Below are 72,089 nucleotides of genomic sequence, written 5' to 3'. Positions count from 1 at the left end.
CTCTCTCTATACACTTAAAGAGCAAACATTGCTAAGAATCCGAATTCTTTACAATGGGAGAGGCTCCTCCTATTTATAGCCTCCCCCCGTGGGCTTTAGAAGGCTCAGAGTCCATCCTGGCCCTTTGAAATCTCTAAAAACGCCCAAAATTTTGCCAGATCCCGAAAATTCCCCTTCTGGCGCCAGGGGCGCCCTGGTCAGGTGGGCGCCTGGCGTCCTGGTCTTTGGAAACCCCATTTCACGTGCGGCTGGAGTCTTGGTCGTGCGGGCGCCTGAGGAAACCCCATTTCACGTGCGGTCGCCTGTTGACCTTGTCACGCGTGCGCCTGCCTACGCCTGGAGGCCTGCCGTGAGCGCGCTTGCGCCTAGAGTCCTGGCGCGTGCAACCCCATTTTGCCCCGCCTGGAGTCCTAGTCGTGCGCAACCCAATTTCGCCCCGCTATAGTCCTGGTTGCGCAATCCCATTTCACCCCGCTTGGAGTCCTGGTCGTGCGCAACCCCATTTCGTCGTGCATGGAGTCCTGGTCGCGTGCAACCCCATTTCGACCCACATGGAATCCTGGTCGCGCGCAACCCCATTTCGACCCGCCTTGAGTCTTAGTCGTACGCAACCCCATTTCGACCCGCTTGGAGTCCTGGTTATGCACAACCCCATTTTGACCCACCAGTGCCCCTGCTGGCTGCAACCCCATCTTGACCCGCCTCTGCTTGCCTGTTGGCGTGCTGCCTTGTGTCTCGGCCAGCTGCCAGGGTTGTTGCTTGTCTTGTTGCTTGGCCATCCATTTGGCAAGCGTAAGTATGTCTTCTTCCTTTGTAGCTAGTTCAGGCCAGCCATCTGTGTGTGCCCCTCTGGGCCGTGCCATTGCTGCCATTGTTGTGCATTGGACTTGCACAGTCTTCGGCCTTGGTGTCTGGCTACACCATGGCTTCATCCCCCGTCTCATACTCCCCCCGCCATAAGGCAGACGCCCTCGTCTGCATCCCCTGGCGATAGTGGGCCACCTCCTTCTTGGATTGCTACAACTCAGCAGTGTCTTGCCTTGTTACCTTGCTTTTCGGTTGACCCTACCACTTTGCCAAGTATTGCGTCCTCCGGGGTTTCCCCCTTTGGCTCTCCTCTCATTCTTTATAACTTCCGTTTGGCCATCCGTCTGAGGATGAAAACTAGTGGAAAAATTTTGAGTAATTTTCAATAGTTTAGTTAACTCGGTCCAGAATTTTCTTGTGAATCTAGGGTTATGATCACTGATGATCATTGTGGGCACACCCCAGTGCTTCACCACTTGTGCCATGAAAGCAAACCTCTTTTGCTGTACAATGACTTAGCACTTTTACGAATGTTCTGTGCTTCATAACCTGGTCCACCACTACCATGATAGACCCAAGCCCTTCTTTCTTACACAAACCAGAAATGAAGTCCATTGAAATAGACTGCCACGACCGTTTTGGAATGGGCAAATGTTGTAACAAGCCTCTGGGCTTTCTTTGTTCCATCTTATCTTGTTGATAGATAAAACATGTGCACACAAAATCCTCCACATCACTCTCCATGTCCAGCCAATAATACTGGCCAGAGAGCAAGGCCAACATCCGTCTTTGGCCTGGTTGTCCTGCCCACCAGGTATCATGGCATTCCCTCAAGCGGTCATGCCGTAGGTAATCGTACTTAGGCACATAAAGTCAATTACTTTTGGTCTTGAGAAATCCGTCGTCAAGCCATAGTCTTCTCCTCTCACCCAAGATTGCAGCTTGTACAATGTTGTAGGTCTTGGCGTCTTGGTGAAGTCCGGTGCGAATCCGGTCTAGCAACGAAGCACTAACATGTGTAATTGCTGCTAAGACTCGTAATCGCCAAGTCGCATTTTCCGTTTCTGCGACAAGATGGTCCAACATGTCCACAGGCACGCCTTGCACAAAGTGCATGTCTCCTACGCTCATGTGTGCGTCGTGTGCCACATCAGGTTCTGCTGCTACTGCACCGCGCGTGAAGCAAGTGCCGACGCCGCGCGTATATCCGTTTCATGCAGTCGCTACCGCATCACACGTTGAGGTTACTGAGCGTTGTTCGCAAAGCGCCACACGCGCCTCAGCTTCTATTGTACACACATGTTCCATTTCTATACGTGTTCCAGTAATGCAATTGGGTGTCGTGCGTTGTATATGCGCCAATACCCTTATGCCCTTTTCTCCGTCACAAGGGATAGCAGAATCCTTTTTTCTGTTTAAGGTATCTCCAGCAGCATCTCCAGCAGCATCAAATCTGGCGGCTCCTTGCTGTCTCTCCCAACAGTTCCAAGGAAGCAACACCGGATCTGGAGCCTTTCTGCTGTCTCTCCCAGCAGCAACAGAACTGGCGCCTCCCTACTGCCTTTCCCAGCAATTTCTGGAAAGCAATTTCGATCGAAGGGAGGGATGTGTGCCGAATGTCACCACATTGTTATGCACGCAATAACATTATTATTTTAGTGTTTTCTTTAATTTACTTTATTTTATTTCAGTTTTAGGTCATAGGGGTATTTTTGGAATATTTTATTTATAGGGGTATTTTTAGAATATTTTATTTATAGGGGTATTTTTGGAATATTTTATTTATAGGGGTATTTTTAGAATATTTTATTCATAGGGATATTTCTGTAATATTTTATTAAACCCTAACAGGGTGAACCCTATTTAAGGGGTAAGAGTAATGAAAAAAGGAAGCATTGAAGTATTAAGAATTAGGTTAAATTTAACGTAAGAGGCTTAGAGTTCTCCTCAACGAGCTTTAGGGTATCAAGCTTCCCTTTGGCTTGATCTTCGTTTTCATCTTCCCCATGTCTTCCTACTACCCATATGGTAATGCTTGGAAGACCCGTAACCCGTGGCAGATTGCAGATCCTCCCAAAGAATCCACGTGTCAGATCCGGGACCGTAACAATTGGTATCAGAGCGGGAGCACAATGGGTTATTCTCTATCCCAAAAAGAAATTATTATTCTGGACGAGGTATTCTATTCAATGGAAAAGGCATGCAAAGAACTGGGAGAAATTCGAGCATGGTATGAATATTCCTTTGAATGTTCGGCAAGGGAGCCATGTGCTCCCGCAGAAAAGGTCATACGACCTGAAATATCCGAGCAAGGCGTACGCACACAAGGGAAAGCGGCAGAAGTTGTCTCGTTAGAGAAATTAATTTTTTTTTTAGGTTTACCAGTCGAAATCCCTGCGGAAGATTTTGGGAAATCGGTGACGGAAGGGAATGCTGCCAAAACCCCGTCGGTAAGGGTTGATTTGGGTTCAACCTCAAAAAATCACTCCTCCCGGCCAATTGAATGTCTTCCAAAACAGCAAGCGGAAAAATCCCGCTCTGCCTCTATCTCGGCGAATCAGTTCGTTCGACCCTCCACTATCTCAGAAAATATACAAGCAGAGAAGCCACCAAGGGCTGCTACTCATCACCGGAAACGGAGGAAGAGGCGCCATCGGAAACATGTCCGGTGGGATGTGACTTCCAACCACTCCCTCCCACTCGCCGCAGAAAATATACAAGCAGCGAAGCCATCAAGGGCTGCTACTCATCACCGGAAACGGAGGAAGACGCGCCGTCGGAAACATGTCCGGTGGGATGTGACTTCCAACCACTCCCTCCCACTCGTCGTCCCCCTCTCGGCAGAACTGAGGGAACCCAACTTCCTATTTGGGTGGGCGTGGCTCCGAAAAATTTTTCAGGGGGAGTTGGCTTCCGGCCAACTGCAATTAGTCTCAATCTCCTTCTCGGCTTGAGGACAAGCTCGTCTTCCAAGGGGGGTGTAATGTTATGCACGCAATAACATTATTATTTTAGTGTTTTCTTTAATTTACTTTATTTTATTTCAGTTTTAGGTCATAGGGGTATTTTTGGAATATTTTATTCATAGGGGTATTTTTAGAATATTTTATTTATAGGGGTATTTTTGGAATATTTTATTTATAGGGGTATTTTTAGAATATTTTATTCATAGGGATATTTCTGTAATATTTTATTAAACCCTAACAGGGTGAACCCTATTTAAGGGGTAAGAGTAATGAAAAAAGGAAGCATTGAAGTATTAAGAATTAGGTTAAATTTAGTGTAAGAGGCTTAGAGTTCTCCTCAACGAGCTCTAGGGTATCAAGCTTCCCTTTGGCTTGATCTTCGTTTTCATCTTCCCCATGTCTTCTTACTACCCATATGGTAATGCTTGGAAGACCCGTAACCCGTGGCAGATTGCAAATCCTCCCAAAGAATCCACGTGTCAGATCCGGGACCGTAACACACATCTCCCCCGTAACCTTGCTGCCATGTACCAATATTTGACTAGTGTTAAACAACCCTTCACGGTGGCCCCCCAATTGGCAAGGTGGCACTGCCCACAATTTTCCAACATGGCAGCAACAATTATCAATGCAGGATCAAGGCACAGGAAAATACATCCCAGGAGAAGCATATGTCCAATATTTGGATCCGAAGGAAGAGTGTAGAACTCCATTGGCTTAGCTTCCATTTAAAGCCAATTGTGTTTGTAAGAAGACTTGCGTATTACAGTCTCATAGAATGAAACAATTGGAGGAGAAACAATGATTTCAGCTCCACCCATGAAGTAATCTTGCATATCCTTAAGGCAGATCTCAAGATGGAGGTCTCCAGCTACAATATTTAAACCACTCTCTGCAATTGTACAAACAAACATATGATCTTACTTCGCAAGCCATTTCAAACCTTCAACAAGCTTGGGAAGATCTGAAGCAACTCTACATTGGACGGCAATACGCACAACAGGGGACACAGAGAACTTCAGGGCTTGAAATGGGTGAGCAACTACTTCTTTCTCACCAGTCAAAGTAGCAGTAATGAACTGAACCAATCCAACCAAAGACTATGTTTTTCCACAAGGAACAACTTCAGCAAACTCTGGCTCTGTCCCCATCCAAATGACAGTTCTCTGGACGTTTTTCACATATAAATCATTTTGCTGGCCTTGTGCATAATTGGGGCCCATAATTCTGACCTTCATACCAGTGCAGAATTTACCAGCAAAGGGACGCCCAAAGGCAAAAAATTGACCTTTATCAGAAGCAGGAATCATCTTAGAAACATAAAGGATAAGTGGACCATCCAGAGCAGAGTTGCTTCCTGGTTTCCCAAGTACTGCTACAGTACCACCCGTCATGTACTCATAACCATGATCACCAACCCCTTCAACCACATCTTTATCCCCATTGTTACGCAGACAAAACCTCCCAACAGCAGTGCCATTCATAATTTGCACCAATTCCAGAAAACCCAAACTGCTAATCAATAAATGACAGTATTCCCCTTGTCTGTCGGGCATTTTATCAAACCATTGCCCGTCCTCTTTCAATTTTCTTATCACCTTTGAAATAGCTCCAACCTGACTATCTAGTGGAACCCATTTCTGCACTGTAATAGCAGCAACCAGTGGACACTTCGTCCTACTATTCAACCCAGCCACAAAAAAAATCATACATCAAGTCATCCACTCTCTTTGCCGTGGGAGAATTTTTTAAGAAGTATGAAATAAAATGACTGGTATTTGAATTTGCATCTTCCTCATTGACATGTGAAGTGTCTCCGGATTTATCCAGTATGCTATCATGTGTACACAGGAATTGGTAAATAGATTTCTTCGAACCATCATAGCCCCAACGGTAATCAATATGGGAAGCATAATCAGGGTCTGAGGAAATATTTTCACCATCATCTAAAGGCTGATTTATACCTGGATAATACACTACACTCCTCCTACTACAGATAATTGCAGTAAAATCTATTGGCTGGAATTTACCAGACTTAAGAAAATTAATTGTTTCAAAAATTGGCATTGCAGTAGAAAGAGCAAATCCTGTGAATCTTGCCCTTCTAGAATCTAACCGGCTAGCCTTTAAAACACATAACAGTCTCAAGTTCTCAATAACCACGTCTTTCCCTTCATATCCATGATTAAAACCTTGTACAGGATCAGGTGCACAATATCTAATATGATTAATACGCTGAGATTTGCATTGCTTGCTAATTGTGAATGCCTGATGACAGTGCCAAGGTATGTGGTGAGGTGTGAACTAGTTGTATCCGCCTTGTTCAAGTAACTGTGTTGCACCATTGAAATCCTTCACAAATTGCATCAGCATGTCACACTTAGGCCCACGCTCATCATTGCTACTGGCCCACAATTCATACTCCACCCGATCGTCTGGGTGGGGCACTGTTTCTGTCCAGTCAAGGTTCACATTAACCATTTCCCCACTGACAATAACCTTCTGTGCAGAACCAAGAAATGACAAATTTAACTTACTATGTTGTGAATGTCCTATCACAATAGGGCCCTTAGAACTACCTATTATGATAACATATATACCACTCAACACATTTATCTAGTTCCCTGCAAAAACCTTGCATGAAGTAAGTTGACCAAACTCAGAAAACAATTGGTTCAACTTCTCATCATCTATGTTGTCTACCAGGATCTACAAGTACAGGTTCACCTGTTGGTACTTGTCTACAATCGCCTTATAAATCTTCTCAAACTGTCCCTTCAAACCCATCTCCCTTTCTGATTTCTTTAGAGCCTTCCCAAAATACCACTCGTTGTCATCAATTTTTTTGTCATGAAGCCCCTCAATGGCAAGAGCAGAATCTGCTGCATTCTCAAAATTAACCAATCCAAAACATTGGAATTTCCCATCTCCATCTCTCATTACTATAGACATGGGATGCAAAAAATTAAGCCCCCAATATCCAATTTTACAATGGACATACTCACAGGGACTGTGCTCATCAACAGAAAAACAAAGCCCCCAAAAAAAAATCTTTGCAGGCTCCATAAAACTTTTTCTATGTATACTGGCATCGTTAGAAAAATTTCACCTCGAAATTCATACACCCAAGCAAGAATCCCAGCAATTGGGCACTGGTTCTCTGCTTCATGAAACAGAGAAGCTCCGTCCCCAATTTTTGAGCAACGTTGCTGCTGCTCAGGCCTTTGGAGCCCCATCAACCCCATGGAACAACCGATTTCACCTAAAATTCGACGGCGGTTTGGAAACTTACCCCCGAAGGCGATGAAATTTTTTTTCCGCTGGGCTTCCAAGGGCGAGATTGAGCGGAAATTTGTCTGTCGGAGCCGCCGGAGTGTCCTCCTTCTCCGGTGGCGGACAGCAGCCCATTGGGGCTTCACCGCTTGGAGAATTTCTGAGATAGAGGGCTCTCGAAAACATTTCCTCGTCAGAACAATCGCCGAAAAATTTTCCTTCTCCTGTTCAAAATCGATTGTTGCTGGTCATGAGCCTCGTTGGTGTGATTTCGGAATTTCTTGGTCCCTTGCCCTACTCAGGAATTTTGTGTATAACTTCCCTGCTCGGAGATTGCCATTGTCCCCAATTTTAGATTGGTGGTCGCACCCTTTACCAACGACGTTGTGGCAGAAATCCCTTCTGATTTCCCCGAAGCTTGCTCCCTGCTGTTCGTCTCGGGATTTTCCTACGTCTTCTATTCGGAAAGATGTATGGCATCCAGTGGGAAAGGGTTTGTTGCCGAACCCCGTTCCGGACTTTTTGACGAAGGGTGTGCTGAATACCCTTCTGATTTCGGAATTTCTGAATCCCCAAATTTGGATGTCGTCGCCGCCGCTGGAGATATTGAAGGCTCTCTGATTTCTTGCTTCTCCTGCCTATCTGAGATAGCGTCACAATCGATTGCCTCTTGTTCAGTGTTTATTTTGTGCTCAGAGATTTGAGATCGTATGACCTTTTCTACGGTAGCCAATTGCTTCCTTGCATAAATTTTTTTAATGTAACCTACACGCCATTCACGTATTATTTCCACTTCATTGCGAATACCCCATGTACGTTCTTCTGCCAATTCTCTGTGCAATTTTGTACGGATGGCTATCTATTCTTCAAGGGATAATTCTCTGCACATGGCAATCCATTCTTCTAGGGAATAGATCATTGTGTTCCTGCTCTGATACCAGTAGTTATGGTCCCGGATCTGACACATGATTCGTAGGGAGGAAAAAGAGGAAGGCGAAGATCAAGCCAAAGGAAAGCTTGAAAAACATAGGTTCGTTAAGGAGAATGCACACCCCTGACCTCGTTGAGGAGAACTCAAAACCCTATTTAACTTAAAATCAATGCTTCTCTTTCTTATTACTCTTACCCCTTAAATAGGGTTCACCCATACAGTGTTCAAGATAAAATATTACAAAAATACCCCTATAAATAAAATATTCCAAAAATACCCATGTGGCCTAAAACTGAATTAAAATAAAGTATATTAAAGAAAAATAATTAAAATAATAATGCATGACACAACATATATGATGGAAAGCAGCCATGTGTGGAATTTTGGACTCCTTCATATTGATCTTGAGCCATAAAGGGAGACGAAGAAGGAGAGGAAGAAGAGAAGAAGAGAAAAGAGGAGAGAAGAGGAGAGGAATGAATTAAATTTGTGTTTTGAGTTTGAAATAGATTCCATTTTGATGTAGTAGAAATCGGTTGAGTGGTGATCAGCCGAGTACCTATGAAAGCCAAATTGTAGAAGCGCTTGACTGAATTTATCAAACCAGGCCCGAGGAGACTATTTAAGCCCACATATAGATTTCTTTAACTGGCATATGGACGCCCCCTCAACCACATATCCTGTGGTTGGATCATATAAATTTTTTCACGTATATCACCATTTAAAAATACATTTTTTACATCAATCTGTTATACTGGCCAGGATGAGTAAGCAGCAATAGAGAGGATGACACATATTGAGTTCAGTTTTGCAACCGGAGAGAAAGTCTCTTCATAATCTATCACATATCAATGAGTATAACCTTTTTTCATAAGGTGTGATTTAACACGAGCAACTGACCCATCTGGTATGTGTTTCACCGAAAAAACCAACTACAACCAACCGGTCTTTTCCCTTTTGGGAGCGATGCCAATGTCCATGTATGATTTTTATATAATGCATGCATTTCTTCTTCCATAGTGGCCTTCCATCTCAGATGCTTTAGGGCCTCCTGATAGGATTTTGGTATGGAAACAGACAAAAGAGAAGCAAGAAACTGAATACACTCATAAGATAAGAGATGTGAAGGCAAAAAATTGGCAATTGGATGAGACGTAGTACAAAACGGTTTTCCTTTCATAACGCAATAGGTCGAGTGTCAAATTCAGGCCCAAACATAGGAGGAGAAAGACTTACCTCAAGAAGATCGGACAACTCCACAGGTGAGGGGACGACCGGTGCTTCTAGGGGTTGAGTAATATCTTCTTTAAACGGCACAAGCGGGCATAGAGTGGTAGGGGGAAATGTAAACCCTAGAGGAGCCTCAAGTGAGGTATCTTCAAAGAAAGTCACATCCCGATATACCATCAACCTCCAAAGCGTAGGATTATAAAAAATATATCATTTCTGAGTTCGAGAAAACCCCAAAAAAATACACCTCAGAAATCAATGATCAAGTTTACTTTAATGTGGTGAAGTATCATGAAGAAAACATGTGCAACCAAATACTTTAAGAGGAAGAGAAAATTGATCTTTACCATGAAACAAAATAGAATACAATGTTTGATTTCTAAGTACTAATGAAGGTAACCTATTGTTGAGAAAGTATGTTGTAAGAATAGCATGAGGGCAATAAAAGTAGGGTATATTCATAGAGTAGAGGAGGTCTCGAGTAATTTAAAGGAGGTAAAGATTCTTTCTTTCAGCAACACCACTTTGTTAAGGGGTATAGGCACATGATGTTTGTTGAAGAAGCCTATTACCCTCACAAAATGATTTAAACTCATTAGACAAATATGCCTTAGCATTATCGAATCTAAGGATTTTATTTTTTTTCAAAAATTGCTATAGAAACATTGCATGAAAGTTTTTAAAAATAGAAAGAATTTCAAATCATTCTTTAAACAAAAATAACCAAGTCACTCGGGTAAAATCGTCCAAAAAATAATAAGATAATTAATCTGAGAAATGTTAGAGATCTTTAAAGGGCCCCAAACATCAGAATGTATTAATACAAATGGAGCAGTACTAGTAGTTGTAAGACGAGGAGAATATGTACTCCTAACATGCTTACTTAATTGACATGCCGCACAATTGAAATTAGATAAAGATTTTAGAGATAGAAATAAAGAATGAAGTGACGAGGTTGTTGTGGACTCAATAGCACACCGAGTCACACAATGAAGAAGACAACAACAACTCATTCAATAGGATTTAATTCTTATATTTCTTTGAGTAGGATTTATTTCTAATATTGTTTTAAGTAGGATTTATTTCTTATATTGTTTTAAGTAGGAGTTATTTCTAATTACTTTTTATGTAAGGGCATTATGGGGAATTATTGTAACCCTAACCCTAAAACTCCCTATTTAAGGGATAGGTATGAATGAAATAGGTAAGCTTTGAGATTTTAGAATAACCTAGTCTAAATAGGTTGGGATCACCTCTTGATCCCGAGTTTAGGGTTTACTCCAAAAATCCAACCTATCATTCACCCTCCATTGCCATCCATCTTCACCCAAATTCATCCACCATCATCCCTACTAAGAAAAGGAGCTTCCTGCCCCTTTTCCAAGCCCAAAGAGGAGGTCTATCCTCCTTCTTGGCAGCAGCAGCAAGAGAGGCCCAATTCCTCCCTTACCAAGCAGCAAAGTGAGGATTTTTATCCTCAAATCTTGAGCAATTCCTGGTGCAACGTGGGAGCTGATCATAACATCAAAGAAGAGGTATTAATCTATCCCAAACTCGTGTTTCAAGTTATTTAAGAAAGAAGGATTGCATTCTTAGCTAGAGCAGCAACAAAGAGGGCCAAACCCTCTTTGCCATGACCAAGAAAAGAGAGCACCTTGCTCTAGCAAGGTCAGCATTGTTGTGAGGTCTTCTACCTAGCACAACAACCCCGTAGGACCCTCAAAAGAGGATCTTTCCTCCTGGCCAAGCATTGGTTAAGGAGAAATATTCATACACAAACCCTTGACGTGAAGTGAGTAAATTCTTAGTGCTGGATTCACAAATCCCACGCCGTGTTACTCGATCCATGACCCGGGACCGTAACAACTTGGTATCAGAGCAGGGTAACATGGGGGATAATATCAGCAATGAAGAAATCCAAATCAGGATACAAAAGATAGAAGATAGCCTTGAAACAGCACAACCAGTGTTGGGAAAGGTTTGTGGTTTGGAAGAAGAGATGAGCCGAATCATTAGCATGCTACAGGAGTTGAGGATAGAGAGACATCAGAGTCCAGAGGTGAGAGAGGTTGCTCAACCATATCACAGAAGAGGGGAGCAGTGGCCTGGGCGCACTGCTGTCCTAGCACCTCAGCATGGAGGCACAATCCCAAGGTACACCAAGTTAGAGTTTCCCTCATTCAATGGTTCTGTGGATCCCGTAATTTGGTTGCATAGATGTGAAATTTTTTTTTTGAACCAAGGGACTACTGAATGGGATAAGGTGCAACTAGCCTCTTTCCATATGACAGATGAAGCCATGTTATGGGTGACTCAAGTAGAGAAAGAGAGACTGGGAATGACTTGGGGAGAATTTAAAAATCTATGCACAGTTAGATTTGGGCCTCCCGCCAACAGCAACCCCTTGGGAGAGTTAGTCCTATTGAGACAAACGGGTTCGGTGGAACACTATCAAAAACTCTTCCAGGAAAAGTTGGCTCGTGCTGGAGAGAGGGTATTGGTTGACCAGCAGGTCTCCTTATTCACAGCAGGTCTCAATAAGTATTTACGGCTAGAGGTAGAACTCCTTATGCCCACGGATCTAGCTCATGCCATGAATATGGCCCGAGCAATGGAACAACGACAATAGTTGCAGCAACGTAAGCCGGGTTGGTTGAGTGAGAGGAACACTTCCTCCACGTGGCAAGGGCGCCGCTATAATTCATCTCAGGGAACATCTACAGCAGCACCATCCAGACACACTCCGACTACGACTCTGGTAGCCGATCCCCGCCCTGGTAATTCCCTACCGAGCTTTATAAAAAAATTGACGAGTGCGGAGATGGCAAAAAGGCGGTCCAAAAATCTCTGTTATAACTGCGATGAGGAGTATCGGGTCGGTCACCAATGTAAACAATTATTTTGGCTCGAGATGGAGGATTCAGAGGATCCAGAGGAACCAGAGGATATTATCGAGGAGGAACCACCAGAGATATCCTTGCATGCTATTACTGGGCAGAAATCGCCTACTACAATGCAAGTCCGAGCTCATGTCATCGACCGAGAATTGGTGGGACTAGTCGACTCGGGGAGTACACACAATTTTCTGAGTTTGACAGCCACACAGCATCTCCAGCTCCAGATACACACTCATCCGACAGCCACCGTCTCAGTGGCCAATGGTGAGAAGGTCCCTAGCTATGGGATTAGTAAGGCGGTAACTTTTTCCATTGGATTTACTTCATTTAATGCGGAATTTTTTGTTATTCCCCTAGCGGGATTTGATATGGTTTTAGGCATTAAATGGTTACAAACATTGGGGCCCATTCTGTGGGACTTTTCGGCTTTAACCATGAGCTTTGATTTGGCCGGAAGTCGGGTGCTCTTACCGGGCTGTCAGGTGGACAGGGTCCACCGCATACACACTTTGCAGACACAGGATCAGCCTGATAGTACTAGTGATGGTCTGGTTGAGGAGTTCTATGACCTCTTCCAGGAGCCTTCGGGGTTGCCTCCCATGAGGCACTGTGACCACAGGATCTGTCTGAAACCAGGTTCTGAGGTAGTGGTCGTGCGACCATACCGTTACCCACACCTTCAGAAGGACGAGATAGAGCATCAGTGCCATGAGATGTTGAAACAAGGTCTTATTCGTCCCAGTCGCTCCCCGTTCTCTTCACCCGTCTTACTTGTGAAGAAACATGATGGGACATGGAGGTTCTGCGTGGATTATCGGGAGTTGAACGTGCATACAGTAAAAGACAAGTTCCCGATTCCGGTAGTGGATGAGCTTCTGGATGAGTTACATGGGTCGTGGTTATTCACTAAACTCGACCTCCGTCGGGATACCATCAAGTCCGGATGCACCCCTCTGATATCGAGAAGACGGCGTTCCGCATGCACCATGGCCACTTTGAGTTCGTCGTCATGCCGTTCGGGTTATCCAATGCACCCTCCAATTTTTAAGCTTTGATGAACGAGGTATTTAGCCCCTATCTTCAAAAATTTGTTCTTGTATTTTTCGATGATATTTTGATATATAGCAAGTCGGTTGAGGAGCACTTGGCACACTTGAGGATTGTTTTCGACTTGTTAAGAGCACATCAGCTCTATTTGAAACACTCCAAGTGTTCTTTTGCGGCTTTACACGTGGGATATCTGGGACACATTATCTCACATGAGGGGGTTACGGTGGATCCCGAGAAGATCCGAGCTATTCACGAGTGGCCGCAACCACAGTCGTGTTCTGCATTACGGGGTTTTCTGGGTCTTGCGGGCTACTACCGTAAATTTATTCAGAACTATGGGCCAGTGGCAGCACCATTGACGAGTTTACTCAAGAAAAATTCCTTTATTTGGAATGAGGCGGCCACCACGTCGTTTGTGGCACTCAAACCTGCCCTCGCATCCGCGCCAGTATTACAACTTCCCAACTTCGACGAATTGTTCGTGGTAGAGTGCGACGCTTCGGGCGTGGGCATGGGGGCCGTTTTACAGCAGCTGGGCCATCCTATTGCTTATTTTAGTAGACAGTTGGCAGTCTGCCATCACAAACTGGCAGCCTATGAGCACGAATTGATTGGGTTGGCCAAAGCGGTCCAACATTGGAGGCCTTATCTCTGGGGCCGGGCTTTTCTCATACGCACGGATCACTACAACCTTAAATTCTTACTAGAACAACGTTTGACGACATCGCCACAACAACACTGGATCAGTAAGTTGTTGGGGTTTGACTTCTCGGTGGAGTATCGTGCGGGGAGATTAAATAAAGCGGCAGATGCCTTGTCACGGTGTTTTGAAGATCAGTAGTCGGTCTATTCTATCAGCCAGCCGAGATTTCTCATTATAGACTTGGTGCGAGAAGCACATGCTACTAACCCTGCACTGCAGGAACTGCATCAGCAGATCTCAGAAGGGACAATGAATGTGAAGTGGTCCATCCAGGATTCACTTATTTATTATAAGCATCGGATTTTCCTTCCACCTGAGTCCGAGTTGATTCCAGCTATTCTCTCGGCCTACCACGACAGTACACACGAGGGGATCTAGAAGACTTTGCACAGAATTCGAGCTGATTTTTACTGGCAAGCCATGAAAGCCTCTATTGTGACTTATGTTGGTGACTGTCAGGTATGCCAGCGCAACAAAGCCGAGCACTTGAGTCCAGCCAGTCTTCTCCAGCCTCTGGCCCTTCCAACGCAGGTTTGGGCCGACATTTCAATGGATTTTGTGGAAGGCCTACCCCTGTCAGCCGGCAAATCCGTACTTTTCGTAGTGGTTGATCGATTCTCCAAGTACGGGCATTTTATACCGATGGCTTATCCGTATACAGCAACACGGGTTGCTCAGACTTTCCTAGAGCAGATAGTCCGCTTACATGGCATTCCAGAATCCATTGTGAGTGACAGAGATGCAGTTTTCACGAGCACCTTTTGGCGGGAACTGTTTCGCTTGAGTGGGACGAAATTGAAGTTCTCCTCCGCCTATCATCCACAGACAGACGGGCAGACTGAGGTGGTGAACCGCACCATCGAGATGTATCTACGGTGCTTGGTGGGGGATCGTCCCCGGCAATGGGTTCAATGGCTTCCGTGGGCCGAATATTGTTACAACACTTCGTTCCACTCTGCATTGCAATCCATTCCTTTTCGAGTTATATATGGCCGGGATCCACCTCGCGTCCTCTCGTACAACCCAGGGTCCACCCGCGTGGACACAATTGATCAGGCACTCATAGACAGGGATCTACTGCTACAGAATATCACAGAATGGCTACGACGTGCCCAAGCTCGGATGAAGGATGTATACGATAGAGGCTACCGTGAGGTCTCTTTTGAGGTTGGAAAGTATGTGTGGCTACGGCTCCAGCCCTACCGTCAGCAGTCTCTAGCCGGACCTCCACGTCATAAGCTCTCACCCCGATTTTTTGGGTCGTTTCCCATTCTTCGACGCGTGGGACCAGTCGCCTATCAACTCAAATTACCGGACACAGCCAAAATTCACGATGTGTTTCATGTCTCTCTTTTGAAGCCGCATTCCGGAGCACAATCTACATCCACTCCATTCCTACCACCAATTGATCATGGCGAGGTTATTCTTAACAGTTGCGGTGTTACGTGCACGGCTGACCAATGATCATTGGGAGATTCTCGTTCAGTGGACGGACACTGACCCCGACGCTGCAATATGGGAACGTGTGGACATCTTCAAACAAGTCTACCCAGTTTTTGAGCTTGAGGACAAGCTCTTTCTCCATGGGGAGGCAGATGTTGTGGACTCAATAGCACACCGAGTCACACAACGAAGAAGACAACAACAACTCATTCAATAGGATTTAATTCTTATATTTCTTTGAGTAGGATTTATTTCTAATATTGTTTTAAGTAGGATTTATTTCTTATATTGTTTTAAGTAGGAGTTATTTCTAATTACTTTTTATGTAAGGGCATTATGGGGAATTGTTGTAACCCTAACCCTAAAACTCCCTATTTAAGGGATAGGTATGAATGAAATAGGTAAGCTTTGAGATTTTAGAATAACCTAGTCTAAATAGGTTGGGATCACCTCTTGATCCCGAGTTTAGGGTTTACTCCAAAAATCCAACCTATCATTCACCCTCCATTGCCATCCATCTTCACCCAAATTCATCCACCATCATCCCTACTAAGAAAAGGAGCTTCCTGCCCCTTTTCCAAGCCCAAAGAGGAGGTCTATCCTCCTTCTTGGCAGCAGCAACAAGAGAGGCCCAATTCCTCCCTTACCAAGCAGCAAAGTGAGGATTTTTATCCTCAAATCTTGAGCAATTCCTGGTGCAACGTGGGAGCTGATCATAGCATCAAGGAAGAGGTATTAATCTATCCCAAACTCGTGTTTCAAGTTATTTAAGAAAGAAGGATTGCATTCTTAGCTAGAGCAGCAACAAAGAGGGCCAAACCCTCTTTGCCGTGACCAAGAAAAGAGAGCACCTTGCTCTAGCAAGGTCAGCATTGTTGTGGGGTCTTCTACCTAGCACAACAACTCCGTAGGACCCTCAAAAGAGGATCTTTCCTCCTGGCCAAGCATTGGTTAAGGAGAAATACTCATACACAAACCCTTGACGTGAAGTGAGTAAATTCTGAGTGCTGGATTCACAAATCCCACGCCGTGTTACTCGATCCATGACCCAGGACCGTAACAGAGGTAGATGGATGACCAAGCCGGTTGTGCCACAGTTGAGCCTCGGATGTAGTGGAAAAAATAGCAGCTACAAGTAGAAGAATAAAATAGTATAAACCCCCTTTTTCATGGCCGCCACCAATCACCTAGTTTGTAGTTAGATCCTAAAATATAATCGAAGATGGTGAGAAGGTGGCAGAAAAATTCAATTGTTTAGTTAATTGACTACTAGAGAGAAAATTTAATGGAAATTGAGGAACAAATAACACATCTGAGAGGAATAGACGCGATAAGAGAGGAAGAACCCTTGCCAAGCACTTGTTTGGGAACTATTAGCAATAGTGAAAAATTTAAGAGGAAGACATGGAGATAATGAATGAAGCATGTGTTTGATACCTAACAAGTGTTTGGAATCCCGGGAGTCAATTATCCAAGAGGAAGGGGTTGAAGCGGAAGAAAGCATACCTGACGCAATGATAGTGGCAGTAGTAGGGCCTGGTGGAGTAGAGGATTGATTGAATAATGATTCCAACTTCTGAATTGCAACATAGTCTTTCGCAGACACATTCCTGGAATGAGAATCAGTCCCTTCATCCTTTTTCTTAACATTAACTGAGGCTGGATTGGTTGTTGCCCAATCAGGCTTGCCATGGAGTTTCTAGCATGAATCCACAAGGTGATTCTGATCAGCATAGTGCGTGCACAATTGAGGCTCAGTGCGGGAATGGGTCGGACCCGTTCGACCACTTCTATTGCGGCCTCCTCTTGTATTTCTGCCACATCCAAGAAATGGGGATGATGTGCCCTGATTACTAGAGAACATAGTTGATGGAGAACCAATCAAAGAAGGAGGAGTGGGATCAGGAATCCATAACAAGGTAGCACTAATGTCAACAAAAGAGGGAAGGGCAGAGCAACGAAGAAGTTGAGTCTTAGCCACCTCTAGATACGACTTAATATTGATAAGGCAAATAGGCGCTGCTAGTGCCTCGCGTTATTTTTCTTGAACAACAATGTCGATAGAGTATGGTTGAGTAATTTTCCAATCTTGGAGAAGGCCACGAAACCAAGCCAAAAACTCATGAATATTCTCTTCTTGTTTGGTAGCCAGCATACTTTGGAAAACATCATATACTCTTTGCAAAGAGGCGGTACTGGAATAGAGATTAACACATGTGTCCCAAATATCCTTGGATGTTTCCAAGTGAACCACATTGTTAGCGACATGCTCTTCCATGCTATTAATAAGCCAACCGATAACCATGTTATCATTTTTTACCCATTTACGGTAGACTTCATCTTCTTCATCAATTGGAGGAAGGATTTGGATAACATGACTGAGAAGGTCACGAGTAATGAGAACCCTCCGTACCGATTGTGACTACCTGAGGTAATTGTAAATACCTCATAGTGGAATTGTAGTAATTCAGAGTATATCACTCTTATTACTCATATGTCCACTCTCCATGTTGACTCAAATCAACTAGTAAGGTCAATTGTCAAAGGGGCTCAAATAACAATTACACAATGTATTTTGAAGCACCCGTAGACCAAATTAGCCTCCAAAAATAAGTAGAGAATATTTTCTCGAGAATAAGTACCAAATCATGGAAAAATTGATGTTTTTGTCAAGTGATAACAAGAACCAACCACTACTTAACTTCTTTTATATTTGTTAAAAAAAATGAGAGAGAAGAGAATAGATGCCACTCTTATCCTTAATCCAAACTCAACCACAAAACCGAGAGCAACTTTAGACAAGGCATTTCTTGGCAAACCGAGAGCAATTTTTTGGCAAAATAAATTCCAACTCATTGGAATACTTCAACACAAAAAAAGATTCAATTGCTGAAGTTCAAACCCAAAAATAATAGGGATAAGAGAGTGTTGGAATTTCATCAAACATATAACGGTTATCCAACAACATAACACACTCCTATGAGTAACATTGGACATAGAATTGACAGCAACATTTGCTGGAATCTCATATCACCAATGTTTGATTTCCGTTACATAAAGGTAACTAAATCCAAATAACAAACAGAAAAAAAACCTTTGATTAATCATGTAATTTTTCCACAAGATGATCGAGACTACAACATCCTTTTAATCATACAAGATAAATCTTCACAATGTTTATGAAGATTATCTTTGTTGATTTTCATGACTCCATGGATTTAGCTCATGGATAAAGAGGAGAGAAACCCATTTGGAGAAAAATGAGGAAGAAGGGTTATGGACTTGATGATTCCTAACCCTCCCTTTGAAGCTCTATTTATAGATATAGGGGGGGTTAGTGCCCCAAATGGATTCTTGAAGATCAAGTTCATGTCCAACATGAAGATCATGTCAGTCATGTACATGAAGATCATCTTCGCATTTGGTGTTAGTGTTGACGACTTCATGTGCACTGGAAAACAGTTTCCAGTGTTAGTGCCCCAACATGAGAAAAACATAAAAAACAAGAGAATTTCTAAACCTTTACAGTGCACTTAATTACAACATAATCCTTAAACCCCAAATTAGGTAAAACAACCATTATTACTACACGAATAAGTTATTTAATGAATAATTAAATATACTAATATATTTATTAATTGAATTAGATATTTTATTGTACATTAATTTGGTAATTACATGAGCCAATGAAATACCTACATGATTAATTACAAATAATAAATAAATAACATTATAAATAACAAAAACGAAAGTAATACGTTGAGTTATTAATTTATTAATAACATATGATATACTTTAACCTAAAAATGAATAATTTAAGAGAAAAAATTGATCTAATCATAACTTTAACACACTATATGTTTGTACATAATATATTTTATGTATTATTAATTATTAATATATTATCACAAAATTTAAAACTATTGGTTTAATTAACTATAGCAATCGGATAATTATGCCAAAAATAATTTATCAAATATTTATTTTAACAATATTTTAATTATGACTATTAAATCACTATTTTAGTATAGTAATTGTAAAATAAATATATTAAATAAATAAAAATAATTATTTTATAAATAAAAATTATAAATTAATAAATTTTTTGAAGATAGTTTAATTTTTCCTAACTTAGGAAAAATTAAACCATCGTTGTCTTCCTCAGCTGCGAGCCAGAGGGCAACGACGATGGCGACGGGGACGGGCTAGTAGGCAACGGCGACGGTACGAGAGAGGGTTGCGGCAACACCGAGAGAGGGCTGCGGGAACGAGAGAGGGTTGCAACAACACCGAGAGAGGGCTGCGGCAACACCAAGAGAGGGCTGCGGCAACACCGAGAGAGGGCTCCGGCAACACCAACAGAGAGTTGCGGCAACACCGAGAGAGGGTTGTGGAATGAGAGAGGGCTGTGGGAATGAAATGGCAGAGAGGGTGTGCGGCAGAGATAGCCCCGAGAGACAGCCCTGCTCGTCGAGAGAGAGCCCGTGCGAGAGTCATGTAGATGATTCTCAAAATCGGGCGGAAAGCACTTTCCACCCGTTACTCTTGAGACATGAACTCTTGAGTCATGTATCTTCATGTACATGACATGAATTTTGGCGCTCCCTAACGACATCAGGACATGAACTGCGTAATGCGCATGAAGATCATGTCCTGAGTCATGTGCACTAACCCCCCTATATGAAACTACTGTATTAAAATAATACCTCTGAACTTAGGGTTTAGGGCTTAGGGTTTTAACCCTAAAATTTTAACTTAATTACATCAATGCCATCTCTATGAGATGATCCTTAATTTACCATCCTGCCATCCATGTATGTGGGCCTATGGGTATTCTCCTTTGATCCGTGGGCCTTGAGGCCATCTTCTATATCTATTGGTTGCATGGGTCTTCCTTGGTCTTATGGGCTTGGGCCCATCGTCTAATACACTTGGATATGTGAGTCTTCCTTGGTCGTGTGGGCTTGGGCCCTATCTTCCAACACTCCCCCTCAAGTTGGGGGTGAGAGAACAACATGAACTTCCAACTTGTTGCAAATGATGTATAAATTTTTTTTTTTGTTTTTGTATAATATGCCTTCATCTTCCAACATTCCCCCTCATATTGGTGCTCTCATTCATTAGGCCCAACTGGTATAATATCAGTGAGAGTAAATCACTCTTAGCCGCTAAGATATTGCTCTGAAGTGTCCACCTCCACCACCGTGTCCCTCCACAGGACAATGACTCTCAAGTGGTAGAGTAATATATGATATTAATGGGGGGAAGTAACATAAATATAATAATAAGTTCCCATGTCATGGATTTCCTACCACAAAAATGTGATATTTTTTACAGGGATGAAGGTCCTCCGTCACGGACTTCCAAACACAAATAATTTTGATATTTTTTTTACGGGATGAAGTTCCTCCTTCATGGACTCCCAAACACAAATAATTTTGATATTTTTGACGGGGATGATGGACTCCCAACCACAAATAAATTTGATTTTTTTTACGGGGATGAAGTTCCGCATGGACTCCCAACCACAAATAAATTTGACTTTTTTTACGGGGATGAAGTTCCTCCGTAATGGACTCCCAACTACAAAAAAATTGATATTTTTGACAAGGATGAAGTTCCTCCGTCATGGACTCCCAACTACAAATAATTTTGATATTTTTTACGGGAACAAATAAATAATGGTATGAGGCTACCTCTTCTTCAATAATAATGTCTCATCAAAAGAGACACAATAGCAGCTGCCAAAATGGGCTTGGTCCCATTTAACACATCCCAAAATAATCCTTGTAAAATAACCATGAAATAGTCCGATGCACATATCTAGACCAAATAATATGCTAACCAAGGAATAATCTGTCAATTCATAAAAGATAATAATCCAGCCAGAGAAAAAATTATTGAGTCGCACCAAAAATATGTATAAACTTGGGCACATATATCAAGGCAAAAAATATGTGATCCGAGTCAGGTTGACCCGGACCTGAGTTGACCCGGTCCAGGTTGACCCGAGTTGACTAGGTCTGGCTTGTGCAGGAGCAGTACCCTCTCGTTGCTGGTTCCCTGGCTCGCTGGTCCGAGTTGGCAGAACAGGAACGGGCCAGGGCACTGATTTAAGTTTCCTAACTTAGGAAACTTGAATAAGGCAACAATGCCTTCTTCCTCACGCGAAGAGACGGAAAACATGTGATGCAGCCAAGAAAGTTTCGGCTTCCAACCAGAGAAGAAAGATACAAAACTTTATAAACCAAGACATCGTCATTAGACGACATCTTTCCACACAACAAGTTTCTGAAATGGAGGGAGTAGCAACGGATATCTCGGCTGAAACGAAGCTCGATGGAAACAGAGCTCGGATCTGCTGGAGGAAGCTTTTTGATAGCAATGTAAAGCCCAAAAGAGTTCCTCCAAAACGGAAATAATTCTGGCGCAAGCTTCCAATAGAGTGGTTGTGGTGGGCGGAGCATAAATAGTCAGTGAAGTTAAGCAAGGTTCCCTGCACACAGGTCAGACCACCAGGGTTCGCCTCTCCCGTCCCCATTAACAAGCGGTTGTCAGTCTCCCTGCGACCGACTTCTCCTATCGCTGACCAGACGCGGCACCATTGTAGCTACAGGTATTTTGGTGGCGCGGTGTTTGACATTCTGCTTTTGATGACCTTCACGTCGTCTGTCTATCTCGTTGCTCTCATCGCCTTCACAAACAAGGCTTATGCGGAACAAGATCTGTTGTCGCCCTTATGATCCGTGTAATTGCTATCTTCTCATTATACTTATGGAAGCAGTGTCAGCTTTCTCATTCTGAAGCAAAGGGAAGACAATGACTAATCCCAGAGGCAGACACTCTACCAATCATTAGCAACGGGAAGAAATTTGTAGACTGCTAGCGTGAAGAAGGAGGATCAGATGAATTGGATCAGAGCAACAAGAGTTGTTTGGATCATGAGTTATCAAAGGAGATAGAATAATCTATATAACAAAGAATAATCAACCAAAGGAATAAAACTAGTAATATGAGCAAGGAAAGCAATACGATTCAACGAAAGGAAGCAAAACAAAAACTATGCACGTGTATTAAGAGATAAAAAAAATTCTAACAACGGACGAGAATGAACTTTGAAAACCCATAGTCGGAGTCCTGAAAATCAAAGTTCTGATACCATGTTGATTTTCAGGACTCCATGGATTTAGCTCATGGAGAAAAAGGTGAGAAACCCATTGGGAGAAAACTGGAGGAAGAAGGGTTATGGACTTGATGATTTGTAACCCTCCCCCTAAAGCTCTATTTATAGATTTATGAAACTACTGTATTACAATAATACCCCTGAACTTAGGGTTTTAACCCTGAAACTTTAACTTAATTACATCAATGCCATGTCTATGAGATGACCCTTTATTTACCCTCCTACCATCCATGTATGTGGGCCTATGGGCCTTCTCCTTGATCTGTGGGCCTTGAGCCCATCTTCTTTATCTCTTGGTTGCATGGGTCTTCCTTGGTGTTATGGGCTTGGGCCCATCGTCTAATACTCTTGAATATGGAGTCTTCCTTGGTCGTGTGGGCTTGGGCCCTGTTTTCCAATAATCTTGACTTAACGTGAATCAAGAATTCAAGAAGATGGAAAAAAATGAAACCGTAAAGAGAGAATATGAAAAAAAATCTAGATTTTACCTATATATACATGGCAGAACTCCTTCTATAAACAACTTATTGAATGGATGACATTAGTACTTTAATAGAGATTCTAACCCCCATGCTCTGATACCATGTAGAAGTTAGGACTCCATGAAAATGACTATAGGTTAACATGGATGAAGAAAGAGAGAAGAGAGAGAGAGAGGGAGAAAGGAGAAGGATGTTAGAGAAGAGAGTTTATATTAAGGGAAGGAAAGAATGCGTCAAAGGAGAAGAGAGGATGGTTGGACGATTTCTCAAAGAGAGAAGGCAAATGCCTTACCTCTTAGCCAATGCTCTTATTTATAGTGTTACAAAGACCTTAGGGTTACAACTCAATAGATTGAAAGACATACTCAAACAATGTATTTACATCTTCATGTCATCCTTATGGAGTATACCATAAATAGCCACTTTGCCACTCTTTTGACTTGTGGGCTTCTAGCCTTGAGCTTGTGGGCTTGAGCCCATCTTTCAACAAACTATAAAACACATTGTCAAGTGATGAACATATGTTGTTATGCATATTTGTTTCAAACAATTTCTTCATTTAGAATCTATTAATGATGATGATGTATTAAAAATCTATTAGGGATGAAATTAAAGTCTTTCGTCATTAAAATTTTCTATCAAAAAAAGTTGTTGTCATTGTCAAAAATTTTATTGATGAAGATATCTTCTAGTCTTTAAAAGATCAAAAACATTTCACCTTTATAACTATTTAACTAGTAAACTTTGACTATTGTTGTAAAAAAACTTGAAATGATGAATTGCTTTCTTTTTCAATTTTTTGTGGCAAACTTTTATATTTGTCACTAAAATATCTTGCAAATGGACTGGATTGAAATTTTTGCCACAATATTTTTGATGAAGCACTAAGTTTTTAAGAAATTGTTTTTTCAAAAAACTTTTTTTCTGTTCTTTGCGATTTCTTCATGTTATATCATATGTTATTTCTATCTTTTAAAAGGTATAGTGTGGATGTGCTTCTTGTCGATTGACTTGTCTGGGTCTTTCTATACTTTTTAGTTATTCATTGGGCATGCATGACATTGTAGTACAGGAAATATGGAGGTGGACCAATAAAACTAGAAGTGGCATCAAACCGATCTGCTTTGCGAATAGCTTAAGCTCGGCTCAGATTTGGCTTGGTTCGGCTCAATTCTAAAATATTTTGAACCGAGTTCGAACAACGGTTCGTGCTCATTTAAGTAACTGAGCCGTACTCGAGTGAGCTGCGGTGAGGTTCGTGATCTTGCGAGACGGCTTGGTTACGAAATAAATCCCCTTTCGCCATTTGAGACTCAACAACAACAAGAGGGGAGCTTCGTTTTCACTTTCAATTTTGATTTTGAACTCTTTCGAAATCAAAACTCTCAGTTTTAGAAACTCTCTTTCGAAACTTTCGAGAGCAAAATAGGTGATGCATGCAACCCTTACGATGATGATCGCCGATTTTTGTCCTCGATAGACCTCTTTCTACCCTATCCCTCAACCGGCTCTAACCGACTTCTGCTGTTCACGATGGAAGAAATTTGAAGAAGTCCATCAATAAACAAACAAGACATCATAAGAAAAAAAAAGTGCAATTCAGCATTGAATATTTTCTTATCGAAAACAGAAATTAGGCAATTTCAACACAAAAAAAGTGATACCATAGTACCATTTTCCCTAGTATTTTCTGAATAAAATAAAAAAAAATATTCCATAGAACTAACCTCTGACAGTGGAGAGGACAAAGGTGGAGCAAAGAGCATAGAACAACAAAAAAGCCAAGAAGCACCAAAGGAGCCTGTTCCCGGAAAGAAGGTGCTGTCACTCCCGTCTCTTCCGATCCTTCATGCTTCCCTCTTCCTCCCCCGAAATCAATCACTACAACCCCCACCTCCACCTCAACAAACTCATTCATCCAAAGAAAACAGAAAACCAGCTGTGAATTCCAAGTTTTGGTGATGCGATGTTCCCTCATCTTATAAGCAAAAGAGTCGATGAAGCCACTTTGGACAAGGTTTAATGGTATAGCGGTAAACCGTGCTTTTAAGGGAAATTTTATATAGTCAACAAATAAGCTGGCCCCTTAAAAGCTGCCAGCATAGCGGACATTTGAGTTTGTCACTCGTGTTACATTTTTTACTTGTTATTTGACAGATTAGTTTGGGTTAAGTTATAGAAACCTCATGTCCAGATGAGCTTCTCCATATCTGGGTCTTACCTTCGGTTTTGTAGCCCTACCTAGTGCTTTGCATATTAGAAGGGGCCTACCTAGCCCTACCTAGTGCTTGCAAAAGGACTTGCAATGATATTTTTGCCACAAAATGTTTTCGGATGAAGAACTTTTTTTGACATATTTTTTTCAAAGAACACTTTGTTTTTTTCAAAGAACAATTTTTTTTTTGTAATTTGTTGTTCGTTGCCTGTTCTTTAGCATTTCTTCATGTTATATCATATGTTACTTCTATCTTTTAGAAAGTATAGTGTGAATATGGTTCTTGGCGGTTGGCTTCTCCGTGTCTTTCTCTACTTGGCTGTGTTTTCAGTTATTCATTGGGCATGCCTGACATGATAGTACAGGAAATATGGAGGTGGACCGGTAAAACACCTGTGAGTTTTTTAGGCACCCGGGACCGAAAACATAATTGGACCATGAAAATGTACAAGTTGAGTTGGGTCTGCTCGGTTTTCATAGATTTAATGTTAGTATCTCGGCAGTAAAGAAATCCTGCTGGGTCTGAAACGGAGGCGAGTGGGCGGGATTGATCACATTTGGTCCTATTTTAGAAGCACGGAAATTTGCCATTTCTATTTGTTGTTTCTACACATCCAAAATGAGACGCAGAAGCAATTTGTCTCGTAATGGGTTCTCAAGTTTGGCCACCAGCCAGCCAAGCAAAAATTATGGTGTTCCCACTCCTATTTGGAGAAGGTTAGCTGTCCAGACCCTCTGGGCATGGCTTGCCAGCTAAACTTTTGCTTGAAAATTAATGGCTTACTTTAAAATCACGTCTTTCCGTTTGAAATTGTTAAACGACTTCCTACAAAAACACAGTTTTCTCTTCTACTGCTTAAAACAGATACAGGCACTATACAAGACGAAGAGATGGCTCTAACGAGAGCAATATTCGTTGTGTTGCTGCTTTGCCTTACGTTTGAGTATGAGATTGCTCATGCCAAGCTTTGGATCGTTGGCGACGAAGCTGGTTGGGATTACAACGTCTCTCCGTGGCCTCTCAACAAGGACATCAAGCCCAAGGATCAGCTCCGTATGCATACTTTTGTTCTCTAGCTCTTTCAAGTTTCATCTGTTTATGGATTAATTTTGATTTTTTCCCATAACGAGTTATATTTGGTTCTGCCAGTATTCCAGTACGATCCCAGAGACCATGATGTTGCGGTAGTTCCTGAAGCATATTACGAAGCTTGCAAGATAGAAAGAAATCAGTCGGCAATCTTTTACAGAACTGGGAATGATACTATCACTCTTGCTTCGGGTGGGAACTTTTTCATTAGCAGTGTTTTGGACGATTGCCAGAATGGCATCCAAATGGCTGTCTACACATGAAAGAATAGGCCATTCAAAACCTTATTATCTTGATTTGTCAACTTTTTCTGGTTTCTTTTTTTGAGAGAAAAGAGATAATGTCCCTTCTTTGCATGATTTTCCTATGCTAAATAAAGAGAATAATTTGCGTGACGAATAATTATCTATATTCTGTGCTATATATATTAAGACCAGTTCGGCAACGAGGAGGAAGAAACAGTGGCATGCATTCTCCATAAAAATTAATTATCTCTCCTCTGCTTTTTACCGTGTCACTGAGGTTTCAATTCTCTTCTTTGGCTCTTTCTCGCTGTTCATGATTTCATTTAATAATCATCTTTGGCTGTTTATGATTTTTTTTTATCCTTTTTCAGAAGCCAAATATATTAAAAACCCAACATCTCTGTTCGAAAATTTAAATCTTACTTTACAGAATTCTGCATAACAAACCAACAGTTTGCTAAGAGAACCCCTGTACGAGAATCCAATCCAAATATGTTGAGCATAACCAAAAAGAGACACTTAAGAGCTAGGGGTTCCAATTTATTTCTCAATGGCTTATGGAGATGAACAAAGGCTACACACCCGAAAACTCTAGGTGGCAGATTCGGCACATCATGTGAACTTATAGTTTCATGAAGTACACTCAAGGGAGTCTTAAATAGTAACACACTTGAGGGTATTTGGTTGATAAGATAAGTTGCAGTTGTGTTGGCTTCACCCCAATAACTAGCCGACATATGAGCTTCAAACAAGGAAACACGAACAACCTCAAGAAGGTGGCAGTTCTTTTGCTCTGCAACCCCATTTTATTGAGGGGTGTATGGACAAGTAGTTTGATGACTAATACCTTGATCATCTAGATATTCTTTCAAACCTTGATTAACAAATTCTCCACCATTGTCACTACGGAGAGTTTGTATTGTAGAATGGTACTAAGTGGCTATCATTTTGTGAAATTGTTTGAATAGTGAACTAACTTCACTTTTTGAGTTCATTAAGCCAATCCAAGTCATCTGGGTGTGATCATCAATAAAAGAAACAAACCACCGGTTATCACTCAGATAAGCTATATTTGTTGGACCCTATACATCAGAGTGGATAATCATAAAAGGGTGTTGGACTCCTATTCATGCTTATTTGAAATGGAACACGATGGCTTTTAGCCAATTCACATACCTCACACTTAAAATCTGAAACAGATAATCTAGCAAATAGTTTTGGAAACATTTTCTTTAAATAACCAAAAGATGAGTGACCCAACCTTTTATGCCATAACCAAATCTCATTTTCTGTAGATTTATTACCGGAGAATGCTTGAGCTAACTGATGAGAACTCTTTGGCTTCATATCAAGGTAATAGAGTTTTCCCCTTCTAGTACCATAACCAATTGTCTTCCGAGTTCAAATGTCCTTGAACACACAATGGTTAGGCCAAAAAATCACAATACAATGCAAAATGCGAGTTATTTGAGCCACTAATAATAAATTATGATTGAGGGTCGGAACAACTAATACAGAATCAAGACTCAGATGTTCAGAGAGGGTGATGGAACCTTCTCCAATAACGTGAGAGGGTGTACCATTTTGTGTAGATACGATATGTTGTTCAGATGGTTTAATAATTTCAACATGATGATTATTATGGTCCATAACCATGGACCTCGTGACTCGACGAAGGGAGAGATTGTCAAGAGGAGTAGGGGGTGAAACAGGGCGGCCTATCTTGCCTGGGCGCCCTATGTTGGCGAGAATGAATGGAAGAAGGGATGGATTGAGGGAATGAGATCATGCTCGTCAAGGGGAGACCTGTACCCTTGGGTTCATCAAGGAGAACGCCGATCCTAGAGTTAGTTGGAGGAGAACACCGATCCTTTTCTGAATGACATTCTACTTGCTTCCATTCAATTCTGTGAGCCCACTTAAATGCTAATCACGCCAAAGAATCCGACTTATAGTTTTACAAGAATGCCATCGCTGGTTCTACATTTTGCCACATAATTAAATAAAGTAATTTATTAATGCTAAGGTACTTGAATGTCCTTCTGAGTTACCCACTCACCCATGTCTCCTCTGGATGACTCGTCCCGCTATGGAGTCCACAACATCACTCCCCCCTTAGCGAAAGAGCTTGTCCTCAAGCTCGAAGGTAGGGTAGGCTAGATGAAATACGTCAAAATCCTCCCAAGTGGCCTCCGTAGAATTTGTGTGGGTCCACTAAACTAGTACTTCTCTCCTATTCTGATTTTGTCGAGCACCCAAATTTTTTGTCGGAGTGAGACAAACTTTGTCGTCCTCAATCGGGGGGTAAAGAGGAAATGGAGGGTGGTTCTGGTCCTTTGAATTTCTTGAGGAGAGAGACATGAAAAACATTGTGAAGCTTGGACTCTGGAGGAAGCTGCACTTATAGGTGACCTGGCCAACTCTCTGGATAATGTTGAAGGGCCAAAAATATTTAGGAACAGGCTTGTGCCGATTTCCCACAATTGAGTTTTGACAGTCAGACTGTAGATGGAGTCACACTATATAACCCAGATTGTATATAACATCATGGTGGCCCTAATCATAATAGGCTTTCATGCGTGCTTGAGCTTTCCTAAGTCGTTCGACAACATATTCCGGCAATTGATCCCAATCCATAAGAGCTTGGTCAACTGCCTCCACTTTGGTCGAACCCTGAACATAAGAAAGAAAACGAGGGGGATCCCTACCATATAATATAAGGAATGGTGTCTCCAGTAAGGCCATGTGGAAGGAGGTATTGTAGCAATACTGCGCCCAAGGAATGCATTCCACCCACCGTTTAGGACTGTCTCCCACAAAACACCATAAATACATTTCAATGGTACAATTCACTACCTCTGTTTGGCCATTTGGTTGAGGGTGATAAGTGGAGGAACATTTTAGTTTGGTCCCACATGACCTAAAAAGGTCTCTCCTGAAGTGGCTTGTAAAGACTACATCCCGATCACCTACAATGGATTCCGGAATGCCGTGAAGGCGAACAATATTGGAGAAGAACACCTGTGCTACGGTCACCGCTGTGTAAGGGTTCTGTAATGGAATGAAGTGTGCATATTTTGAAAATCTGTCGGCCACCACAAAAAGAATAGCCTTCCCCCGATGACTTAGGAAGGCCCTCAATGAAATCCATAGAAATGTCCAACCAAACCTGTGTGGGAAGTTCGAGTGGTTGCAGCACCCCCTCATTATCTGCCTTTTTCCTCTGACACACTTGACAAGCAGCAGCCACATACATTGCAATTGTGAATTTCATACCTTCCCAATAAAAATCCCCGCGAATCCGCTGTAATGTTAAGCACCTAGCCAATACTACCCTAAAAATTGGCCTTTTAGGAGCGGAAGGCATAGGCACTTAACCCCAGGACCATAACAATGCACTCACCTTCACGAGCCGACGTCCACGACGGCCCAGCTATCAACGCATGGGCCCACAGTAACGGCTTAACACATAGCGATGAGGTCCACTATTACATGGTCACCTGCGTCTGGGTCGACGCGATAGCCCACGCCGGGAGTCGAACTCGTGACGTAGTGCCTGCTCTGATACCAAATTGTTATGGTCCCTGACCATGGACCTCTTGACTCGACGAAGGGAGAGATTGTTAAGAGGAGCAAGGGGTGAAACGAGGATGAACTGTCTTTTTTGGGCACCCTATGTTTGCGAGAATGAATGGAAGAAGGGATGGATTGAGGGAATGAGATCGGGCTCGTCATGGGGAGACCTGTACCCTTGGGTGCATCAAGGAGAACGCCGATCCTAGGGTTCATTGGAAGAGAACACCGATCATTTTCTGAATGAAATTCTACTTGCCTTCATTCAATTTTGTGAGCCCACATAAAGGCTAATCACGCCAAAGAATCCGACTTATAGTTTTACAAGAATACCATAGCTGGCTCAAAATTTCACACATAATTAAATAAAGTAAATTTATAAATGCTAAGGTACTTGAATGTCCTTCTGAGTTACTAACTCACCCGTGTAGCCTCTGGATGACTCGTCCCGCTATGAAGTCCACAACAGTGATTGTCAAAGGTCATATGATCAGTAGCACCAGAATCTATCATCTATTCACTATTTCTACTAGGAGTGGAAGTATTAGAAACCTTACCAAATGTAGCAGAGGTGGAGGGTTCTGCTACAGCAACAGAAGCATGATTATTTGGTTTAGTGTTTCGTTTGCGAGGCCCTTTAGTAGGATCCCACCATTCTAGATACCCTATAAGTTCATAACATCTTGACTTTGTATGCCCAGTCTCACCACAGTGAGTAAAAATATGCTTTGGTTTTGATTCCTTCGACATGATGCAAGAATATCGGTAGATCGGTGCTGATCACCCAAAAATTATTGGTCCAGTCCACTTTCTGTTCGTTGGGTTGACCCGGTTTGGGTCTCTGATTTCTGTTCGGCCAGAGAACTTGTCTGGTCCGCTTTCTGAATAAAGTATTTTGGTCCGGTCCGCCAATGGGTTGATCCAGGTTGGGTATCTATTTTCGGTCGGTCAGAAAAGTGGACTAGGTCTCTGTTTCCGGTCGGGTTCGAGAAGTTGTCGTGACCTGCCAGAAAAATAAAAAGCGGGACCAAAGTTAACGGAAGCAAATTTTTTTTCGTACCTTCATCTTTTTCATCGACGGTATGGCTTCTCCTTCACCAGCAACGTTCGGGCTGGCCGTATGCTAGAAGGCCGAGCGATGGCTCGGCTTCAGTCGTCAGCGTCGTCCGGACGGTCCGCCGGAGTGGGGGCTACGACAGAGATAAATCGAGCTTGAAACGTTGGTGCGGCTCTTCGTCTTCTACGTCGGTGACACTGGTGCCGATCGCTGGAACGAAGTTCAGCGGCGGGTCATTAACGAATATTGGGAGTTTGGGAGGGGGCAGTTTTGTGTTAGAACGACGACCGAATAGAAACACAAACAACGTCTTCTTCGGTCACAGAGTAGACCTGCATTGTTTTTTTTTCGATGACAGAGTTGCAACTCTATTCTTCGGCTACGGGAGAGACTATGGGACAAAGCTTTCACTCTGTTCTACGGTGACGAGAAGGAGAGGGAACAGGAATCTCCTGCTCTAATACCAAGTCAAAAATAATACTTCAATTTTAGTCATATTTTCTCATTCACATCATCGGCTTAAATAGCCTTTTTACAAAATAAACATGGAAAAACTATGAGTGATTACCGGGATTACACAATCACCGGATTCACAGAATATTTACATGATTTCTCCTTAAGGGAAGAAATCTCAGATTAAATCTTAACAAAAAACAATTCGAGTATTCTCATTACAAACAACTCTAGTTGTTGATACCTAAGGAGCAACAAATTGGAAACAGATGGAAAAAGCTTCTTCAGGATTTTTCTTTTTCAAAACCTAGATTAACTTTAAATTTCTTCGACCGTTCAATACCCACCTGAAGTTTAAATCTTTTCTTCTGAGGCTGAGTCCAATTATCCAATTCAAATAATTATTTTTAGAACAAGATGCCAATTAAATGCTCCACAAGCTTGGTCACAAAATATTTACATGCCAAAACTTGTTAAAGCTTGATCAATGCAGAATGTTTTAGCCAACAAGTCCATATTTTTCACCTAACTTATAACATAGATATTATATAGAACCCAACTTTCATAGGACTCTCTTTTGTTAGCCGCTATGGCTTCATTTGATAGAAACTTACATAAAAACCAATAATGATAATGAAAAAAAGATCTTTTGAAAATAATTTCCAAGTAAAAGATGGTGTTATATCTTATCCTAACCAGAATGGAGATGGCCCATAAACTTATTACTCAATCTATTTCTTTTAATTTGTTAATTGCATACCACAAAAAAAGATTTTATAGTCTTTGCCCAAAATAGTGATTGCTCTATGATTTCATCTAAATGAGAATGAGTCACTTATCACATAGAAGAACTATAGTCTATCCCCAAAATGAAGCTCAATCATATGATGTTATCACAATCTAAACTCACAAGTAATGTTGTCAACAACTTCGATATTTAAAAGTAGAGGCCGTGAACGAGGGGGGCATCCGTGAACTTCTCTAATGTTTCCTATTCCAAGTACTTCATTACATTTGTTGATGATTTTTCTTAGGTTACATGGTTATTCTTACTGGAAAGATAGAATTGAAAATATTACCTATTTTCAAGTCTTTTTGTGCCATGATGTCTACTAAGTTCTTGACAACCTTGAAGATCTTCCACTAAGATAATGCTAGGGAATGTATGTATAGAGGTTTTCAATCCTTCTATAGAGATAAAGGAACCTCTTGTATTTACAATCACAACAAAATGGGGTGGTTGAAAGAAAAAATTGACACCTTCTTGAGGTTGCTCGTACTCTACTACACCATATGTATATGCCTTCTATAGGCCACATGCAATCCTTACTTCTAGTTTTCTTATTAACAGGTTGCCTTCCTCGGTAATCGATAATAAGACACCATACTCCCATCTATTTCCTGGTGATGAGATGTTTCTATTCCATTGAGAGTCTTATAGTATACTTGTTTTGTTCATGTTACATCCCACATACTTCAAAATTGGATCCCAGAGCAATTAAATGTATCTTTTTGGGCTACTATCATACTCATAAAGGATATGTGTGTTACAATCATTCTCTCAAGAAGATGTTTGTTTCTAGTGATGTAACATTCTTTGAAGAGAAAGCCTTTTATTCATCCACCAATGTCCCACCTAGTTTCTCTGCAGCCAATGAGTTTCCTAAATCTATTATGTCGATTGATGACTCAATAGTTCATGGCCATGAGCACGTACTTGCTCCACCCCCTAGGGCATGCACACAACCATCTACCTTTCACTCCGTTGCTCATTTTTCATCCACCCATCGGTTATCCCTATCTTGCTTTCAGTTTCTTACCTCTATTTCTTATGTTTCTATTCCTCAGTCTTATTAGGAGACCCTACAACATGTTATGGTCCCAGATCTGACACATGATTTGTAGGGAGGAAGAAGAGGAAGGCGAAGATCAAGCCAAAGGGAAGCTTGGAAACCCAAGTTAGTTAAGGAGAACGCACACCCCTAAGCTCGTAGAGGAGAACTCAAAACCTTGTTTAACCTAAAATCAATGTTTCTCTTTCTCATTACTCTTACACCTTAAATAGGGTTCACCATTACAGGGTTTAAGATAAAATATTATAAAAATACCCCTATAAATGAAATATTCTACAAATACCCATGTGGCCTAAAACTGAAATAAAATAAAGTAAATTATTTTCTTCATTGGCTCTTTCTCGCTGTTCATGATTTCATTTAATAATGATTTTTTATCCTTTTTCAGAAGCCAAATATATTAAAAACCCAACATCTCAGTTCAAAAATTTAAATCTTATTTTTCAGAATTCTGCATAACAAACCAACAGTTTCCTAAACGTAAGAGATCCCCTGGAAGGGAAACAAATCCTTACCCAATCTTTTTTTCTTCTTTCCTACTAAAGTGTCTTTGCAACTGGCAATCTCCTTGAGCCATTTTTCTAGGCATTAGGGAACAATGATCTAACTAGCCAATGATCACCTTCTCCGTAAAGGTTTATATGAAAGTAGTTGTTCACAAGAGCAGAAAACTTTATCCAAATGTTTTCAGAAGGACTGTAAAAAATTTGAGAATAATACTTCAATTTCAGTCATATTTTCTCATTCACGTCATCGGCTTAAATAGCCATTTTACAGAATATACATAAAAGAATTATGAGTAATTAATGGGATTACACAACCACCGGATTTACAGAATATTTACATGATTTCTCCTTAAGGGAAGAAATCTCAGAGTAAATCTTAACACTCCCCCTCAAGTTGGTGCATAGATATCACTCATACCCAACTTGTCAAGACAATTGTTAAAAGTTCGGTAAGACACTGCCTTGGTTAGCACATCGGCAAGTTGATCCTCATATCGAACATGAGGGACTTCAATGATTCTTGCTTCTAACTTTTCTTTAATAAAGTGTCTATCAACTCCAACATGTTTAGTTCTATCATGCTGGACTGGGTTGTGGGCAATATCACATGCTGCCTTACTGTCATAGTATAATTTCATAGGACTTGTCTGCTCAATATGTAGTTCTTGTATCAAAATTTTTATCCATAATAATTCACATATTGCCTTGGCCATTCCCCTATATTCGGCTTCAGCTGACGGTCTAGCCACCACCTCTTGTTTCTTACTTCTCCAAGTGACCAAATTTTCACCTACAAATGTAAAGGATCCAGATGTAGACCGTCGATCCTCTATTGATCCAGCCCAATCGGCATCAGTATAACCTTCAATTTCATGTCACCTCCCTCTTTAAATAAAATTCCTTTCCTTAGAGATGATTTCAAGTAGCGCAGGATACCGTTGATGGCATTCATATGTTCTTCACTTGGAGAGTGCATAAATTGACTAACCACACTTAGTACATAAGCTAAGTCTGGTTTGGTTTGGCAAGATACATTAACCTCCCAACTAGTCTCTGATAATGTTCCTTCTTAGCAGGGACTTGATCTGAATGTGTTCCCAGTTTCAAATTTTCTTCCATTGGAGTACTGATTGGACAACATGCTGTCATACAAATTTTCTTCAATAAATCCAAAGCATATTTTCGTTAAGATAAAAAATTCCCTTCTTAAATCTTGATGCTTCTATACCTAGAAAATATTTTTAAGTAGCCAAGATCTTTCATTTCAAACTCTCTAGCAAGATGACTTTGCAATGCTTTCTTTTCTTCTGGATCATTCCAATTTATTTCTCAATGGCTTATGGAGATGAACAAAGGCTACACACCAAAAAAGTCTAGGTGGCAGATTCAGCACAGCAAGTAAACTTATACTTTCATGAAGTACACTCAAGGGAGTCTTAAATTGTAACACCCTCAAGGGTATTTAGTTGATAAGATAAGTTGTAGTTGTGATGGCTTCCCTTCAATAACTAGCCGACATACGAGATTCAAACAAGGAAACACAAACAATCTCAAGAAGGTGGCCGTTCTTTCACTCTGCAACCCCATTTTGCTGAGCGGTGTATGGACAAGTAGTTTGATGACTAATACCATGATCATCTAGATATTCTTTCAAACCTTGATTAACAAATTCTCCACCATTGTCACTACCGAGAGTTTGTATTGTAGAATGGTATGAAGTGGCTATCATTTTGTGAAATTGTTTGAATAGTGAACTAACTTCACTTTTTGATTTCATTTAGCCAATCCAAGTCATCCGGGTGTGATCATCAATAAAGCAAACAAACCACCATTTATCACTAAGATATGCTCTATTTGTTGGACCCCATACATTAGAGTGGATAATCGTAAAGGGTGTTGGACTCCTATTCTTGCTTATTTGAAATGGAACACGAGGCTTTTAGCCAATTCACATACCTCATACTTAAAATCTGAAATAGATAATCTAGCAAAAAGTTTTGGAAATAGTTTCTTTAAATAACCAAAAGATGAGTGACCCAACCTTTTATGCCATAACCAAATCTCATTTTCTGCACGTTAAGTCACGAAGAATGCTTGAACTAACTGATGAGAACTCTTTGGCTTCAGATCAAGGTAATAGAGTTTCCACCTTCTAGTACCATAACCAATTATCTTTCGAGTTCGAATGTCCTTGGACACACAATAGTTAGGCCAAAAAATACAATACAATGCAAAGTGCGAGTTATTTGAGCCACTGATAATAAATTATGATTGAGGGTTGGAACAACTAATACAGAATCAAGACTTAGATATTCTGTGAGGTTTATGGAACCTTCACCAATAACGTAAGAGGGAGTACCATTTTCTATAGATACGATATGTTGTTCAGATGGTTTCATAATTTCAACATAATGATTGTTATGGTCCCTGACCATGGACCTTGTCACTTGACGAAGGGAGAGATCGTCAAGAGGAGTAGGGGATGAAACAGGGTGGCCTGTCTTGCCTAGGCACCCTATGTAGGCGAGAATGAATGGAAGAAGGGGTGGATTGAGGGACTAAGATCAGGCTCGTCAAGGGGAGACATGTACCCATGGGTTCATCAAGGAGAAAGACGATCCTAGGGTTCATTGGAGGAGAACACCAATCTTTTTCTGAATGACATTCTACTTGCCTTCATTCAATTCCATGAGCCCACTTAAAGGCTAATCACGCCAAAGAATCCAACTTATAGTTTTACAAGAATGCCATCATTGGCTCTACATTTTACCACATAATTAAATAAAGTAAATTTATAAGTGCTAAGGTACTTGAATGTCCTTCTGAGTTACCAACTCACCCATATCGCCTCTAGATGACTCGTCCCGCTATGAAGTCCACAACATCATTCCCCCCTTGTAGAAAGAGCTTGTCCTCAAGCTCGAAGGTAGGGTAGACTTGATGAAATATGTAAAAATCCTCCCAATTGGCCTCCGTGGCATCTGTGTACGTCCACTGAACTAGTACTTCTCTCCTATTCTGATTTTGTCGAGCGCCCAAATTTTTTGTCGAAGTGAGAGAAAATTTGTCGTCCTCAATCGAGGGTAAAGAGGAAATGGAGGGTGGTTCTGGTCCTTTGAATGGCTTGAGGAGAGAGAAATGAAAAATATTGTGAAGCTTGGACTCTGGAGGAAGTTGCAGCTTATAGGCTACCTAGCCAACTATCTAGATAATGTTGAAGGGCCCAAAATATTTGGGAGAAAGGTTGTGCCGATTGCCCACAATTGAATTTTTACAGTAAGACTATAGACGAAGCCACACTATATCACCCACATTGTATATAACATCGCGGTGGCCCTGATCATAATAGACTTTCATGCGTGCTTGAGCTTTCCTAAGTCGTTCGACAACATATTTCAGCAAATGATCCCAATCCATAAGAGCTTGGTCAACTGCCTCCACTCTAGTTGAACCCTGAACATAAGAAAGAAAATGAGGGGGATCCTTGCCATATAATATCCGGAATGGTGTCTCTAGTAAGGCCATGTGGAAGGAGGTATTGTAGCAAAACTGCGCCCAAGGAATGCATTCCACCCACCGTTTAGGACTGTCTCCCCCAAAACACCATAAATACATTTCAAAGGTACAATTCACTACCTCCGTCTGGCCATTTGATTGAGGGTGATAAGTGGAGGAATATTTTAGTTTGGCCCTACATGACCTGAAAAGGTCTCTCCTGAAGTGGCTTGTGAAGACTACATCCCGATCACCTACAATGGATTTTGGAATGCCGTGAAGGCGAACAATATTGGAGAAGAACACATGTGCTATGGTTGCCGCTGTGTAAGGGTTCTCTAATGGAAGGAAGTGTGCCTATTTTGAAAATCTGTTGACCACCACAAAAAGAATAGCCTTCCCCCGATGACTAAGGAAGGCCCTCAATGAAATCCATAGAAATGTCCGACCAAACCGGTGTGAGAATTTCGAGTGGTTGCAGCACCCCCACATGATCTACTTTGTTCCTTTGACACACTTGACAAGCAGCCACATACGTTGCAATTGTGGATTTCATACCTTCCCAATAAAAATCTCAGCGAATCCGCTTTAATGTTAAGTACCTAGCCAATACTACCCAAAAGACCGGCCTATTAGGAGCGAAAAACATAGGTACTCAACCCAGGACCATAACATTGCACCCACCTTCATGAGCCGACGTCCACGGCGGCCCAGCTATCAACGCATGGTCCCACCATTGTGGCTTAACACATAGCAACGAGGTCCACTGTTACATGGTCGCCTGCGTCTGGGTTTACACGATCGCCCACGTCGGGAGTCGAACTCGTGATGTAGTGCCTGCTCTGATACCAAATTGTTATGGTCCTTGACCATGGACCTCGTCACTCGATGAAGGAAGAGATCGTCAAGAGGAGCAGAGGCTGAAATAGGGTGGCCCGTCCTTCCTGGGCGCCCTATGTTGGCGAGAATGAAAGGAAGAAGGGATGGATTGAGGGAATGAGATCAGGCTCGTCAAGTGGAGACCTGTAACCTTGGGTTCATCTAGGTGAACACCAATCCTAGTGTTCGTGGGAAGAGAATGTTATGCTCTCTAGCCATGGATCTAGTAACTTGGTGAGTCAAATAAGGATCCAGGACTGTTAGAGGGTTTCTTAACACGTTTTTGTGAAAAGAAACTCTCTTTTACTTCCCTCACACGTTACAATTGAAAAGGAGTTTCCTTTTCTCAATTATAGATGCACCAAATCAATCAAGAGACTGTTTAAGGATCCAATTATGAAACCCCACTTTATACCTCACGTCAATGAGTAGGGTTTCTGAATTCATGCAACTACCAATGTTGTTTGTAAAGAAGGTAGTCTATAGTTCTTCTAAACTCGAAAAAGATAGATAAAAATACCTCTTGAAGACCTCCTTCAATCAGCAACTCAAAAACCCCTTTCTTGATGCTAAGGCTCACGCAAAATCTCCTTCCCTCACTACTGGTTCGTGGAAGAGATGGATAACTATTGCAGCTTGGAAGAGAAAGATGATTCCTTTTCCTTTTCCTTCCATGATCTCCTCAAAGACTCCCCAATGGATGTAGAAAACCACTAAGGATAGTTCATGCCAAGAACCCTAGGATAGGGAACCTCGCAAGAACCTAATTACTCTATTTTACTCTAAATCCGAACTTACCTTATTTCTCATTTCTTACCCTTTAAATAGGGTCATTCGCGCCAAGATAGGTTAGGGTTAGGTTTATAAATCTCAACTATTCCCCTACCTTCAAGTCTTATTACATAATCAATCAAATTTGAAATTAAAGCAACATAAGTAATAAAAGTAAAATTAGGTGACTTGGTGAGTCATTGTCTCGTCCTCTGAGTGACTCGGTGTGCTATTGAGTCCATAACAGAGAACACCGATCCTTTTCTAAATGAAATTCTACTTGCCTTCATTCAATTCCATGAGCCCACTTAAAGGCTAATCATACAAAAGAATCTGACGTATAGTTTTACAAGGATGTCATCGCTAGCTTTAAATTTTATCACATAATTAAATAACGCAAATTTATAAATTCTAAGGTACTTGAATGTCCTTTTGAGTTACCAACTCACCCACGTCGTCTCTAGATGACTCGTCCCGCTATGGAGTCCACGACAATGATTGTCAAAGGTCATATGATTAGTAGCACCAAAATCAATTATCCATTCACTATTTCTTCTAGGAGAGGAAGTATTAAAAACCTTAACAGATGTAGCAGAGGTGGAGGGTTCTGCTACTGCAACAGAAGCATGATTATTTGGTTTAGTGTTCCGTTTGCGAGGCGATTTAGTAGGATCCCACCATTCTGGATACCCATTAAGTTCATAACATTTTGACTTTGTATGCCAAGTTTCACCACAGTGAGTAAAAATACACTATGGTTTTGATTCCTTCGACATGATGCAAGAAGATCGGTAGATCGGTGATGATCACCCAAAAAATATTGGTCCAGTCCGCTTTCTGTTCACTAGGTTGACCCGATTTGGGTCTCTGATTTCGGTCTGGTCAGAGAACTAGACCAGTCCGCTTTCTGAATAAATTTTTTCAATCTGGTCTTCCAATGGGTTGACCCGGGTTGGGTACTTGTTTTCGGTTGGTCCGAAAAGTGGTCCAGGCCTCTGTTTTCGGTCCGGTTCAAGAAGTTGTCGCGACCCACCAGAAAAATAAAATGCGGGACCAAATTTAACATAAGCAAATTATTTTTTCATACCTTCATCTTTTTCATCGACAATGCGGCCTCTTCTTAGCCAGCGACGTTCGGGCTGGTGGTATGCTAGAAGGCCGAGCAATGGCTCGGCTTAAGGCGTCGGTGTCGTCCAGACGGTCCACCAGAGTGGGGGCGATGATGGAGATAAATCGAGCTCGAGACGTTGGTTTGGCTCTTCATCTTCTACGTCGGTGACACTGGTGCTGATCACTGGAAGGTGGTTCGGTGGTGGTTCGTTGGTAAATTTTGAGAGTTCGTGTGGCGGTAGTTTTGTGTTACAACGACAGCCGAAGAGAAACGCAAACTGTGTCTTCTTCATTCATGGAGTAGACCTGCTCTGTTTTTTTTTTTCAATGACAAAGTTGCAACTCTAATCTGCGGCTACGGGAGAGACTACGAGACAAAGTTTTCGCTCTATTCTTCGGTGACGAGAAGGAGAAGGAGAAGGATTTTCCTACTCTGATACCAAGTCGAAAATAATACTTCAATTTCAGTCATATTTTCTCATTCACATCATTGGCTTAAATAGCCGTTTTACAAAATAAACATGGAAAAATTATGAGTGATTAACGGGATTATACAATCACTGGATTTACAGAATATTTATATGATTTCTCATTAAGGGAAGAAATCTCAAAGTAAATCTTAACAAAAAACAATTAGAGTATTCTCATTACAAACAACTCCAGTTGTTAATACCTAAGGAGCAACAACTTGTTAAAGCTTGATCAATGCAGAATGCTTTAGCCAAAAAGTCCATATTTTTCACCTAACTTATAACATAGATATTATATAGAACCCAACTTTCATAGGACTCTCTTTTGTTAGCCGTTATGGCTTCATTTGATAGAAAATTACATAAAAACCAATAATGATAAGGAAATAAAGAGCTTTTGAAAATAATTTCCAAGTAAAAGATGGTGTTATATCTTATCTTAAATAGAATGGAGATGGCCCATAAACTTATTACTCAATCTATTTCTTTTAATTTGTTAATTGCATACCAGACAAAAAGATTTTATTGTCTTTGCCGAAAACAGTGATCGTTCTTTGATTTCATCTAAATGTGAATGAGTCACATATTGCATAGAAGAACTATAGTCTGTCCCCAAAATGAAGCTCAATCACACGATGTTATCACAATCTAAGCTCACACTTAATGTTGCCAACAACTTCGATATTTAAAGGTAGAGGCCATGAACTTCTCTAATGTTTCTATTCCAAGTACTTCATTACATTTTTTGATGATTTTTCTCCGGTTACATGGTAATTCTTACTGGAAAGATAGAATAAAAAATATTACCTATTTTCAAGTCTTTTTGTGCCATGATGTCTACTCAGTTCTTGACTATCTTGAAGATCTTCCACTAAGACAATGCAAGGGAATGTATGTACAAAGATTTTCAATCCTTCTATAGAGATAAAGGAACCTCTTGTGTCTACAATCACAACAAAATGGAGTAGTTGAAAGAAAGAATTGACACCTTCTTGAGGTTGCTCGTACTCTTCTACACCATATGTATGTGCCTTACTTCTACTGGCCACATGCCATCCTTCTAGTTTTCTTATTAACAAGTTGCCTTCTTCGGTACTCGATAATAAGACACCATACTCCCATCTATTTCCTGGTGATGAGATGTTTCTCTTCCATTGAGAGTCTTATGGTGTACTTTTTTTGTTCATCTTACATCCCCAAATACTTCTAAATTGGATCCCAGAGCAATTAAATGTATCTTTTTAGGCTACTATCATACTCAGAAAGGATAGGTGTGTTACAATCATTCTCTCAAGAAGATGTTTGTTTCTAGTGATGTAACATTCTTTGAAGAGAAACCCTTATTCATCCACCAATGTCCCACCTGGTTTCTCTGTAACCAATCTGTGGAGTCTCCAGACCCCTTTGAGGTAAGTTCTCCTTCTCCTCCTTTTTTTGGTCCTCCACTTGATATCTGACCGATTTCTCTTTGGAAAGAGCCTAGGGCATGCACACAACCATCTACCTTTCACTCTGTTGCTCATTTTTCATCCACCCATTGGTTATCCCTATCTTGTTGTTATTGTCTTACCTCTATTTCTTATATTTCTATTCTTCAATCTTATTAGGAGACCCTACAGCATGTTATGGTCCCAGATCTGACACATAATTTGTAGGGAGGAAAAAGAGGAAGACGAAGATCAAGCCAAAGGGAAGCTTGAAAACCCTAGGTTTGTTAAGGTGAACACACACCCCTGAGCTCGTTGAGGAGAACTCAAAACTTGTTTAACCTAAAATCAATGTTTCTCTTTCTCATTACTCTTACACCTTAAATAGGGTTCACCCTTACAGAGTTTAAGATAAAATATTACAAAAATACCCCATTCGGCCTAAAGCTAAAATAAAATAAAGAAATTAAAGAAAAAATTAAATAATAATATTATTGCGTGCATAACATTACACCCCCTGGGAGAAAGAGCTTGTCCTCAAGCTCGAAGGTACGGTCTATACGCTGATGTCTCCACCTGTTCTCAAGTAGCATCCGCAGAGCTGTGTCCTCCATCTGGACTCCCAAAACTAGAGCATTCCACCCGAGTAGCAATTTTTTTTTATTGTGTTTTCAAGGCCGAAGGGAGGGATGTGTGCCGAATGTCACCACATCTCCCCCAGTAACCTTGCTGCCATGTACCAGTCTTTGACTGGTGTTGAACAACCCTTCATGGAGGCCCCCCAATTGGCAAGGTGGCACAGCCCATAATTTTCCAGCATGGCAGCAACAATTGTTAATGTAGGATCAAGGCACAGGAAAATACATCCCAGAAGAAGATCTGTCCAATATTTGGATCCGAAAGAAGAGTGTAGAACTCCATTGGCCTAGCTTCCATTTAAAGCCAATTGTGTTTGTAAGGAGACTTGCGTATTACAGTCTCATAGAATGAAACAATTGGAGGAGAAACAATGATTTCAGCTCCACCCATGAAGTAATCATGCATATCCTTGAGGCAGATCTCAAGATGGAGGTCTCCAGCTACAATATTTACACCAGTCTCTGCAATTGTACAAACAACCATATGATCTAACTTGGCCAACCATTTCAAACCTTCAACAAGCTTGGGAAGATCTGAAGCAACTCTACATTGGACAGCAATACGCACAACAAGGGACATAGAGAACTTCAGGGCTCGAAATGGGTGAGCAACTACTTCTTTCTCACATATCAAACTAGCAATAATGAACTGAACCAATCCAACCAAAGACTTTGTTTTTCCACAAGGAACAACTTCAGCAAACTCTGGCTCTGTCCCCATCCAACTGACAGTTCTTTAGACGTTTTCCACATATAAATCATTTTTCTAGCCTTGTGCATAATTTGGGCCCATATTTCTGACCTTCATACCAGTGCAGAATTTACCAGCAAAGGGACGCCCAAAGGCAAAAAATTGACCTTTATCAGAAGCAGGAATCATCTTAGAAACATAAAGGATAAGCCGACCATCCAGAGCACAGTTGCTTCCAGGTTTCCCAAGTACTGCTACAGTACCACCCGTCATGTACTCATAACCATGATCACCAACACCTTCAATCACATCTTTAGCCCCATTGTTACGCACACAAAACCTCCCAACAGCAGTGCCATTCATAATTTGCACCAATTCCAGAAAACCCAAACTGCTAATCAATAGATGACAGTATTCCCCCTGTCTGCCGGGCATTTCATCAAACCATTGCTCGTCCTCTTTCAATTTTCTTATCACCTCTGAAATAGCTCCAACCTGACTATCTACTGGAACCCATTTTTGCACTGTAATAGCAGCAACCAGTGGACACTTCATCCTACTGTTCAACCCAACCACAAAAAAAATCATACATCAAGTCATCCACTCTCTTTCCAGTGGGAGAATTTTTTAAGAAGTATGAAATAAAATGATTCGTATTTGAATTTGCATCTTCCTCATTGACAAGTGAAGTGTCTCCGGATATATCCAGTATGCTATCATGTGTACACAGGAATTGGTAAATAGATTTCTTCAAACCATCATAGCCCCAACGGTAATCAATATGGGAAGCATAATCAGGGTCTGAGGAAATATTTTCACCATCATCTTAAGGCTGATTTATACCTGGGTAATACACTGCACTTCTCCTACTACAGATAATTGCAGAAAAATCTATTGGCTGGAATTTACCAAACTTAAGAAAATTAATTGTTTCAAAAATTGGCATTGTAGTAGAAAGAGCAAATCCTGTGAATCTTGCCCTTGGAGAATCTAACTTGCCAGCCTTTAAAACACATAACAGTCTCAAGTTCTCAATAACCACATCTTTCCCTTCATATCCATGATCAGGTGCACAATATCAAATATGATTAATACGCTGAGATTTGCATTGCTTGCTAATTGTGAATGCCTGAGGACAGTACCAAGGTATGTAGTGAGGTGTGAACTGGTTGTATCCGCCTTGTTCAAGTAACTGTGTTGCACCCTTGAAATCCTTCACGAATTGCATCAGCATGTCACACTTAGGCCCACGCTCAACATTGCTACTGGCCGACAATTCATACTCCACCCGATCGTCTGGGTGGGGCACTGCTTCTGTCCAGTCAAGGTTCACATTTACCATTTCCCCACTGGCAATAGCCTTCTGTTCAAAACCAAGAAATCTATCTCCATACTTTGCAAAACCAAGAAATGACAAATTTAACTTACTATCCTGTGAATCTCCTATCACAATAGGGCCCTTAGAACTACCTGTTATGATAGAATATATACCACTCAACAAATTTATCAAGTTCACTGCAAAAACTTTGCATGAAGTAGACCAAACTCAGAAAACAATTGGTTCAACTTCTCATCATCTATGTTGTCAACCAGGTTCTTCAAGTATAGGTTCACCCTTGAAATCCTTCACGAATTGCATCAGCATGTCACACTTATGCCCACGCTCAACATTGCTACTGGCCGACAATTCATACTCCACCCGATCGTCTGGGTGGGGCACTGTTTCTGTCCAGTCAAGGTTCACATGAACCATTTCCCCACTGGCAATAGCCTTCTGTTCAAAACCAAGAAATCTATCTCCATACTTTGCAAAACCAAGAAATGACAAATTTAACTTACTATCCTGTGAATTTCCTATCACAATAGGGCCCTTAGAACTACCTGTTATGATAGCATATATACCACTCAACAAATTTATCAAGTTCACTGCAAAAACCTTGCATGAAGTAAGTAGACCAAACTCAGAAAACAATTGGTTCAACTTCTCATCATCTATGTTGTCAACCAGGTTCTTCAAGTATAGGTTCACCCGTTGGTACTTGTCTACAGTCGCCTTATAAATCTTCTCAAATTGTCCCTTCAATCCCATCTCCCTTTCTGATTTCTTCAGAGCCTTCCCAAAAACCACTCGTTGTCATCAATTTTTTTGTCATGAAGCCCCTCAACGGCAAGAGCAACATCTGCTGCATTCTCAAAATTAACCAATCCAAAACATTGGAATTTCCCATCTCCCCATCTCCATCTCTCATTACTACAGACATGGGACACAAAAAATTAAGCCCCCAATATACAATTTGACAACGGACATACGCACAGGGACTGTTCTCATCATCAGAAAAACAAAGCCCCCAAAAAACAAATCTTCTCAAGCCCCATAAAACTTTTTCTACGTATACTGGCATCCTTAGAAAAATTTCACCTCAAAATTCATACACCCAAGCCGGAATCCCAGCAATTGGGCACTGGTTCTCTACTTCACGGAACAGAGAAGCTCCGTCCCCAATTTTTGAGCAACGTTGCTGCTGCTCAAGCCTTTGGAGCCCCATCAACCCCATGGAACAACTGATTTCACCTAAAATTCAACGGCGGTTTGGAAACTTATCCCCGAAGGCGATGAAATTTTGTTTCCGTTGGGCTACTAAGGGCAAGATTGAACAGAAATTTGTCCGAGGGAGCCACCGCACGCGGTCAGATTTGGGCTAAGTCTGTCTAGCCCAGCGGAATATCTACCCCATGCGGCCTAGCTCTTCCGAAGAACTAGTTAGCCTCCTTGTCTCACGGATCTTCCACCTTAGCTCCACACTCGATGTTGCCAGCCAAAAGAACGAGGGACAGACCAAAGACATGGAAGAATAATGTTAACTTTGTATTGAGAAAACAAAGTTACAAGGGTGGCCATGTTTGGCCACCCACTCACTCTCTCTATACACTTAAAGAGCAAACATTGCTAAGAATCCGAATTCTTTACAATGGGAGAGGCTCCTCCTATTTATAGCCTCCCCCCTGGGCTTTAGAAGGCTCAGAATCTATCCTAGCCCTTTGAAATCTCTAAAAATGCACAGAAATTTGTCAGATCCCGAAAATTCACCTTTTGGCGCAAGGGGTGCCCTGGTCAGGTGGGTGCCTGGCGTCCTGGTCTTTGGAAACCCCATTTCACGCACGGCTGGAGTCCTGGTCGTGCGGACGCTTGAGTTAACCCCATTTCGCGTGCGGGCACCTGTTGACCTTGTTGCGCATGTGCGCGCCTGCCTGCGCCAATAGGCCTGCCTGTGCCAGGAGGCCTACCGCGCGCCCACAACTGCCTGCGCCAAGAGCCTGCCTGTGCCTAGAGGCCTGCCACGTGCGCGCCTGCGCCTAGTGTCCTGGCGCGCGCAACCCCATTTTGCCCAGCCTGGAGTTTTGGTCGCGTGCAACCCCATTTCGCCCTGCAAGGAGTCTTGGTTGCGCAACCCCATTTCACCTCGTCTGGAGTCCTGGTCGCCCGTAACCTCATTTTGCCCTGCCTGAAGTTCTGGTCGCGTACAACCCCATTGTGATCTGCCTGGAGTCCTGGTCGCGTGCAACCCCATTTCGACCCACTTCTAGTCCTGGTTGTGCGCAACTCCATTTCGACCCACCAGCGCCCTTGCTGGCTGCAACCCCATCTTGACCCGCCTCTGCATGCCTGTTGGCGTGTGGCCTCGTGTCTCAGCCAGCTGCCGGGGTTGTTGCGCGTCTTGCTACTTGGCCATTCATTTGGTAAGTGCAAGTATGTCTTCTTCCTTTGCAACTGGTTCCGGGCCGGCCATATGCGTGCGCCCCTCTGGGCCGTGCCGTTGCACTTGGCCTTGGCTGCAACTGGCATTGCTGTGCACTAGAATTGCACAGTCTTCGGCCTTGGTGTCTGGCTACACCATGGCTTCATTCCCCGTCTCATACTCCCACTGCCATAAGGCAGACGCCCTCATCTGCATCCCCTGGCGATAGTGGGCCACCTCCTTCTCGGATTGCTACAACTCGGCAGTGTCTTGCCTTGTTGCCTTGCTTTTCGGTTGACCTTGCCACTTTGCCAAGTATTGCGTCCTCCGGGGCTTCCCCCTTTGGCGCTCCTCTCAGTCTTTATAAGTTCAATTTGGTCGTCCATCAGAGGATGAAAACTAGTGGAAAATTTTTGAGTAATTTCCAATAGTTTAGTTAACTCGGTCCAGAATTTTCTTGTGAATCTAGGGTTACAATCACTGATGATCGTTGTAGGTACACCCCAGTGCTTCACCACTTGTACCATGAAAGCTCGAGTAACCTCTTTTGGTGTACAATCACTTGGCACTGTTACGAATGTTCTGTGCTTCGTAACCTGGTCCACCACTACCATCATAGACCCAAGCCCTTCTTTCTTGCGCAAACCAGAAATGAAGTCCATTGAAATACACTTCCACGACCGTTTTGGAATGGGCAAATGCTGTAACAAGCCTCTGAGCTTTCTTTGTTCCATCTTATCTTGTTGATAGATAAAACATGTGCACACAAAATCCTTCACATCACTCTCCAAGTCCAGCCAATAATACTGGCCAGAGAGCAAGGCCAACGTCCATCTTTGGCCTGGTTGTCCTACCCACTAGGTATCATGGCATTCCCTCAAGCGGTCATGTCGTAGGTAATCGTACTCAGGCACATAAAGTCGATTACTTTTGGTCTTGAGCAATCCGTCGTCAATCCATAGTCTTCTCCTCTCACCCAAGGTTACAGCTTGTACAATGTTGTAGGTCTGGGCGTCTTGGTGAAGTCCAATGCGAATCTGGTCTAGCAACGAAGCACTAACATGTGTAATTGCTGCTAAGACTCATAATCGCCAAGTCATATTTTCTGTTTCTGCGACAAGATGGTCCTGCATGTTCACACGCACACCTTGCACAAAGTGCATGTCTCTTGCGCTTATGTGTGCATCGTGCTCCACATCAGGTTCTGCTGCTACCGCACCGCGCGTGGAGCAAGTGCCGACGCATGTGCTGCGCGTATATCCGTCTCGCGTAGTTGCTATCGCATCACACGTTGAGGTTACTGAGCGATGTTCGCATAGCGCCACACGCGCCTCAGCTTTTGCTGCACACACATGTTCCATTTTTGTGCGTGTTCCAGTAATGCAATCTGGTGTCGTACGCTGTATATGCACCAATACCCTTGTGCCCTTTTCTCTGTCAAAAGGCATAGCAGAATCTATTTTTCTGCTTAAGGTATCTCTAGCAGCATCGGATCTGGCGTCTCCCTGCTATCTCTCCCAACAATTCCAAGGAAGCAGCACCAGATCTGGCGCCTTTCTGCTGTCTCTCCCAGCAACAACAGAACTGGCGCCTCCCTACTGCCTTTCCCAACAATTTCTGGAAAGCAACACCAAATCTGGCACCGCTCTGCTGTCTCTCCCAGCAGAACCAGAACCGACGCCTCTTTGCTACCTTGTTGTGGACTCAATAGCACACTGAGTCACACAACGAAGAAGACAACAACAACTCACTCAATAGGATTTAATTCTTATATTTATTTGAGTAGGATTTATTTATTATATTGTTTTAAGTAGGAGTTATTTCTAATTACTTTATATGTAAGGGCATTATGGGGAATTATTGTAACCCTAACCCTAAAACTCCTTGACGTGACCTATTTAAAGGAAAGGTATGAATGAAATAGGTAAGCTTTGAGATTTTAGAATAACCTAGTCTAAACAGGTTGAGATCACCTCTTGATCTCGAGTTTAGGGTTTACTCCAAATATCCAACCTATCCTTCACCCCCCATTGCCATCCATATTCATCCTAATTCATCCTTCATCATCCATATTAAGAAGAGGCGCTTCCTGCCCCTTTTCCAAGCCCAAAGAGAGGGTTCTCCCTCTTTATCAACGTCAGCCACCATCAAGGGGTCTAACCCTCTTGACGAGCAGCAATTGGGGGAGTTTTCTGGTCATTCATGTAAGGAGATTAATTGCTGTTCCTAAGCTTGGAGCCAGCTAGGAAAGAGAGGGAAATCATTCATACACGTGGGCCAAGGCTTGCTACAAGCCAGGTGTACATAGCTTGACTTGCTACAACCAAATTAGGTTTGAAACCCTGATTTTTGTGAGAAGAAAAAGGTATTCTCCTTACTTTATTTTGGTCAACATTGATGGCTTAATTTCATATATTTAGCAATCAAGATATTGTATCCATCAAGTCTTGTCCACGTGAGAGAAAACCAGCAAGGAAGGTTTTTGTTTACCCTCATACCGAGTCCAGCAACTCAGTACCAGTGCTGGATTCACAAATCCCACACCGTGTTACACGATCCATGACTTGGGACCGTAACAACTTGGTATCAGAGCAGGGTAACATGGGGGATAATATCTGCAATGAAGAAATCCAAATCAGGATACAAAAGATAGAAGATAGCCTTGAAATAGCATAACCAGTGTTGGGAAAGGTTTGTGGTTTGGAAGAAGAGATGAGGTTATCAGCATGCTACAGGAGTTGAAGATACAGAGACATCAGAGTCGAGAGGTGAGAGAGGTTGCTCAACCATATCACAGAAGAGGGGAGCAGTGGCCTGCGCTCACTGCTGTCCAAGGACCTCAGCATGGAAGCACAGTCCCAAGGTACACCAAGTTGGAGTTTTCCTCTTTCAATGGTTATGTGGATCCATTAATTTGGTTGCATAGATGTGAATTTTTTTTTTTGAACCAAGGGACTACTGAATGGGATAAGGTGCAACTAGCCTCTTTCCATATGACAGATGAAGCCATGTTATGGGTTACTCAAGTCGAGAAAGAGAGACCGGGAATGACTTGGGGAGAATTTAAAAATCAATGCACAGTTAGATTTGGGCCTCCCGCCAACAGCAACCCCCTGAGAGAGTCAGTCCTATTGCGACAAACGGGTTCTGCGGAACAATATCAAAAACTATTCTAGGAAAAGTTGGCTCGTGCTGGTGAGAGGGTATTGGTTGACCAGTAGGTCCCCTTATTCACAGAAAGTCTCAATGAGTATTTACGGCTAGAGGTAGAACTCTTTAGGCCCACGGATTTAAATGAATATGGCCCGAGCAATGGAACAACGACAACAGCTGCAACAATGTAAGCCAGGTTGGTCGAGTGAGAGGAACACTTCCTCCACGTGGCAAGGGCCCTGCTATAATTCTTCTCAAGGAGCAGCTACAACAACACCATCCAGACACACTCCGACTATGACTCGGATAGCCGATCCCCGCCTTGGTAATTCCCTACCGAGCTTTATAAAAAAATTGACAAGTGCGGAGATGGCAGAAAGACGGTCCAAAAATCTTTGTTATAACTGTGATGAGCAGTATCGGGTTGGACACCAATGTAAACAATTGTTTTGGCTCGAGGTGGAGGATTCAGAGGATCCAGAGGAACCAGAGGATATTATCGAGGAGGAACCACCAGAGATATCCTTGCATGCTATTACTGGGCAGAAATTGCCTACTACAATGCAAGTCTGAGCTCATGTCATCAACCGAGAACTGGTGGGACTAGTCGACTCGGGGAGTACACACAATTTTCTGAGTTTGACAGCCACACAACATCTCCAGCTCCAGATTCACACTCATCTGACAGCCACCGTCTCAGTGGCCAATGGCGAGAAGGTCCCTAGCTATGGGATTTGTAAGGCGGTAACTTTTTCCATTGGATTTACTTCATTTAAGTGGAATTTTTTTTATTCCCCTGGCGGGATTTGATATGGTTTTAGGCATTAAATGGTTACAAACGTTGGGCCCCATTATATGGGACTTTTTGGCTTTAACCATGAGCTTTGATTTGGCCGGAAGTCGGGTGCTCTTATAGGGCTGTCAGGTGGACAGGGCCCACCGCATACACACTTTGCAGACACAGGATCAGCCTGACAGTACTAGTGATGGTCTGGTTGAGGAGTTCTCTGACCTCTTCCAGGAGCCTTCGGGGTTGCCTCTCATGAGGCACTGTGACCACAGGATCTGTCTGAAACCAGGTTCTGAGGTAGTGGTTGTGTGACCATACCGTTACCCACACCTTCAGAAGGACGAGATAGAGCGTCAATGCCATGAGATGTTGAAGCAGGGGTCTTATTCATCCCAATAGTTTCCCGTTCTCTTCACCCGTCTTACTTGTGAAGAAACATGATGGGACATGGAGGTTCTGCGTGGATTATCGGGAATTGAACGTGCAAACAGTAAAAGACAAGTTCCCAATTCCGGTAGTGGATGAGCTTTTGGATGAGTTACATGGGTCGTGGTTATTCACTAAACTCGACCTCCGTTCGGGATACTATCAGGTCCGGATGCACCCCTCTGATATCGAGAAGACGATGTTCCGCACGCACCATGGCCACTTTGAGTTCGTCGTCATGCCGTTCGGGTTATCTAATGCACCCTCCACTTTTCAAGCTTTGATGAACGAGGTATTTAGCCCCTATCTTCGAAAATTTGTTCTTGTATTTTTCGATGATATTTTGATATATAGCAAGTCGGTTGAAGAGCACTTGACACACTTGAGGATTGTTAAGAGCACATCAGCTCTATTTGAAACATTCCAAGTGTTCTTCTGCGGCTTCACATGTGGGGTATCTGGGACACATTATCTCACATGAGGGGGTTACGGTGGATCCCGAGAAGATCCGAACTATTCACGAGTGGCCACAACCACAGTCATGTTCTACATTACGGAGTTTTCTGGGTCTTGCGGGCTACTACCACAAATTTATTCAGAACTATGGGCCAGTGGCAGCACCATTGACGAGTTTACTCATGAAAAATTCCTTTATTTGGATGAGGGGGCCACCACGTCGTTTGTGGCACTCAAAGCTGCCCTCGCATCCATGTCAGTATTACAACTTTCCAACTTTGACGAATTGTTCATGGTAGAGTGCGACACTTTGGGCATGGGCATGGGGGCCATTTTACAGCAGCTGGGCCATCCTATTGCGTATTTTAGCTGACAGTTGGCAGTCCGCCATCACAAGCTGGCAGCCTATGAGCGCGAATTGATTGGGTTACCAAAGCGGTCCAACATTGGACGCCATATCTCTGAGGCTGGGCTTTTCTCATACGCACAGATCACTACAGCCTTAAATTCCTACTAGAATAGCGTTTGACGACGTCGCCACAGCAGCATTAGATCAGTAAGTTGTTAGGGTTTGACTTCTCGGTGGAGTATCGTGCGGGGAGATTAAATAAGGCGGCAGATGCCTTGTCACGGTGTTTTGAAGATCAGCAGTCGGTCTATTCTATCAACCAGCCGAGATTTTTCATTATGGACTTGGTGCGAGAAGCACATGCCACTAACCCTGCACTGCAGGAATTGCATCAGAAGATCTCGGAAGGGACAATGAATGTGAAGTGGTCCATCTAGGATTCACTTATTTATTACAAGCAGTGGATTTTCCTTCCACCTGAGTCCGAGTTGATTCCAGTTATTCTCTCGGCCTACCATGACAGTACACACGAGGGGATCCAGAAGACCTTGCACAAAATTCGAGCTGACTTTTACTGGCAAGCCATGAAACCCTCTATTGAGACTTATGTGGGCGACTGTCAGGTATGCCAGCGCAACAAAGCCGAGCACTCGAGTCCAGCCGGTCTTCTCCAGCTTCTGGCCCTTCCTACGCAGGTTTGGGCCGACATTTCAATGGATTTGTGGAAGGCCTACCCCTGTCAGCCGGCAAATCCGTACTTTTTGTAGTGGTTGATAGATTCTCCAAGTACGGGCATTTTATACAAATGGCTCATCGGTATACAGCAACACGGGTTGCTCAGACTTTCTTGGAGCAGATAGTCCACTTACATGGCCTTCCAGAATCCATTGTGAGTGACAGAGATGCAGTTTTCACGAGCACCTTTTGGCAGGAACTGTTTCGCTTGAGTGGGACGAAATTGAAGTTCTCCTCCGCCTATCATCCATAGACAGACGGGCAGACTGAGGTAGTGAACCGCACCATTGAGATGTATCTACGTTGCTTGGTGGGGGATCATCGACGGCAATGGGTTCAATGGCTTCCGTGGGCCAAATACTGTTACAACACTTCGTTCCACTCTGCATTGCAATCCACTCCTTTTCGGGTTATATATGGCCAGGATCCACCTCGCCTTCTCTCGTACAACCCAGGGTCCACCCCCGTGGACACGATTGATCAGGCACTCATAGATAGGGATCTACTGCTACAGAATATCACAGAATGGCTACGACGCGCCCAAGTTCGGATGAAGGATGTATACGATAGAGGCCACCGTGAGGTCTCTTTTGAGGTTGGGACGTATATGTGGCTACGACTCTAGCCCTACTGACAACAGTCTCTTGCGGGACCTCCACGTCATAAGCTCTCACCCAGATTTTTTGGGCCGTTTCCCATTCTTCGACGTGTGGGACCAGTCGCCTATCAACTCAAGTTACCGGACACAGCCAGAATTAATGATGTGTTTCATGTATCTCTTTTGAAATCGCATTCCGGAGCACAACCTACATCCACTCCATTCCTACCACCGATTGATCATGGCGAGGTTATTCTTAACCTAGCTGCAGTGTTACGCGCATGGCTGACCAATGACCATTGGGATATTCTCGTTCAGTGGACGGACACTGACCCCGACGCTGCCACATGGGAACGTGTGGACATCTTCAAACAAGTCTACCCAGCTTTTGAGCTTGAGGACAAACTCTTTCTCCATGGGAAGGCAGATGTTGTGGACTCAATAGCACACCGAGTCATACAACGAAGAAGACAACAACAACTCACTCAATAGGATTTAATTCTTATATTTATTTGAGTAGGATTTATTTCTTATATTGTTTTAAGTAGGAGTTATTTCTAATTACTTTATATGTAAGGGCATTATGGGGAATTATTGTAACCCTACCCTAAAACTCCTTGACGTGACCTATTTAAAGGAAAGGTATGAATGAAATAGGTAAGCTTTGATATTTTAGAATAACCTAATCTAAGCAGGTTGAGATCACCTCTTGATCTCGAGTTTAGGGTTTACTCCAAAAATCCAACCTATCCTTCACCCCCCATTGCCTTCCATATTCACCCAAATTCATCCTTCATCATCCATACTAAGAAGAGGAGCTTCCTGCCCCTTTTCCAAGCCCAAAGAGAGGGTTCTCCCTCTTTAACAACGTCAGCCACCATCAAGGGGTCTAACCCTCTTGACGAGCAGCAATTGGGGGAGTTTTCTGGTCATTCACATAAGTAGATTAATTGCCATTCCTATGCTTGGAGCCAGCAAGGAAAGAGAGGGTAATCATTCATGCACATGGGCCAAGGCTTGCTACAAGCCAAGTGTACATAGCTTGACTTGCTACAACCAAATCAGGTTTGAAACCCTGATTTCCGTGAAAAGAAAAAGGTATTCTCCTTACTTTATTTTGGTCAACATTGATGGCTTAATTTCATATATTTAGCAATCAAGATATTGTATCCATCAAGTCTTGTCCACGTGAGAGAAAACCAGCAAGGAAGGTTTTTGTTTACCCTCATACCGAGTCCAGCAACTCAGTACCAGTGCTGGATTCACAAATCCCACACCGTGTTACACGATCCATGACTCGGGACCGTAACATGCCTTTCCCAACAATTTCTGGAAAGCAACATCGGATCTGGCACCGCTTTGCTGTCTCTCCCAGCCGAACCAGAACTGGTGCCTCTCTGCTGCCTTTCCTAGTAGTTTCTGGAAAGCAGCACTGGATCTAGCGCCTCTCTGCTGTCTCTCCCAGTAGAATCGGAACTGGCACCTCCCTGTTGCCTTTCCCAAAAATTTCTGGAAAGCAGCACTGGATTTGGCGCCTCTCTACTGTCTCTCCCAGCAGAACCGGAACTGTCACCTCCCTGCTGCCTTTCCTAGGAGTTCCTGAAAAGCAGCACCGGATCGGGCGCCTTTCTGCTATCTCTCCCAGCAGTACTGGAGCTGGCACCTCCCTGCTGCCTCTCCCAGTAGATCCGGATCTTGGCACCTCCTTGCGAACCTTCTCCATTCGCAAGGGCTCTCTCGCATTGGGTGAGTCTTGGCCCCACTTCTTTCTCGATGGTCTTAACATCTCCGTCCACTCTTTGGATTTCAGTTTGCATTACTGTCATGGCACTATGTACGTTGTCCCTAAACCCTTGGAACAAGTTAGGGACAGATTGTAGACCATGCGTAATGTCATGTACGAACTCCTCCAGTCTTGAAAGTTGATTTTCCAAGCTAACAAGTTTGGACTTGAAATCACCAAAACGTAAATCATTTTCATAGAGTGTCTCCATACCTCTTGCTGCTACATCTCCACTTGTGAATGCCATAGATGGAACAATGCTCTGATACCAGTTGTCACGCGGTCAGATTTGGGCTAAGTCCGTCTAGCCCAGCGGAATATCAACCCCGTGCGGCCTAGCTCTTCCGAAGAACTAGTCAACCTCCTTGTCTCACGAATCTTCCACCATAGCTCCACACTTGATGTTGCCAGCCAAAAGAACGATGGAGAAACCAAAGAAATTGAACAATAATGCTAACTTTGTATTGAGAAAACAAAGTTACAAAGGGTGACCATGTTTGGCCACCCACTCACTCTCTCTATACACTTAAAGAGCAAACATTGCTAAGAATCTGAATTCTTTACAATGGGAGAGGCTCCTCCTATTTATAGCCTCCCCCCTGGGCTTTAGAAGGCTCAGAATCCGTCCAGGCCCTTTGAAATCTCTAAAAACGCAAAGAAATTCGCCAGATCCCGAAAATTCGCCTTCTGGCGCCAGGGGTGCCCTGGTCAGGCAGGCGCCAGGTGTTCTGGTCTATGGAAACCCCATTTCGCGTGCGGCGGAGTCCTGGTCGTGCGGGCGCCTGAGAAAACCCCATTTCATGGGTGGGCGCCTTTTGACCTAGTCGCGCGCCCGCGCCTGCCTGCACCTAGAGGCCTGCCATGCGCGCGCCTGCTCCTAGAGTCTTGGCGCGCGCAACCCCATTTTGCCCCGCTTGGAGTCCTGGTCGTGCGTAACCCCATTTCGCCCTGCCTAGAGTCCAGGTCGTACAACCCATTTAGCCTCGCCTGGAGTCCTAGTCGCGGGCAACCCCCTTTCGCCCTGCTTGGAGTCCTGGTCGCGTGCAACCCCATTTCAACCCGCCTGAAATCTTGATCGCGCGCAACCCCATTTCGACCCGCCTAGAGTATTAGTCGCACGCAACCTCATTTCGACCCGCTTGGAGTCCTGGTTGTGAGCAACCCATTTCGACTCGTCAGTGCCCCTGCTGACTGCAACCCCATCTTGACCCGCCTCTGCGTGCCTGTTGGCATGCTGCCTTTTGTCTCGGCCAACTGCCGGGGTTGTTGCGCGTCTTGCTGCTTGGCCATCCATTTGGCAAGCTCAAGTATGTCTTCTTCCTTTGCAGCTGGTTTCGGGCTGGCCATATGCGTGCGCCCCTCTGGGCCGTGCCATTGCACTTGGCCTTGGCCGCTGCTGCCATTGCTGTGCAATGGACTTGCACAGTCTTCGGTCTTGGTGTCTGGCTACACCATGGGTTCATCCCCCGTCTCATACTCCCACTGCCATAAGGTAGATGCCCTCGTCTGCATCCCCTGGCGATAGTGGGCCACCTCCTTCTCGGATTGCTACAACTCGGCAGTGTCTTGCCTTGTTGCCTTGCTTTTCGGTTGACCCTGCCACTTTGTCAAGTATTGCATCCTTCGGGGTTTCCCCCTTTGGCTCTCCTCTCAGTCTTTATAATTTCCGTTTGGCCGTCCGTCTGAGGATGAAAAGTAGTGGAAAATTTTTGAGTAATTTCCAATAGTTTAGTTAACTCGGTCCAGAATTTTCTTGTGAATCTGGGGTTACGATCACTGATAATCATTGTGGGCACACCCCAGTGCTTCACCACTTATGCCATGAAAGCTCGAGCAACATCTTTTGTTGTACAATTACTTGGCACTGTTACGAATGTTCCATGCTTCGTAACCTGGTCCACCACTACCATGATAGACCCAAACCCTTCTTTCTTGTACAAACCAGAAATGAAGTCCATTGAAATAGACTCCCACGGCCGTTTTTGAATGGGCTAAATGCTGTAACAAGCCTTTGAGTTTTCTTTGTTCTATCTTATCTCTTTGATAGATAAAACATGTGAACACAAAATCCTCCACATCACTCTCCATGTCCAGCCAATAATACTGGCCAGAGAGCAAGGCCAACGTCAGTCTTTGGCTTGGTTGACTTGCCCACCAGGTATCATGGCATTCCCTCAAGCGGTCATGTAGTAGGTAATCGTACTTAGGCACATAAAGTCGATTACTTTTGGTCTTGAGCAATCCGTCGTCAAGCCATAGTCGTCTCCTCTCACCCAAGGTTGCAGCTTGTACAATGCTGTAGGTCTGGGCGTCTTGGTGAAGTCCAGTGCGAATCCGGTCTAGTAACGAAGCACTAACATGTGTAATTGCTGATAAGACTCGTAATCGCCAAGTCGCATTTTCCGTTTCTGCGACAAGATGGTCCTGCATGTGTGCCGGCACGCCTTGCACAAAGCGCATGTCTCCTGCGCTTATGTGTGCGTCTTGTGCCACATCAGGTTCTGCTACTACCGCACCACGCGTGGTGCGTGTGAAGCAAGTGCCGACGCATGTGCTGTGCGTATTTCGGTCTCACGCAACCGCTACTGCATCACATGTTGAGGTTACCGAGCGTTATTCGCATAGCACCACACGCACCTCAGCTTCTACTGTACACACATGTTCCGTTTCTGTGCGTGTTCCAGTAATGCAATCTGATGCCGTGCGCTGTATATGCGCCAATACCCTTGGAGGAGAAACAATGGTTTCAGCTCCACCCATGAAGTAATCTTGCATATCCTTAAGGCAAATCTCAAGATGGAGGTCTCCAACTACAATATTTACACCACTCTCTGCAATTATACAAACAACCATATGATCTGACTTGGCCAACCATTTCAAACCTTCAACAAGCTTGGGAAGATCTGAAGCAACTCTACATTGGACAGCAATATGCACAACAGGGGACAGAGAACTTCAGGGCTCGAAATGGGTGAGCAACTACTTCTTTCTCACCAGTCAAAATAGCAGTAATGAACTGAACCAATCCAACCAAAGACTCTTTTTTTCCACAAGGAGCAACTTCAGCAAACTCTGGCTCTGTCCCCATCCAAATGACAGTTCTCTGGACGTTTTTCACATATAAATCATTTTGCTGGCCTTGTGCATACTTTGGGCCCATATTTCTAACCTTCATACCAGTGCAGAATTTACCAGCAAAGGGACACCCAAAGGCAAAAATTTGACCTTTATCAGAAGCAGGAATCATCTTAGAAACATAAAGGATAAGTGGACCATCTAGAGCACAGTTACTTCCAGGTTTCCCAAGTACTGCTACAGTACCACCCGTCATGTACTCATAACCATGATCACCAACACCTTCAATCACATCTTTAGCCCCATTGTTACGCACACAAAACCTCCCAATTGCAGTGCCATTCATAATTTGCACCAATTCCTGAAAACCCAAACTGCTTATCAATAAATGACAATATTCCCCCTGTCTGCCGGGCATTTCATCAAACCATTGCCCGTCCTCTTTCAATTTTCTTATCACCTTTTGAAATAGCTCCAACCTGACTATCTAGTGGAACCCATTTTTACACTGTAATAGCAGCAACCAGTGGACACTTCGTCCTACTATTCAACCCAGCCACAAAAAAATCATACATCAAGTCATCCACTCTCTTTGCCGTGGGAGAATTTTTTAAGAAGTATGAAATAAAATGACTGGTATTTGAATTTGCATCTTCCTCATTGACATGTGAAGTGTCTCTGGATTTATCCAGTATGCTATCCTGTGTACACAGGATTTGGTAAATAGATTTCTTCAAACCATCATAGCCATACGGTAATCAATATGGGAAGCATAATCAGCATCTGAGGAAATCTTTTCACCATTATCTTAAGGCTGATTTATACCTGGATAATACACTGCAGTCCTCCTACCACAGATAATTGCAGCAAAATCTATTGGCTGGAATTTACCAGAAATTAGAAAATTAATTGTTTCAAAAATTGGCATTGCAGTAGAAAGCGCAAATCCTGTGAATCTTGCCCTTGGAGAATGTAACCTGCCTGCCTTTAAAACACATAACAGTCTCAAGTTCTCAATAACCATGTCTTTCCCTTCATATCCATGATTAAAACCTTGTACAGGATCAGGTGCACAATATCTAATATGATTAATACGCTGACATTTGCATTGCTTGCTAATTGTGAATGCCTGAGGACAGTACCAAATGTAAGTGAGGTGTGAACTGGTTGTATCCGCCTTGTTCAAGTAACTATGTTGCATCCTTGAAATCCTTCACAAATTGCATCAGCATGTCACACTGAGGCCCGCGCTTATCATTGCTATTGGCCCACAATTCATACTCCACCTGATCGTCTGGGTGGGGCACTGTTTCTGTCCAGTCAAGGTTCACATTAACAATTTCCCCACTGGCAATAGCCTTCTGTGCAGAACCAAGAAATCTATCTCCATACTTTTGCAAAACCAAGAAATGACAAATTTAACTTACTATCCTGTGAATCTCCTATCACAATAGGGCCCTTAGAACTACCTGTTATGATAGAATATATACCACTCAACACATTTATCAAGTTCACTGCAAAAACCTTGCATGAAGTAAGTAGACCAAACTCAAAAAACAATTGGTTCAACTTCTCATCATCTATGTTGTCAACCAGGTTCTTCAAGTACAGGTTCACCCGTTGGTACTTGTCTACAGTCACCTTTTAAATCTTCTCAAATTGTCCCTTCAATCCCATCTCCCTTTCTGATTTCTTCAGAGCCTTCCCAAAATACCACTCGTTGTCATCAATTTTTTTGTCATGAAGCCCCCCAACGGCAAGAGCAACATCTGCTGCATTCTCAAAATTAACCAATCCAAAACATTGGAATTTCCCATCTCCATCTCTCATTACTACAGACATGGGACGCAAAAAATTAAGCCCCCAATATCCAATTTGACAACGGACATACGCACAGGGACTGTGCTCATCATCAGAAAAACAAAGCCCCCAAAAAAAATATCTCCGCAGGCCCCATAAAACTTTTTCTACGTATACTAGCATCCTTAGAAAAATTTCACCTTGAAATTCATACACCCAAGCCGGAATCCCGGCAATTGGGCACTGGTTCTCTGCTTCACGGAATAGAGAAGCTCCGTCCCCAATTTTTTAGCAACGTTGCTGCTGCTCAGGCCTTTCGAGCCCCATCAACCCCATGGAACAAGCGATTTCACCTAAAATTTGACGGCGGTTCGGAAACTTACCCCCGAAGGCGATGAAATTTTGTTTCCGCTGGGCTACCAAGGGCGAGATTGAGCAGAAATTTGTTTGATGGAGCCGCCGGAGTCTCCTCCTCCGGTGGCGGACAACAACCCATTGGGGCTTTGCCGCTTGGAGATTTTCTGAGACAGAGGGCTCTCGGAAACATTTCCTGGACAGAACAGTCGCTGAAAAATTTTCCTTCTCCTGTTCGAAATCAAGTGTTGCTTGTCGTGAGCCTCGTTGTGTGATTTCGGAATTTCTGGGTCCCCTTGCCCTGCTCAGGAATTTTGTGTATGACTTCCCAGCTCGAAGACTGCCATTGTCCCCAATTTCAGATTGGTGGTCGCACCCAATACCAACGACGTTGTGCCAGAAAACCCTTCTGATTTCCCCAAAGCTTGGTCCCCGCTGTTCGGCTTGGGATTTTCCTACGTCTTCTATTCGGAAAGATGTATGGCATCCAGTGGGAAAGGGTTTGATGCTGAACCCCATTCCAGATTTTTCAACGAAGGGTGTGCTGAATACCCTTCTGATTTCGGAATTTCTGAATCCCCAAATTTGGATGTTGCCGCCGCTGGAGATATAGAAGGCTCTCTGATTTCTTGCTTCTCCTACCCGTCCGAGATAGCGTCACAATCGATTACCTCTCGTTCAATGTTTATTTTGTGCTCGGAGATTTGAGATCGTATGACCTTTTCTGTGGTAGCCAATTGCTTCCTTGCATAAATTTTTTTAATGTAAGTTGCACACCATTCACGTATTATTTCCACTTCATTGCAAATACCCCATGTACGTTCTTCTGCCAATTCTCTGCGCAATTTTCTACGCATGGCCATCCATTCTTCAAGGGATAATTCTCTGCACATGGCAATCCATTCTTCTAGGGAATGGAGTTCCCGCTCTGATACCAGTTGTTATGGTCCCGGATCTGACACATGATTCGTAGGGACGAAGAAGAGGAAGGCGAAGATCAAGCCAAAGGAAAGCTTGAAAACCATAGGTTCGTTAAGGAGAACGCACACCCCTGACCTCGTTGAGGAGAACTCAAAACCCTAGTTAACTTAAAATCAATGTTTCTCTTTCTCATTACTCTTACCCCTTAAATAGGGTTCACCCATACAGGGTTTAAGATAAAATATTACAAAAATACCCCTATAAATGAAATATTCCAAAAATACCCATGTGGCCTAAAACTGAAATAAAATAAAGTATATTAAAGAAAAAAATTACAATAATAATGCTATTGCATGCACGACACAACATATATGATGGAAAGCAGCCATGTGTGGAATTTAGGACTCCTTCATATTAATCTTGAGCCAAAAAGGGAGATGAAGAAGGAGAGGAAGAAGAGAAGAAGAGAGAAAGGAGAGAAGAGGAGAGGAGTGCATTCAATTTGTGTTTTGAGTTTGAAAGAGATTCCATTTTGATGTAGTAGAAATCGGTTGGATCATATAAATTTTTTCACGTATATCACCATTTAAAAATGCATTTTTTTCATCAATCTGATATACTAGCCAGGATGAGTAAGCAGCAATAGAGAGGATGATACATATTGAGTTTAGTTTTGCAACCGGAGAGAAAATCTCTTCATAATCTATCACATATCAATGAGTATAACCTTCTTCCATAAGGTGTGATTTAACACGAGTAACCGACCCATCTGGGATGTGTTTCACCGAAAAAACCAACTACAACCAACCGGTCTTTTCCCTTTTGGGAGCGATGCCAATGTCCATGTGTGATTTTTATATAATGCATGCATTTCTTCATCCATTGCGGCCTTCCATCTCGGATGCTTTAGGGCCTCCTGATAGGATTTTGGTATGGAAACAGACAAAAGAGAAGCAAGAAACTGAATACACTCATAAGATAAGCGATGTGAAGGCAAAAAATTGGCAATTGGATGAGACATAGTACAAGAACGGTTTTCCTTTCATAACGCAATAGGCCGAGTATCAAATTCAGGCCCAAACATAGGAGGAGAAAGACTTACCTCAAGAAGATCGGACAACTCCACAGGTGAGGGGACGGCTGGTGCTTCAGGGGGTTGAGTAATATCTTCTTTAAATGGCACAAGCGGGCATGGAGTGGTAGGAGGAAATGTAAACCCTAGAGGAGCCTCAAGTGAGGAGTAGAAGGAAGTATCTTCAAAGAAAGTCACATCCCGAGATACCATCAACCTCCAAATTGTAGGATTATAAAAAATATTTCATTTCTGAGTTCGAGAAAACCCCAAAAAAATACACCTCAGATACCGATGATCAGTTTACTTTAATGTGGTGAAGTATCATGAACAAAACATGTGCAACCAAATCCTTTAAGAGGAAGAGAAAACTGATCTTTACCATGAAACAAAATAGAATACAAAGTTTAATTTTTAAGTACTAATGAAGGTAACCTATTGTTGAGAAAGTATGTTGTAAGAATAGCATGAGGGCAATAAAAGTAGGGTACATTCATAGAGTAGAGGAGGCCTCGAGCAATTTCAAGGAGGTAAAGATTCTTTCTTTCAGCAACACCACTTTGTTGAGGGGTATAGGCACATGATATTTGTTGAAGAAGCCTATTACCCTCACAAAATGATTTAAAATCATTAGACAAATATGCCTTAGAATTATCGAATCTAAGGATTTGATTTTTTTCAAAAATTGCTATAGAAACATTGCATGAAAGTTTTTAAAAATAGAAAAATTTCAAATCATTCTTTAAACAAAAATAACCAAGTCACTCGGGTAAAATCGTCCAAAAAATAATAAGATATTGAATCTGAGAAATGTAGATCTTTAAAGGGCCCCATACATCAGAATGTATTAATACAAACGGAGCAGTACTAGTAGTTGTAAGACGAAGAGAATATGTACTCCTAACATGCTTACTTAATTGACATGCCTCACAATTGAAATTAGATAAAGATTTTAGAGATAGAACTAAAGAATGAAGTGACGAGGTAGATGGATGACCAAGCCGGTTGTACCACAGTTGAGCCTCGTATGTAGTGGAAAAAATAGCAGCTACTAGTAGAAGAGTAAAATAGTATAAACCCCCTTTTTCATGGCCGCCACCAATCACCTAGTTTGTAGTTAGATCCTAAAATATAATCGAAGATGGTGAGAAGGTGATAGAACAATTCAATTGTTTGGTTAATTGACTACCAGAGAGAAGATTTAATGGAAATTGAGGAACAAATAACACATCTGAGAGGAATAGACGCGATAAGAGAGGAAGAACCCTTGCCAAGCACTTGGTTTGGAAACCATTAGCAATAGTGAAAAATTTATGAGGAAGACATGGAGATAATGAATGAAGCATGTGTTTGTTACCTAACAAGTGTTTGGAAGCTCGGGAGTCAATTATCCAAGAGGAAGGGGTTGAAGCGGAAGAAAGCATACCTGACGCAATGATAGTGGTAGTAGTAGGGCCTGGTGGAGTAGAGGATTGATTAAATAATGATTCCAACTTCTGAATTGCAGCATAGTCTTCCACAGACACATTCCTGGAATGAGAATCAGTCCCTTCATCCTTTTTCTTAACATTAACTGAGGCTGGATTGGCTGTTGCCCAATCAGGCTTGCCATGGAGTTTCCAGCATGAATCCACAAGGTGGTTCTGATCAGCATAGTGCGTGCACAATTGAGGCTCAGTGAGGGAATGGGTCGGACCCGTTCGACCACCTCTATTGTGGCCTCCTCTTGTATTTCTGCCGCATCCTAGAAATGGGGATGATGTGCCCTGATTACTAGAGAACATAGTTGATGGAGAACCAATCAGAGAAGGAGGAGAGGGATCAGGAATCCGTAACAAGGTAGCACTAATGTCAACAAAAGAGGGAAGGGCAGAGCAACTAAGAAGTTGAGTCTTAGCCACCTCTAGATACGACTTAATATTGGTAAGGCAAATAGGCGCTGCCAGTGCCTCGCGCTATTTTTCTTGAACAACAATGTCGATAGAGTATGGTTGAGTAATTTTTAAATCTTGGAGAAGGCCACGAAACCAAGCCAAAAACTCATGAATATTCTCTTCTTGTTTGGTAGCCAGCATACTTTGGAAAACATCATATACTCTTTGCAAGGAGGCAGTACTAGAATAGAGATTAACACATGTGTCCCAAATATCCTTGGATGTTTCCAAGTGGACCACATTGTTAGCGACATGCTCTTCCATGCTGTTAATAAGCCAACAGATAACTATGTAATCATTTTTGACCCATTTACGGTAGACTTCATCTTCTTCATCAATTGGAGGAAGGATTTGGATAACATGACTGAGAAGGTCACGAGTAATGAGAACCCTCTATACCAATTGTGACTACCTGAGGTAATTGTAAATACCTTATAGTGGAATTGTAGTAATTCAGAGTATATCACTCTTATTACTCATATGTCCACTCTCCATGTTGACGCAAATCAACTAGTGAGGTCAATTGTCAAAGGGGCTCAAATAACAATTACACAATGTAATTTGAAGCACCCGTAGACCAAATTAGCCTCCAAAAATAAGTAGAGAATATTTTCTAGATAATAAACACCAAATCATGGAAAAATTGATATTTTTGTCAAGTGATAACAAGAACCAACCACTACTTAACTTCTCTTATATTTATTTAAAAAAAAAATAGAGAGAAGAGAATAGATGCCACTCTTACCTTAATCCAAACTCAACCACAAAACCGAGAGCAACTTTAGACAAGGCATTTCTTGGCAAACCGAGAGCAATTTCTTGGCAAAATAAATTCCAACTCATTGGAATACTTCAACACAAAAAAAGATTCAATTGCTGAAGTTCAAACCCAAAAATAATAGGGATAAATGAGTGTTGAAATTTCATCAAACATATAGCGGTTATCCAACAACATAACACACTCCTATGAGTAACATTGGATCATAGAATTGATAGCAACATATATTGGAATCTCAAATCATCAATGTTTGATTCCCGTTACATAAAGGTAACTGAATCCAAATAACAAACAAAAAAAAAAAACCTTTGATCAATCATGTAATTTTGCCACAAGATGATCGAGAGTACAACATCCTTTTAATCATACAAGATAAATCTTCATAATGTTTATGAAGATTATCTTTGTTGATTTTCACGACTCCATAGATTTAGCTCATTGATAAAGAGGAGAGAAACCCAATGGGAGAAAAAATGAGGAAGAAGGGTTATGGACTTGATGATTCCTAACCCTCCCTTTGAAGCTCTATTTATAGATATATGAAACTACTATATTACAATAATACCTCTGAACTTAGGGTTTAGGGCTTAGGGTTTTTACCCTAAAACTTTAACTTAATTACATCAATGCCATCTCTATGAGATGACCCTTTATTTACCATCCTGCCATCCATGTATGTGGGCTATGGGCCTTCTCCTTGATTTGTGGACCTTGAGGCCATCTTCTATATCTATTGGTTGCATGGGTCTTCCTTGGTCTTATGGGCTTGGGCCCATCGTCTAATACACTTGGATATGTGAGTCTTCCTTGGTCGTGTGGGTTTGGGCCCTGTCTTCCAACACTCCCCCTCAAGTTGGGGGTGAGAGAATAACATGAACTTCCAACATGTTGCAAATGATGTATAATTTTTTTTTTATTTTTTTTGTATAATATGCCTTCATCTTCCAACATTCCCCCTCATGCTGGTGCTCTCATTCATTAGGCCCAACTGGTATAATATCAGTGAGAGTAAATCACTCTTAGCCGCTAAGACATTGCTCTGAAGTGTCCACCTCCACCACCGTGTCCCTCCACAGGACAATGACTCTAGAGTGGTAGAGTAATATATGATATTAATGGGGGGAAGTAACATAAATATAATAATAACTTCCTTTGTCATGGACTTCCAACCACAAAAATGTGATATTTTTTACAGGGATGAAGTTAGTAATATATGATATTAATGGGGGGAAGTAACATAAATATAATAATAAGTTCCTCTGTCATGGACTTCCAACCACAAAAATGTGATATTTTTTACAGGGATGAAGGTCCTCCATCATGGACTTCCAACCACAAATAATTTTGATATTTTTTTACGGGGATGAAGTTCCTGCTTCATGGACTCCCAAACACAAATAATTTTGATATTTTTGACGGGGATGATGGACTCCCAACCACAAATAAATTTTATTTTTTTTACGGGGATGAAGTTCCTCCGTCATGGACTCCCAACTGCAAAAAAATTGATATTTTTGACAAGGATAAAGTTCCTCCGTCATGGACTCCCAACTACAAATAATTTTGATATTTTTTATGGGAATAAATAAATAATGGTATGAGGCTACCTCTTCTTCAATAATAATGTCTCATCAAAAGAGACACAATAGTAGCTGCCAAAATGGGCGTGGTCCCATTTAACACGACCCAAAATAATCCTTGTAAAATAACCATGAAATAATCCAATGCACATATCTAGACCAAATAATATGCTGACCAAGGAATAATCTGACAATTCATAAAAAATAATAATCCAGCCAGAGAAAAAATTACCGTGTCGCACCAAAATATGTATAAACATGGGCACGTATATCAAGGAAAAAAATATGTGATCTGAGTCAGTTGACCCAGACCTGAGTTGACCTTGTTTAGGTTGACCCGAGTTGACTAGGTCTGGCTTGTGCAGGAGCAGTACCCTCGCATTGCTGGTTCCCTGGCTCGCTGGTCCGAGTTGGCAGAACAGGAACGGGCCAGGGCACTGATTTAAGTTTCCTAACTTAGGAAACTTGAATAAGGCAACAATGCCTTCTTCCTCGCGCGAAGAGACAGAAAACATGTGATGCAGCCAAGAAAGTTTCGACTTCCAGCCAGAGAAGAAAGATACGGAACTTTATAAACCAAGAGATCGTCTTTAGACGACATCTTTCCACACAACAAGTTTCTGAAATGGAGGGAGTAGCAACGGATATCTCGGCTGAAACGAAGCTCGATGGAAACAGAGCTATGATCTGCTAGAGGAAACATTTTGATAGCAATGTAAGGCCCAAAAGAGTTCCTCCAAAACGGAAATAATTTTGGCGCAAGCTTCCAATAGAGTGGTTGTGGTGGGCGGAGCATAAATAGCCGGTGAAGTTAAGCAAGGTCCCCTGCACACAGGCCAGACCACCAGGTTCGCCTCTCCTGTCCCCATCAACGAGCGGTTGTTAGTCTCCCTGCGACTGACTTCTCCTATCGGTGACCAGACGCGACACCGTTGTAGCTATAGGTATTTTGGTGGCGCGGTGTTCGACAGTCAACTTTTGACGACCTTCACGTCGTCTCTCTATCTCGCTGCTCTCATCGACTTCACAAACAAGGCTTATGCGGAACAAGATCTGTTGTCGCCCTTATGCTCCTTGTAATAGCTATCTTCTCATTAAACTTATGGAAGCAGTGTCAGCTTTCTCATTCTGAAGCAGAGGGAAGACAATAACTAATCCCAGAGGCAAACACTCTACTAATCAATAGCAACGGGAAGAAATTTGTAGACTACTAGCGTGATGAAGGAGGATCAGATGAATTGGATCAGAGCAACAAGAGTTGTTTGGATCATGAGTTATCAGAGGAGATAGAATAATCTATATAACAAAGAATAATCAACCAAAGGAATAAAAGTAGTAGTATGAGCAAGGAAGGCAATACGATTTAACGAAAGGAAGCAAAAAAAAAAAAAAAAAAAAAAAAAAACTATGCACGTGTATTAAGAGATAAAAAAAATTCTAACAACGGACGAGAATGAACTTTGAAAACCCATAGTCGGAGTCCTAAAAATCAAAGTTCTGATACCTTGTTGATTTTCAGGACTCCATGGATTTAGCTCATGGAGAAAAAGGTGAGAAACCCATTGGGAGAAAACTGGAGGAAGAAGGGTTATGGACTTGATGATTCCTAACCCTCCCCCTAAAGCTCTATTTATAGATTTATGAAACTACTGTATTACAATAATACCCCTGAACTTAGGGTTTTAACCCTGAAACTTTAACTTAATTACATCAATGCCATCTCTATGAGATGACCCTTTATTTACCCTCCTGCCATCCATGTATGTGGGCCTATGGGCCTTCTCCTTGATCTGTGGGCCTTGAGCCCATCTTCTTTATCTCTAGGTTGCATTGGTCTTCCTTGGTCTTATGGGCTTGGGCCCATCTTCTAATACACTTGGATATGTGAGTCTTCCTTGGTCGTGTGGGCTTGGACCCTGTCTTCCAATAATCTTGACTTAACGTGAATCAAGAATTCAAGAAGATGGAAAAAAATGAAACCGTAAAGAGAGAATATGAAAAAATCCAGATTTTACCTATATATTCATGGCAGAACTCCTTCTATAAACAACTTATTGAATGGATGACATTAGTACTTTAATAGGGATTCTAACCTCTATGCTCTGATACCATGTAGAAGTTAGGACCCCATGAGAATGACTCTAGGTTAACATGGATGAAGAAGGAGAGAAGAGAGAGAAGAGGGAGAAAGGAGAAGGACGTTAGAGAAGAGAGTTTATATTAAGGAAAGGAAAGAATGAGTCAAGGGAGAAGAGAGGGTGGCTGGACGATTTATCAAAGAGAGAAGGCAAATGCCTTACCTCTTAGCCAATGCTCTTATTTATAGTGTTACAAAGCCCTTAGGGTTACAACTCAATAGATTGAAAGACATATTAAAACAATTTATTTACATCTTCATGTCATCCTTATGGAACATACCATAAATAACCACTTTGCCACTCTTTTGACTTGTGGGCTTCTAGCCTTGAGCTTGTGGGCTTGAGCCCATCTTTCAACAAACTATAAAACACATTGTCAAGTGATGAACATATGTTGTTATGAATATTTGTTTCAAAAAATTTCCTCATTTAGAATCTATTAGGGATGAAATTAAAGTCTTTCGTCAATATTATTTTCTATCAAAAAACGTTGTTGTCATTGTCAAAATTTCTAATGAAGAAGATATCTTCTAGTCTTTAAAAAATCAAAAACATTTCAACTTTATAACTATTTAAATAGTAAACTTTGACTATTGTTGTAAAAAAACTTGAAATGATGAATTGCTTTCTTTTTCAATTTTTTGTGGCAAACTTTTATTTTTGTCACTAAAATATCTTGCAAATGGATTGGATTGAAATTTTTGCCACAATATTTTTTATGAAGCACTAAGTTTTTAAGAAATTGTTTTTTCAAAAAACTTTTTTTTGTTCTTTGCCATTTCTTCATGCTATATCAAATGTTATTTCTATCTTTTAAAAGGTATAGTGTGGATGTGCTTCTTGTCGATTGACTTTTTTGGGTCTTTCTCTACTTTTTAGTTATTCATTGGGCATGCATGACATTGTAGTACAGGAAATATGGAGGTGGACCAATAAAACTAGAAGTGGCATCAAACCGATCCGCTTTGCGAATAGCTTAAGCTCACTCAGATTTGGCTTGGTTCAGTTCAATTCTAAAATATTTTGAATCGAGTTCGAACAACAGTTCATGCTCGCTTAAGTAATTGAGCCGAACTCGAGTGAGCTGCGATGAGGTTCGCGATCTTGCGAGACGGCTTGGTTACGAAATAAATCCCCTTTCGCCATTTGAGACTCGACAACAACAGAAGGGGAGCTTCGTTTTCACTTTCAATTTTGATTTTGAACTCTTTCGAAATCAAAACTCTCAGTCTTAGAAACTCTCTTTCGAAACTTTCGAGAGCAAAATCAGTGATGCATGCAACCCTTAAGATGATGATCGCCGATTTTTGTCCTCGATAGACCTCTTTCTACCCTATCCCTCAACAAGCTGTAACCGACATCTGCTGTTCACGATGAAAGAAATTTCAAGAAGTCCATCAATAAAAAACCAAGACATCAGAAAAAAAAAAAGTGCAATTCAGCATTGAATATTTTCTTATCGAAAACAGAAATTAGGCAATTTCAACACAAAAAAGTGATACCATACTACCATTTTCCCTAGTATTTTCCGAATAAAATACAAAAAAAAAAATTCCATAGAACTAACCTCTGACAGTGGAGAGGACAAAGGTGGAGCAAAGAGCACAAAACAACAAAAAAGCCAAGAAGCACCAAAGGAGCCTGTACCCGGAAAGAAGGTGCTCTCACTCCCGTCTCTTCCGATCCTTCATGCTTCCCTCTTCCTCCCCCGAAATCAATCTCTACAACCCCCACCTCCACCTCAACAAACTCATTCATCCAAAGAAAACAGAAAACCAGCGGTGAATTCCAAGTTTCGGTGATGCGATGTTCCCTCATCTTATAAGCGAAAGAGTCGATGAAGCCACTTTGGACAAGGTTTAATGGTATAGCGGTAAACCGTGCTTTTAAGGGGAATTTTATATAGTCAAGCAAATAAGCTGGCCCCTTAAAAGCTGCCAGCATAGCGGATGTTTGAGTTTGGCACTCGTGTTACATTTTTTACTTGTTATCTGACAGATTAGTTTGGGGTAAGTTATAGAAACCCATGTCCAGATGAGCTTCTCCATATCTGGGTCTTACCTTCGGTTTTGTAGCCCTACCTAGTGCTTAGCATATTAGAAGGGGCCTACCTAGCCTTACCTAGTGCTTGCAAAAGGACTTGCAATGATATTTTTGCCACAAAATGTTTTTGGATGAAGAACTTTTTTTGACATATTTTTTTCAAAGAACACTTTTTTTTTCAAAGAACAATTTTTTTTTTGTAATTTGTTGTTCGTTGCCTGTTCTTTAGCATTTCTTCATGTTATATCATGTGTTACTTCTATCTTTTAGAAAGTATAGTGTGGATATGGTTCTTGGCGGTTGGCTTCTCCGTGTCTTTCTCTACTTGGCTGTGTTTTCAGTTATTCATTGGGCATGCCTGACATGATAGTACAGGAAATATGGAGGTGGACCGGTAAAACACCTGTGAGTTTTTTAGGCACCCGGAACCAAAAACATAATTGGACCATGAAAAAGTACAAGTTGAGTTGGGTCTGCTCGGTTTTCATGGATTTAATGTTAGTATCTCGGCAGTAAAGAAATCCTGCTGGGTCTGAAACGGAGGCGAGTGGGCGGGATTGATCACATTTGGTCCTATTTTAGAAGCACGGAAATTTGCCATTTCTATTTGTTGTTTCTACACATCCAAAATGAGACGCAGAAGCAATTTGTCTCGTAATGGGTTCTCAAGTTTGGCCACCAGCCAGCCAAGCAAAAATTATGGTGTTCCCACTCCCATTTGGAGAAGGTTAGCTGTCCAGACCCTCTGGGCATGGCTTGCCAGCTAAACTTTTGCTTGAAAATTAATGGCTTACTTTAAAATCACGTCTTTCCGTTTGAAATTGTTAAACGACTTCCTACAAAAACACAGTTTTCTCTTCTACTGCTTAAAACAGATACAGGCACTATACAAGACGAAGAGATGGCTCTAACGAGAGCAATATTCGTTG

The 72,089-nt window shown here is 42.2% G+C and overlaps 3 pseudogenes; all 3 read right to left on the bottom strand.

The window, feature by feature from the left end:
- Positions 1 to 3,877: 3,877 nt before the first annotated feature.
- Positions 3,878 to 6,838, bottom strand: LOC137959209 (elongation factor 2-like; annotated as a pseudogene).
- A 35,636-nt stretch (positions 6,839 to 42,474) lies between these two features.
- Positions 42,475 to 46,591, bottom strand: LOC137959902 (elongation factor 2-like; annotated as a pseudogene).
- Positions 46,592 to 55,276: 8,685 nt separating this feature from the next.
- Positions 55,277 to 61,171, bottom strand: LOC137958931 (elongation factor 2-like; annotated as a pseudogene).
- Positions 61,172 to 72,089: the final 10,918 nt, after the last annotated feature.

This window comes from Aristolochia californica, unplaced genomic scaffold, assembly GCF_029961685.1.
Source record: "Aristolochia californica isolate CCGP_79_NKW_82.1479 unplaced genomic scaffold, dmAriCali1.0.hap1 SCAF_3, whole genome shotgun sequence".
Classification (NCBI taxonomy): domain Eukaryota; kingdom Viridiplantae; phylum Streptophyta; class Magnoliopsida; order Piperales; family Aristolochiaceae; genus Aristolochia; species Aristolochia californica.
This window is presented reverse-complemented; position numbering and strand designations above follow the sequence as displayed.